At 40.9% G+C, this 72,089-nt stretch overlaps 2 pseudogenes; one reads left to right on the top strand and one right to left on the bottom strand.

Annotated features, from left to right (window-relative positions):
- Positions 1-41,758: 41,758 nt before the first annotated feature.
- Positions 41,759-43,408, bottom strand: LOC142841717 (E3 ubiquitin-protein ligase RLIM pseudogene; annotated as a pseudogene).
- A 15,904-nt stretch (positions 43,409-59,312) lies between these two features.
- Positions 59,313-61,015, top strand: LOC142841730 (E3 ubiquitin-protein ligase RLIM pseudogene; annotated as a pseudogene).
- Positions 61,016-72,089: the final 11,074 nt, after the last annotated feature.

Genomic DNA, 72,089 nt, shown 5'->3' with positions numbered 1-72,089 from the left:
AGTGGGCTGGAGAGATTCAGGACACGATGAGGAACGCTGAGAGGAATAAGGAATCCATCAAGTACTTGTTGAAAGAGCCTAGGTCAGCATGTGCTTTGGATATTAATGGGCAGCACATTTGTCTTGAGTTCCTTTTGGATCTGACAGAAGGTAGGTTCAAAGCAATTTTCATTAACATTTATGGCCCCAACTGTGACGTCATCGTGAGTGGGAGCCAGGGAAAGAGGACAGTGGTGTTTAGAAGAACCTGACAACTGATGAAGAGGGGGAGTGGTGTTGCAACTGTCCTCTGAGTCAAGCAACTGATCTCTTGGGTAGCTCAGCTGTGCCCATCTGTCAAAACGATCATCTGAGCTTGGCCTGTTGACTATACACACACCTTCATCGAGGGGTGGGGGTGGGGTCACAAGAGTCACACCTGAGTATCCAACTCCTTATCACTTGTGTACTCTGCCTTAATCAGACATGACTTCAAAGAGACGCTAGAGTATATGGGAAGTGGTGGGGGGGCTCCATTTATGAGGCTATGGGAAAGCCCACATCTCATGGGTAATGGTTTTCTAGGTGTAGTCTGTGGTGGGGGGAACTCACCTATGCTCTGGAAGGCAGCCAGATAAACTCATTGGTTCCCCCAGAATACACTATGGTGGAAATGTGCTTCTATTTGTCAATGGGACCTTAGGAGAGGGGGTAGACTTTGTTGATTTTATCTCTCCCCTGGGAAGGAATTTTAGCAACAGATTTGGGGGTGGGGATGGGAACTGGCCATACTGGAATGAGATAGAAAGGAAAGCATAGCCTCCTGTGCACGGTTGCTCCTTGTGGCTGGACATTGAAGAACACAGAGTCCACAGAAAGTAGTGCGGCAGAGAGATGCTGTGGAGGGTGGCAAACTTCCCACTGTGACTCCATGGTGAATTACTGTAAGGATGCCTGCAAATGCTGAGGCATAGGTGAGAGTTGCTGGGAAATTGAGCATCGTAAAAGCCCAAGGTTCCTGGAGGCTCACGGCAGGGAAAGCACTGAGCCAAAGCCTCTCATTTATGGTTAGTACAAAAATCTTTGATCTCATCCTTATAAATCTTAGAGATTATCATTTAAGTCTTCAAGAAGTCCTTTCGTTTGAATGCCCTCTGTGAGTTTCTTACACTCAACACTTGATGCGTGGGATTTTGGTCCTTCCTGCTTCTCTTTCACATGCAGGCAATGCCATAGCTAAGGGCCAGAGCTGAGGATCTTGGAAGAGCTCCCTCCATGTTCTTATGGCTTTTTTTTTTTTGCTTCTTTTGATTACCTGGAAGGCAATCTTCCAGCCCGCATGCACACAGCCAGCTCTCTTTTCCTGCCCCCATGGCAAAGGATTCCTGCTTCCCAGTGAGTCACCACCCACTAAGAAACACCACATGTCTTTCTCTGTCAGCAGTTCTAACACAGTTTTTTTAGAGGTGAGGAGATTCAAGAGAGGATGGGAATAAGGAACAGAAAAAAGTGAGCATACCACAAACCAGAAAGGGTAGCTCTGGTCTGCTACTTCCTGTTTGCCTGCAGGAGACTGTGATGTGCTAGGCAGCCTTGCATTCAGTGCTTAGTTTCATTTGCCTTGCTCTTTAATTTGTTCTCAATCCCTTGTAGATTCGGCAATTTGGGGTTTCTTATAATTGTTCACTTCCACGGAGACTCCCAGAGCCACGTAAAAAGAGATACAAGACAGCCTTGTGAAAGTTCTTACAGATGTAATAAGTGTAGTCTAAGCTTGGAGTGTTAAAGATAATGTTGGAACAATATACAGGCCATGGAAGTTCAAAGGCAGTATACAAAACCCACAACACTTATGAGACAGAATTTACAAAATCCATAACACTTACGAGACAGGAGATTTTAGAACCTGGTTGATGTGTGATTCCCCTCTATGCTGGGTGGCCAGGAGACAGATGAGCCATCTCCACTTATACCTGAGTCCTGATGATGATGATGAGAATAATGAGGAGGTGGCAAGATGCTTGACAGTTAAGACCATTTGTTGTTCTTACAGTGCCTTAGGGTTTCTATTGCTGTGATGAAGCATATAGACCAAAACCATTCTTAGGAGGAAAAGATTTTATTTGGCTTACACTTCCATGGCACTGTTCATCATTGAAGTCAGGAGACGGACTCACACAGGGCAGAATCCTGGAGGAGCACCTGATGCAGTGACCATGGAGGAGTGCTGTTACTGATTCGTTCCTCATGGCTTACTCAGCAGGCTTGCTTATAGAACCCAGGACCACCTGCCCAGAGGTGGCGGCCCCACCCACAATGATCCTTCCCCATCATTCATTAATTAAGAGAATGTCCAAAAGCTTCCTACAGCCCAGACATATGGAGTTTTCTCATTTGTGCCTCCCTCCTCTCCAGTGACTCTAGCTTGTGTCAAGTTGGCATAAAAGGAGCCAGCAAATAGTCATATCCAATTCATATCCCAGCACCTGCATTGGGCAGCTCGCAACCAGCTGTAGCTCCAGTACCAGGGAATGTGGCCCTCTCTTCTTGCTTCTGCAGACTCCAGGAATGGACACAGTGCACTTATGTACTTGCAGGCAGACACTCATACACATAAAAAATCGTTGAAATAATAATGAAGAAGATATAATTATTAAGATTTATTAATTTATTCAAATATCATTTTCATTTTTAGCGATTGTGAGTGTGTGTGTGTGTGTATGCACATTAGTGAAGTTGCCTGAAGAGGCCTGAGGTGCTGGATCCCACTGGAGCTTAAATTCCAGGTAATTGTGAGCTATCTGATATGGGTGTTGGAACTTGACTCAGAGCCTCTGGAAGAACAGTAAAGGCCTTTAAGGGCTGAGCCATTTGTTCAGCCACCAACTCATTCATAAAACACTGATTTAGCTGGGCAATGGTGGCACTTGTCTTTAATTGCAGCACTCTAGTAGCAGAGGCAGGTCTCTGTGAGTTCAAAACCAGTCTGTTCTACAGAGGACAGCCAAAGCTACACGGAGAAATCTTGTCTCAAAAAACCAATACACCAAATAAGCAAGCAAACAAACAAAAAAGCTCACGCATGTACTCATATATGTGTTTACTAGAATCCTCATCAGAACACATGGAGGTGTGGAGTGTTTTTAATGCCACATCACAGAAGAAGAAAAAACCCAAGGGTTTCTGGTAAAGTAATTGCCCCCGAAAGATCTATGCCAAGGAGATAGAGAGCCAGAATTTGACACTGTGGTTCATGCTCTTAAACACTATACTCCCCCTCAGAAAATGTATTGCTGTTTAAAAGATGTGTGGCCATTTTGACATTCAATTGGAGAAAGTCTTTTGATGAGCAAACATTCTAACACAAAAAAGGGAAAAAACGAAGCAGGAAAGTATGAGATGTTGTGCCTTGTCCTTACATATTAAATTTATGTGGCCACATGCTAAGCCTCGGCCAGAATTGACATAATCTGGTCTCCAGTAATCTTACTAGCTGGTCTCAGTGCTTTCAGAAGCGCTTTGAGTGAAAGCTTCAAGCTGCCTGCGTGTTTCTTTGTGACTGTGACTTAGACGTGTCACTTCCAGTTTAATGGCCACCTGCCATTCCCTCTCACGTTTATGGGGCTATTTATGCTCCTGGAAGAAAGTTTACAAATTGCGAGCTTAGGAATGAAGTGGCTTTTGGGGGAAGGGACAGCAAAGGTGGAAGAGACTCACAAAGGAAAAGTGTAAGTGGTCAGAGCATTCTGTTGGGTTATTTGACCCCTGACAGAGTAAGGAAGCTGGAAATCTGTTGTCAAGCTCGTCTTCATGAACAAAAGCAGTCTAAGGTAGCTAGTGGGTCCTCCTCTGAAATGAGGCTTCCCGTTAGAAATCCTCTGAAATTGATTCCTGGATAAAAGGACATGTGTACTCAGAATCATGGTGTAGATGCGGGATATAATGAATCACGTGGACTTTGCTAGCCCAGCCCAGGAAGTGTATTATGGACTATCCAAGGATAGATTTGTTCCTAGAACACAACCACTCTACTTGCAAAGCAATAATACTCACTGAAACAATGCCGCACCAGGATGGGAAATAGATAACCTGCTCAATACTCATATGCTGCAATGGGGGAGAGAAAATTGGGTCCTTCAAAAGCCAGGTGAACAGAAAAAAGTGTTATCAGTGAATCGTAACTTTACAGCGTAGATTACAATTTCTAGGAGGAAACTGCAACCAAAAACATGAGGTGTGCCACAGTTAGCACTATGCTAATTCACTCTACAAAAGAGTCTCGGGAGGACCAATGTACACACAGTGTCAAGATGAAGCTACAGGTCAAAGGACAATCTATATATGGAAGGTAAATTATTCTAACCATAATAGGTAGAGATCCACAATCCTTGTTACCAATTTCAGACCACTACGTTACCATAAAGAACATTAACGTTTGTCGGGCATGGTAGCACAGGCCTTTAATCCTAGCACTTCGGAGGCAGAGGCAGGTCCATCTCTGTGAGCTCTAGGCAAGCCTGGCCTACAGAGTAAGTTCTAGGATAGACAGGGCTACACAGAGAAACCCTGTGTTGAAAACAAAACATAATAAAACAATTATAGTAACAAAACCACAAAGAATATTAGCATCTATGGTGCCAGTGGTGGTGCACACCTTTAACCCCAGCACTAGGGAGGCTCCAAAGCTATGGAGAAACCCTGTCTTGAAAAACAACAAACAAACAAACAAACAAAAACAAATCAAAACAAGGAAAGATACATATTTCTGTTCAGAATAGTTTCCATGGGGTAAAGCACAAAAGTCGCAGAATTAATGGTAACTAGTATACCACTGATTTTTGGATTCGGCAGCCCAGAAAGAATCGTTTTTATTTGCTCTTATTGATTTAGTGTGTAAATTCATGTGCATACTCATGACATGGTGAGTAGAGGCCAGAGGACAACTATGGAAGCTAGTTCTCTCCGCCCTATGGGGCCAGATAATGGAACACAGATCATGAGGCTTGGTGGCAAGAAGCTTTTTACTTGCTGAGTAATGTTGGATCCTAGATAGAATAATGTTTCTTGTTAAGTGGCTTCATATAACATCTGAGTGGGAAAGAAAGAAACTTAACATACCCTTCAAAATTACGCCCTAGTGATAGGTTATACTATTTATTAATTGATTGGGAAGTACTTATTGTCAAATAAGTGTATATTTACATGTGTATACATTATATTGTTCCATAAGATCCACATAACACCAAGCGGTGATGGCACACAACATTAATCCCACCACTTAGGAGACAGAGGCAGGCAGATCTCTGTGAGTTCAGGCCAGTCCGGTCTACGAGATCTAGTTCCATAACATCAAGGATTATTACTCAGAGAAACCCAGTCTCGAAAAACAAAAAGAAAACAAAGCAAGAGAACCACATAGCAATATTTCCTACTTTTTGTGGATGAGGAAGTGATAGCATTCAAAGCTATTTATAGTGGATAGGTGTCCAAAGACGAAAGAGCATGCTGTTAGGGTTTTGAATCCTGACCATATCTAATTCAAATTTACAATAGAAAAGCCTAGGGAGGCACAATGATTGACGTAATGTCACATGAAACAAGGTGCTGAGAAGTACCCAGCGCTCCTGTTCTCTGCACAAGGCTATCTGAGGGGTCAGAACCCACAGCCTACATCTGGAGCTCTTCCAAGCAACCTGGCCTTGCTTAGTTTCCTTCTCCAGACAAGCCATGCCCCTATGATCTTATTTCCAGCACCACAGAGATGATTAGATTACAGGATTCCTGGGTGATGGAACAAAAGACTCTGCCAACATGCCAGCTACTTTACTAAATCCTCCAAGACAGAATTTCCTAGCAGAGCACACACAGAAAAAGGTCAGATACTTGTGTCATTATTGTTTGCCTTCCTGTTTTGTCCTACCACTGCGCTGTGACTGAGAAGTCTGGAGTTTAGCTGGCCATTTCTAGTTTGGAGTTAGTTTTTCTCCCCTTTCACCATCCTGTGGAAACGTTAGGAAACATTTGATGCTGGTGTGTCTATTTTTGCCATTGTTGTTTTGGTGGGTTTTCTTTTTCTGTTGTTTTAGTTTGGTTTGGATTTTGAGACAGATTCTCACTGTTCTGGCTTGTCTGGAGCTCACTATGTGCACCAGACTGACCTTCAAGTCACAGGGATTTCCCTGACTCTGTCTCTCAGGTGCGGGGATTAAAGATGTGAGCTGTCACTCTCAGCTTTTCCTTCTGCTTTCTTAAATCTGGGCTGCTTTCTGTCAAGTCATTCCTCCTGACAAGAGATCTTTAAAAGGCCCCTCAGATCAAAGAACTTATGAGTATCAGGGTGACCTGGGGTTTCAGCTTCAGGCTCTTCCTAGGACAAAAGAGCATTACACTGTTGCAGATCATGCCTGGCTTTTAGCCTCCACCCCTATAGAGTAACAATAAAGGACACCGTGTTGCCATGGCATAACCTGCTCTTTGGTATATAGTCACATGCCCACACTTGTGCCACACTTCCACCCACAGCAGCCTCAGAAACAGTAACATTCTTGTGTCCCTTATGTCCAATAGCACTTCCTGTTTGCCCAGTGCTGGTTCTCTGTCTCTGCGTCTCCCACTTCTGGTACCTAAACACAACATCAGAAGAAGGTAGAAAAGAGCTCTCACTTCACTGCTCCCTGGTGTTAGCAACATGGACAACGTAGGGGTTATTAATCCACACCTAGATATAGTCTACCTAGGGCAGACTAAATCACATGGCAAATCATCAAGCAGTCATAAGTAAGGCATTCTCAATCCTATGTGGTAGATAGACATAGTGTGGAATCACAAGAGTCATGAGGCTGGGGCAGGATAACTGAGCTTCAAGAGCAGTTTGGACTCCATTGTGAATTCCAGGCTACCCTGGCCTGCCTAGAGGGAGCCTATCTAAAATCAATCTGTGTCTCCTGAGTCTAACAGATCACTGATACCTTTGGAACATTTTCTAGACACAGTCCTATTACTATACTGATGAGAAGGCCCTGCTTACTGTACCATATGATTTTGCTCTAAGCTTTCTTAGAATGAGCACCACATTCACACTTGGAAACCTGAGCAAACAATCCAACCTTGAGAAAGCCAGAGACATTGATTTCCAGGTACCTACCAGATGTTTGCATTCTAGATACAGTGCACAGTTTTGTTTCTCTGATGGTAACAGCTTCAGTCTCCTCTACCCCAGCTCTCATGGCTATTACCACATTTGTCCATAGGAGATTGACATTTGAACAGGCTCTGGCTTTCAAACTCAAGTGTTTAAGGAACTGCATAGAAAACTGGAATGCAGTCCTGTCAACTTTGACCGAGGAAAGATAGCCAGTCTTTCAGGATCTATTGTTTTTGAGTTATGTTTCTACACGTGAACTTGGGGAATAGGACTTGAATATGATACCTTCAGCATTCTGGAAATTTCTTCTGCATCGTTGGAGTACTGACTCAGTGGTTGATTGCTGCAAGGATATTTTTCTCATCATTTATTTATAGATTTTATTTTTCTATTTTCTTTTCTTTTCCATGCAGTACAGGGGTTGAATCTCTGGATCCCATACACAACATGCTAGGCCTCTACTACAAGCCTTTACTCTCACATATTTTCCTGGTCTCTTGTGGGATTCCCCTCTGTATGCTGAGATTATATTAAAGAATAAAGAAAACTGCTTTGGCCTATAGCAAGGCAGAACTTAGCTAGGCAGGAAAAACTAAACTGAATGCTGGGAGAAAGAAGCCAGAGTCAGTAAGAAGCCGTGTAGCCCTGCGGGAGACAGATGCTAGAATTTTGCCGGGTAAGACACAGCCTCATGGCTATACACAGATTAATGGAGATGGGTTAATTTAAGATGTGAGTTAGCCAGAAATACCCTTAAGCTATTGGCCAAACCGTATTGCAAGTAATAGCGTTTCTGTGTGATTATTACAGGACTGGGTGGGACAGAAACCTCCTACAACAGTCTCTGTTTCTCTACTTGTTTTTATATTGGTTGTTTTAATTTTGTTTTTTTTTTTCTCATGAGTTGGTCAGAATAAACAGGAGAGTTTCTAGTGTCTATGTAGAAAATCCATCTGAACTTTCTCCTTAGCATGTGACTCAGAAAACATTCAATAACACATACCCTGGCCTGATAAAAGAAGTAGTCCTATGTCTGGTTCATCTGGTAGAGTTGCACAGTAAGTAAAGGAACTATTTTTAGAAGGAAAAGCCCAGGCTTTCCAACTGCAGACATAGGAGAGTGTTTTAATCTATGGCTTCAATAACCCTGGGTCTTTTACTTATCAAATGCGAGAACAGTGAAGTATTCCTCGGGTCATTGTATTTTAAATACTAAGTACATGCTGTCATTTTAAAACATAAGTCCAGCATTCCTGTGTACTTACCAAAGTCCCTGGAAACATTCCATTAGGATGTATAAACTGAATATTTGAATTCACATTTACTCAGTTGTCAGAAAGAACTTATTGGAAGCAGGCATTCAGGAAGTCTGGGTAAAACATACATCAATGTCATGAGGGCACCTCATAGTATCATGTTATACTATTTTTTGTCAGGACCAGAACCACTTGGGGAAAGTTCAAGTGACATCTGCAGAAGGTTCTTTCAGGAGTTCATTCTTGGGACATGATCTTTGCTTTCGTAAGCATATTGTGCAATCCCACAATTCAAGAGAGGTGGATGTTGGATAAATGTCACCGGGTCAGGATTCCCTTGGTGTCTAATGTGAAGGAGTTGTATTTATTTTACAAAGTTCAAGATTCAGGAAGGGAAGATGCCTTTACTTTACTCCTGAGAAATCCACTTAAATATAAACTCGGACTTTGGGTTCAGGGGAAACAATGAGTCATAGGACCTGTTGATGGCATGCTGCTGCTGGTATCTGGAACATACTCACACCATTTTTTGTTCTCTCTCTGTCTCTCTCTGTCTCTTTCTCTCTCCATATCCCTGTCTCTCTCTGTCTCTGTCTGTCTGTCTGTCTCTCTCTCTCTCTTTCTCTCTCTCTCACTGTCTCTCTCTGTATGTGTGTGTGTGTGTGTGTGTGTGTGTGTGTATGTTCGCATGTGTTGCTTTCTCTAAGGATGAGAGACTCAAACGTGTCCGGGAGTTTTGCTTCATGTGCATGTGTGAAACAGCTTCAGGTTCCCCCTTACATTATCCACTCTCAGATACACCCTCACTCACCTCTCAGCCTAATCCAGACAAGTGTTAGTGAATCAATCCATGAGTCACGTTGCAAAGTTATCCTTTAGGCTATCCATAACACAGTCTGTGGTTTGCACAAGTTAGGAAATTATCCCCAGAAGCATGGTGGAATTAGGACACTTTGCTAGCTCGGCTCTTTTTTTTTTCCCAGAACAAGTCTTTCCAGATAATATCATTCATACCAAAAGGCACATAATCAGTGCCTTATGGAGCTATTTGACACTAATGTGGTTAGAGGACCTTTATTTTCCCTACACAACAGATACCGGGAATATGTCCCTTCTCTTTATCCAAGCATCTATGTCAGGACATCTCTTCATCAGCATACCACCCCCAGGAAACCCTGGGCTTTCCATCCATCTCCCCTCACCATCCTCGCACAAAATGTCGATTCAAGTTGAACATGGCAACTAAACACAGAAAAGAATCTTATGAGCTAAAGGTGAGTGAATCCCATGAAGGAATACCATGAAGCAGAATAGCAAAGAGTTAAAGGGAGAGGAATTTGCTGTATCCAAGCAGCCAGCCTTAATTTAAATGCACATTGATCTCTTTTGAACTTAAACTGCCAAAGCCTCTATGTTCTTTGTCCTTCCTTGTCTCTCCATTCATCCAGCCCACCAACCACCTGGTCTCAGATCTCTGCTGGCTGAGTGGGAACCCCCAGAGCACAAGGTTAAGCAATGACCCTGCTAGCTATCCACCAAGGGAGGTTTGGGTCACTGCCCTTTCAGAAGATTTGCCTAACAGGTGTGGAGGGGTAGGGAAACAAAACTAGAAAAGGTTATAAAAAGAGATTTGGGGCACTGAAGGAGGAGGGCTGTCCTGTGGCATAAAGGAAGTGTGATTATATTGATTAGAAAGGCAAGGTGAAGGAACCTTAGAAAGCCTTACAACCATAAAGAGCCTCTTTAAGCCAGTGAACAATGAATGGTAAAAGAAAGAAAGAAAAAAGAATTGCTTTGAGGTTTATAAGGTGGGTTTAGATGAAACCACAGGAAGTCTGATTTTACATACAAGGAAAACTAGAGCATTCGTTAGCACATGAAGTAGTACAAGAAAGCAATAGATGTAAAAGGCTCAGAAAGCATCACTATTGCTAGCCTATAGTCCTAGAGTTCTGGGAAGGACAAGTCCTCGGTCACAAGTTTGAGGCCAGCCTAGACAGTATAATTGAGACACAAACTCAAGTTTCTGCCAATGTCCTCCCCTTGAATTGGAGGCATATTTTTCAGTTCGGTGTGTGTGTGTGTGTGTGTGTGTTTGTGTGTGTGTGTGTGTGTGTGTGTGTGAAAGAGAGAGAGAGAGAGAGAGAGAGAGAGAGAGAGAGAGAGAGAAAGAGACAGAGACAGAGAGAGAGACCACGCTGGTTTTAACTTAACTACTTTAAATAGTCAAGGGTGACCTTGAACTCTTGGCTCTCCTACCTCTACTTAACAAGTGCTGTAGTAATAGGAGCGGCGGGGCTGGGTCCCCAAAACCCCAGCCGCCTGGCTCGGCTAGCTTATGCCCCAAATAATTACACGGACACTGTATTCCTTTAAACACTGCTCTGGCCCATTTCTAATAATCTATGTAGCACCCCTAGGTGCGCTTACCGGGAAGATTCTAGCCTAAGTCCATCCTGGGTCGGAGCTGGGGCATGGTGTGCGTCTTCCCTGGAGCAGGTAGCATGGCGTCTCTCTGAATCGTCTGCTCAGGAGAGGAGAGCTGCGGAGTCTGACCTCACTTCCTCTTCCTCCCAGCGATTTGTTCTGTTTACTCCACCCACCTAAGGGTGGGCCTATCCAATGGGCCTAACAGTTTCTTTATTGCTTAGCCAATGAAATCAACAGATTGATATATGACACTCCCACATCAAAGTGCCAGTATCACATCACAACAGTGTGATGCCCCATGCAGCCTTTTCCATCTTTTGGTCCTTTCTGTTTGTCTGACACAGATTTTTACTATCTAGCTCACGCTGGCCTCAAACTTCACCATCCTCCTGCTGCTATTTCCCTAGGGCTAGTACTACAGGCATGTGCCACCATACTTGGCAATATAGTGAAGTGCTTAGGCAATGTAGTGACGATGATGCTGGATTTCCACAACTATGATCTCTGTATGGTACACCCAGAGAATTCTCTTATGGAAAGTTATACCTTTGAGGTATCGCCCAAATATTGTACAAATCATATTTCTACAGTCTTTCATGTTATAAATAACATAGAACTTACAGCTATACAAATGTTTCAGAAGAATATTCTAGACCAGGTTGAAAACATAATTGGGCTGGGCTAAAACAAAATCAATCTCAAAGACCTAAGAACCTAGATAAAATATGAAACTACAACAAACTTTATTTTTTTTTAATTAAGGGACTACTTGGAGGAATTATCTGGCTTGACAGAAAACACTATTGGTAAATGTGAGCAAAGTTCACTTGGAAGGTGGGCTGTGCTTCTCACTGTCACATCTACAATCATAAGAGCCAAATAAGACAGAAGGAGGGCTTCCGGGCTGTGGTGGCACATGCCTTTAATCCCAGCACTTGGGAGGCAGAGGCAGGCTTATATCTCTGAGTTTGGGGATAGCCTGGTCTACAAGAGCTCGTTCCAGGACAGGCTCCAAAGCTACAGAGAAACCCTGTCTCAACAACAACAACAACAAAAAAAACAGAACAAAAGACAGAATGAGGGGCTTGTTCTTCATCTTCTAACACACAGAGAGAGACAGGCAGACATAGACATACAGAGACATAGGTTTAGTCTGTAGAAGCAATCAAAATAGAGATCCATTTAAGGACTGTTGCTTTTAAACAATTGGCTGCTACTTTGTCACAAGTTCAGAAACATAGCCAGGCAAACATAATTTGTAGATGCATTAAATTCAAAATAGTCCTACACAGTCACAGGAATTTTGATGACCTTGTAGGTATGACTGTTCAACAAACAGCTTTAGAGGAAACAAAATACTTTGTTTTCCCTGTGATTGCTTTTACTATAGATAGAACATCTTTTAATTAAAAGTTTTCACTTAGTACAGGAAATAATGAGTTTCAATATGACATTTCCATACACACATATCATTGTAGTTTGTTCATGCTCTTTTTTACTCTTTTGTTTTTTCCTCCTAGTTCCCCTTCTCTCCCTAAATAGTTACTCTTCCTCTTTCATATCTTGTATGGTGTGTGTGTCTGTGTGAGAGAGAGAGACATCAAATTTCCTTTATCCATTAATCTGTTGAGGAACACCTAGGATGATGCCAAAACTTGGCCATTGTGAACAGTGCCACAAAAGAAACAAGGGCTCCCTTGTCTCTCTGTAACAGGCTGGTTCAGATTCCCCTGCAGCTATTCCCAGCAGTCCTGCAGCTACATCATGTGACAGTTCTATTGTCAGTGCTTCAAGGAACCTGCACTGTGATTTTCCACAGTGGCTGGATTGACATCTCCACCAGGTTTCATTTTCTCACATTCTTGCCATCATGTGATGTCGCTGCTTTGTTTTTGGTGGCCATATCAGCTGCAGTTAAATGGAATCTGAATGTAGTTTTACCTTGCAGACCTGCCGCTATCTAAGGATGTTGAACATTTTCCCTACCTTTATCAGCCATATTTGCCTTTCTTCTTCTAAGAATTTTTTTGTTTAGTTCATTGGTCAATGTATTGATTGAATGATTTGAATACTGATATTTGAGTATTTTATTTCAGTGTCAGTTATAGAGCTAGCAAGAAATTCCTTCCTTCTGTGTGTGGCTTCTCCACTCTGCTGGCTATTCCCTTTGCTGTGCAGCTCTACTCTTTTAGAAAACCCAATCTTCAATTCTGCCTGCTGGGCACTTGGAGCTCTTCTCAGAATGTCCTTTCCATGACTTGCCTCACATGACAAGTTCTCCCCATTTCAGGCCAGCAGTTTCAAAATTGAAAGCCTTTTATTAAGGTCGTTGCTGCAGACCTAATTGACCTCTGTACAATTAGGTGAGAGATAGTGACTTAGACTAATTCTTCTTCAGGAGAACATACAGTTTTCTCAGCACCATTTGGAGAAAATGTGGTGCTTTCTGCGATGTGAGCTTTTGGCAAGTTTGCCAAAAATTAGGTCAAATGACCATTGCTATTCTAGGACTTGGGAGATAGTGGCAGGAGAATCAGTAGTTCAAGGCAAGACCATCCTGAGCTGCAAGGGATCCTGTCTCAGACACACATGCCAACCTGTACCTGTGTGGATTTACTCTGAGTCTCCTTTCTATTTCTTTGTCTTTGTCTCTGTTTTGGTGCTGGTAGCATGCTGTTTTTTTCTCTATAGTTCTGTAGTATGACAAAATCAGGCATTGCCATGCTTAGGATAGCTTTGGTTATGTGTGATGTTTTGTGTCTCTGTGTGAATTTTGGAAGATCTTTAGCAATTCTTTGAAGAATAACATCGTAATTTTGATTGGGATCGCACTGAATCTGTCAATTGCTTTTGGTAAGATCACCATTTTCACAATATTAATTTTTAAAATTCATATCAGAAAGTCATTCTTCAAATTGCTTCTTTGGTGTTTTATATCTTTTATTATTTATGAAAATTTATTTTATCTGTTTTGGTATGAAGGTGTCAGATCCTCTGGAACTGGACATGTGAGCTGCCATGTGGGTGCTGGGAATTGAAGCCAGGCCCTCTGGAAGAGCAGCCAGTGCTCTTAACTGCCAAGCCATCTCTCCAGGCCCGATGTTTAACATATTTATTGCTTTGTTTGTTTGTTTTTTCATTGCTTTATAAATAATACCATTCAAAATGTCCACTTCCTCCCCTCCTCCCACTCCTGCACTCACGCTCTCCCCTCCCCCTCCTACAACAATTGCTAACTGTTGTTTTACATTTTTAATTGTAGGGCTAGAGAGATGGCTTAGCAGGTAATGGCATATGCTACTAAGTCTGAAAAGCTCCATTCAGTTCCGGGAGCTATTTGATGGAAGTGGTCCTCGCGCTCCACATACCCACAGTGGCAACTGAATGTGTATACACACACAAAGAAAGAAGTGGAAAATACAATAAAATTTTAATTGCACATGTCTTCTTCTTGGTTTTTCAAGACAGGGTTTCTATGTGTAGCTTTGGAGTCTGTTCTGGATCTTGCTCTGTAGACCAGGCTGGCCTCGAACCCACAGAGATCTGCCTGCCTCTGCCTCCTGAGTGCTGGGATTAAAAGCATGTGGCACCACTGCCCAGCTTCATTATAATTGCCGGTGCCTTAAATAAATATTTAGCTTAAAAGTTAGGTTTATTCCTAGCCAGTTAATTTTTGACTCATTTTGTTTGTATAATTATGTATTTTCGTGTATAGCTGTGTGTATGCGAGTGCTCTCAATGGCCAGAAGATAGCACGGGATCTCAGGGAGCTGGAGTTGGAGGACGTTGTGAGCTTCCCAAACTTTAGTTCTCTGGAAGAGTAGCATGTTCTCTTATCAGTGGGCTATCTCACTAGCCCAATTGCCTAGGTGATTTTATTTTTGCAATTGCTAAAGGAATTGTTTTATTTCTCTCTCAGTAAGCTCAGTATTTATATAGAGAAACATCTAATTCTATAGGTTTATTTGGTATTCTGCTACTGTGCCGAAAATGCTTATGAGATCTTAGACTCCTTTGGATCTCTCAAGTACAGAATCTGAGAGGTAATTTGACTACTTCTGCTTTCTTTTGGCTCCTGTCTCTTGTCTTACTGTTTTGACTAAGATTTCATCCCTGAATTGAATAAGAGTGAAGAAAGTGGACTTTTCATCTTCTTATTCAAAATGAAATGCTTTCAGTTTCCTGGCATTTAGTACAATGCTGGTGACAAGGTTGACGTACATGGTCTTCATTATGTTTCTGTGGTTGATCTTTATTGCCACCATAAGTGAATTTGGGCCAGTCGAGTAGCACATTTCTAGAGAGACAGCTCTCAGGGAATATACCCGCGGAATGTCGGCAGCACCAGCCAATGTGCAGGGCTCCCAGAGTGAGCTAAGAGGACAAAAGGAAAAAGCAAATTGAGCAGAGCATCATCATTCTCTGCCTCGTCACCACTGGCACAGTGTAAAGAGCTGTCGCAACAGCCTGCCACAAGAGCTGGAGCCACTGTCACTGCCATGGTATCACAATATGACAGGCTGCATTCGCTCCAAAGCCTGCACAAAATATCCCCTTGTCTTCTGAAGGTACTTTGGTCTGGTATTTTGTCAGGTGTAATGGCGTAAATGAATGCAGACAGATTGTAAAAATATATACAGCTCTAATGGGGAAATAGACTTACAGAACCACCATTCCGCAGAAACCAGGAAAGCAAAAGCGACCCGCTGCGAGCATGCTTGCCAGATTTATAGGTAAACATTAGCCCGAGGTGAACACGCCCCCTAAGTGGCAGGACTTATCCCTACATCTCCCCTTTTTTGTCTAAATAAGACAGAACTAAACCAAATACAGCTATATACCATAATAACAAATAATAAATATAAAAAACAATATTGAGAACAAAAGTTTTGCTAGACATTCTATCTCAAGGAGTCTCAATTATATAGAGAGTAACTACAATTATATAATCTTCAACTCTGTCAAAGATCTGAGACGGGAATAAATATTACTTAACACACGAGAGATATCCAAAATGTGCAACAATTGACAGAGACATCTGACTACCTGGGCAATCACCCAAAGTCTCGTTTGCAATGTTGAGTCAACCAACTTTGGCTAAGGCCTAACATAACTGACATACCATTATTAAAGGCAAGGAGCTTTTCAAAACTATCTTACCCTGTCTTGGCAGGATATGACAGTCCTGTTTTATCCATTGATGCACGCTCTGTATCTCTGTCAGTGGTTGAGGTATGGGCATTTCTTTGCCCAAAGGCCAGTTCTGCCAAAAAGAAAGGCTCCAGGTGGAGTGTCTTTGGTGCTCAACATTCTCTCGGGAATAGAGTGGTGTTGCCAGGAGCAATTGTGTCTCATTATCACGAAACTCTGAGTTAGATTAAAGGCCATGTTCTACAGCTCTTTGAAGAGGCTGAAAATTATCTATCTATACTGAGTATAATCTCTATATATCTAAAGAACCTGATTAGTCTAATTATAAATGACAAACTTAGATGACTATTAATCTATATAGTTCTCAATATATATATATATATATATATATATATATATATATATATATATAACTTAAAGACTAAGACGATAAACAACTGTGTAACAAATGAGGATAATGACCTCCAAATATAAACCCTGTACAAATATACATTGCAATATGGTAAATATATATATCAATACACAAACATTATATAAGTATCTTAATCAGAGGTAGAAATGTACACTGCAATATGGTAAATATATACAATATATAACAATACAATGTATGTCAATACATAAAAAATCTTTTAAACAGAGATAGAAACATGCATGCATACAATAGTCAATATAATTTAACTTTGTATCAATATACAAGAATCGATACCAATATATTTGTCTAAAAACAGTAACTCATAATTATAAATCTATTATCCCATCATTCCCTCTTTTTTTTCAAAATATTCCCTAGACTTTTAAAATTCCTCCCCAACCTCCCTGATAATGAATTCTTTCTTTCTTTCTTCCTTCCTTCCTTCCTTCCTTCCTTCCTTCCTTTCTTTCATTTCTTTCTTTCTTAAAATTTCTACCTCCTCCCTTCCTTCCATTTCCCTCTTACTCCCCCAACTTCCTTTCCCCCTCCCTCTCCAGTCCTAAGAGAAATCAAAGTTCCCTGCCTAGTAGGAAGTACAAGGCCCTCCCCCTCTACCCAGGTCTAGTAATGTGTGCATCCAAACATACTAGGTGCCCAAAAATCTAGTGCATGCAGTAGAATGAAAAACCCAGTGCCTTTATTATTATCTTCTCAACCCTCATTGAAGGCCAAATTCAGAGAGTCTGGTGTGATCACATGCTTATTCAGTCTCAGTCCAGCTGGCCTTGGTGAGCTCCCATTAGATCAGTCACACCATCTCAGTGGGTGGCCACACACCTCGCGGTCCTGACTTTCTTGCTCATGTTCTCCCTCTTTCTGCTCTTCATCTGAACCTGGGGTGGTCAGTCCAGTGCTCGAATGTGGGTCTCTGTCTCTATCTTCATCCATCGCTGGATGAAGGTTCTATGATGATATGCAAGATATCATCAGTGTGGCTATGCGAGAAGGCCAGTTCAGGCACCCTCTCCTCTGCTGCCCAAAGACCTACCTGGGGACATCTCCTTGGACACCTGGGAACCCCTCTAGAGCCAAGTCTCTTGCCAACCCTAAAAGGGCACCCTTAATTAAGATATCTACTTCCCTGATCCCATACCCACCATTCCTCCATCTCAACCATCTCATTCCCCCAAGCTCTCCCCAATCCTCCCCTTCTCCCATCTCTCTCCCAATCTCCCCTTCCCCTCAGCCTACCCCCACCCCTGAGCTCCCAACTTTTGCCTGGCACTTTTGTCTACTTCCAATATCCAGGAGGATAACTAAATGTTTTTCTTTTGGTTCACCTTCTTATTTAGCTTCTCTAGGATCAAGAATAATAGGCTCAAAGGCCTTTATTTATGGCTAGAATCCACTTATGAGTGGGTACATACCATATTCATCTTTTGGGGTCTGGGTTATCTCACTCAGTAAAGTGTTTTCCATTTCCATTCATTTGCATGCAAAATTCAAGATGCCATTTATTTTTACCGTTGAGTAAAACTCTATTGTGTATATGTGCCATACCTTCTTTATCCATTCTTCTATTGAGGGGCACCTAGGTTGTTTCCAGGTTCTGGCTCTAACAAATAGTGCTACTCTGAACATAGTTGAACAAATGTTTTGTAGTATAATTGGGCATCTCTTGGGTATATTCCAAGAGTGGAATTGCTGGGTCATGAGGTAGGTTGACTCCCAGTTTCCTGAGAAACCGCCACACTGATTTCCAAAATAGTTGCACAAGTTTGCATTCCCACCAACGATGGATGAGTGTTCCCCTTACTCCACATCCTCTCCAGCATAGGCTATCATTTGTGTTTTTTATTTCAGCTATTCTGACAGGTATAAGATGGTATCTCAAAGTTGTTTTGATTTGCATTTTCCTGAGTGCTAAGGAGGTTGAGCATGACCTTAAGTGTCTTTTGGCCATTTGAACTTCTTCTGTTGAGAATTCATTTTTTAATTGGGTTAATTTGAGTTTTAATGTCTAGTTTCTTGAGTTCTTTATATATTTTGGAGATCAGACCTTTGTCTGATGCAAGGTTGGTGAAAATCTTCTCCATTCAGTAGGTTGCCATTTTGTCTTAATGACAGTGTCCTTTGCGTTATAGAAGTTTCTCAGTTTCAGGAGGTCCCATTTATTCATTGTTGCTCTTATTGTCTGTGCTACTGGGTTTATACGTAGGAAGCTGTCTCCTGCGCCCATGTGTTGTAGACTACTTCCAAGTTTGTCTTCTATCAGGTTCAGTGTGTTCAGATTAATATTGAGGTCTTTAATCCATTTAATCTTGAATTTTGTGCATGGTGATAGATATGGATCTATTTTCATTCTTCTACAGGTTGACATCTAGTTATGCCAGCACCATTTGTTAAAGATGTGTTCTTTCTTCCATTGTATAATTTTAGGTCCTTTGTCTAAAATAAGGTGTTCATAGGTTTGTAGATTAAATTCCGGGTCTTCTATTCGGTTCCATGGGTCAACATGCCTGTTTTTATGACAGTACCAAGCTGTTTTCATTACTCAGCCCTGTAATAGACTTTGAAGTCATAGATGGTAATGCCTCTGGAAGTACTTGTATTGTATAGCATTGCTTTGGATATCATGGTTTTTTTATTTTTCCATACAAAGTTGATTATTATCCTCTCAAGGTCTGTGAAGAATTTGTTGGGATTTTGATGGGGATTGCCTTGAATGTATAGATTGCTTTTGGTAGAATTGCCATTTTTACTATGTTGTTTCTTCCAATCCAAGAGTATGAGAGATCTTTCCATTTTCCGGTATCCTCTCCAATTTCTTTCTTCAAAGACCTAAAGTCCTTGTCAAATAGATCTTTCACTTCCTTGGTTAGAGTTACCCCAAGATACTTTATGCTATTTGTGCCTATCGTGCAAGGTGATGCTTCTATGATTTCCCTCTCTGCTTCTTTTTTCTTTGTGTATAGGATGGCAACTGATTTTATGGAGTTGATCTTCTATCCTGCCACATTACTAAAGGTGTTTATCAGCTGAAGGAGTTCTTTGGTAGAGTTTTTGTGGTTGCTTATGTACACTATCATATCATCTGCAAATAACAAAAGTTTGACTTCTTCCTTTCCAATTTGAATCCCCTGATCTCCTTATGCTGTCTTATTGCTACTGCTAGAACTTCAAGCACTGCATTGAAGAGGTATGGAGAGAGTAGACAGCCTTGTCTTGTTCCTGATTTTAGTGGAATGGCTTTGAGTTTATCTCCATTTAATTTAATGTGAGCTGTCGGCTTGCTATATATTGCTTTTATTATATTTAGGTACAAATATTGTATCCCTAATCTCTCCAAGACCTTCATCATAAAGGGGTGTTGAATTTTTTAAATGCTTTTTCTGCATCTAATTGAAGGATCATATGTTTTTTTTCTTTCAGTTTATATATATGATGGATTACATTGACAGATTTTCGTTTGATGAACCAGCCCTACATCTCTGGGATGAAGCCTACTTGATCACAGTTGATAATTTTTTTTTTGATGAGTTCTTGGATTCGGTTTGCTAGTATTTTATTGAGAATTTTTTTTGCGTCGATGTTCATGAGGGAGATTGGTCTGTAATTCTTTTACTTCTTTGAGTCTGTATGGTTTTGGTATTAGAGTAACTATAGCTTCATAAAAGGAGTTTGGCAATGACTCTTCTGTTTCTGTTTTGTGAAACACATTAAGGTGTATAGTTATTAGCTCTTCTTGGAAGTTCTGGTAGACTTCTGCATTGAAACCATCTGGTCCTGGGCTTTTTTTTTTTTTGGTAGGGAGGTTTCCCATGACAGCTTCTAATTCATTCCAACTTACAGGTCTATTTAAATTTTTCACCTTGTCTTGATTTAATTTTGGAATATGGTACTTATCTACAAAAAAAGTCCATTTCTTTTACATTATCCAATTTTGTTGCATACAGGCTTTCTTAGCAAGATCTAATGATTCTCCGTATTTCCTCTGTGTCTGAGTTTATATCTCTCTTTTTGTTTCTGATCTTGTTAATTTATGTGTTCTCTCTCTGCTTTTTGATTAGATTGGATAGGGGTTTGTCAATCTTCTTGATTTTTTCCAAGAACACGCTTTTTTTTTTTCATTGAATTTTTGGAATGTTTTCTGTTTCAATTTTGTTGATTTCAGCTGTCAGTTTGTTTATTTTCAGTCTTCTACTGCTCCTGGGTGATTCTGCCTCTTTTTTTCTCTATAGCTTTCAGCTATGCTGTTAAGTCTCTAATCTGACCTTTCTCCATTTTCTTTATGTGGGCACTTAGTGCTATGTACTTTCCTCTTAGCACTCCTTTCATCGTGTCCTATGGGTATCTTGTGTCTTTATTTTTGTTGAATTCAAGGAATACTTTAATTTCTTTTTCTATTCTTTCTTGACCCAGTGTGGTTCAGTAGTTGACTGTTCAGTTCCCATGAGTTTGTAGGCTTTCTGAGGGTAGAATTATTTTTGAATTCTAACTTTATTCCATGGTGATCCAATAGTACAAAGGTGGTTATTACAATTTCTTTATATCTATGGATGTTTGCTTTGTTACCGATTATGTGATCAATTTTTGAGAATGTCCCATGAGAGGCTGAGAAGAAGGTATATTCTTTTCTGTTTGGGTGGAATGTTCTATAGATATCTGTAATGTCCATTTGGTACATTACGTCTGTTAGTTCTCTGATTTGTCTGTTAAGTTTCTGTCTGGTTGACCTGTCCATTGGTGAGGGAGGAGTGTTGAAATCTTCTCCTATTAGAGTATGGGGTTAGATGTATACTTTGAGTTCTAGTAATGTTTCTTTTACATATGTGGGTGCTTTTATATTAGGGGCCTAGATATTCTGGATTGAGACATTCTCCTGATGAATTGTTCCAGTTATGAGTATAAAGTATCCTTCTCCATCCCTTTTGATTGATTTTAGTTTGAAATCTATTTTGTTAGATATTAGTATAGCCACACCCATTTGTTTCTTTGGTCCATTTGATTGGAAAACTTTTTCCCAACACTTTACTCTGAGATAATGTCTGTCTTTGAGGTTGAGGTGTGTTTCCTTTAAATACCAGAACGTTGGATTCTGTTTTTGTATCCATTCTCTTAACCTGTGCTTTTTTATAGGTGAATTGAGTCCATTGATAATAAGTGAAATTCATGACCAGTGGTTGTTAACTCCATTTTTTTTGGTGGTAGTATTTAAAAAAAAATGAGCATATTATTTTATGGTATGATAGGGCATCTCTTGGGTATATTCCAACAGTGGAAATGCTGGGTCCAGGTGTAGGTTGATCCTGAATTTCCTGAGACACTGCCACACTGCTTTCCAAAGTGGTTGCACAAGTTTGCATTCCCACAAGCAATGGATGACTGTACCCCTTTCTCCACACCCTATCCAGCAAAGGCTATCATTGGTGTTTTTTCTTTTAGCCATTCAGACAGGTGTAAGATGGTATCTTAAAGTTGTCTTGATTTTCTCTTGTAGCTCTTAATATTCTTTCTTTATTCTGTATGTTTTGTGTTTTGATTATTATATGGCGAGGTGATTTTTGTTGTTGTTGCTGTTACTCTCGTCTATTTGCTGTTCTGTATGCATCTTGTACCTTCATATGAATATTCTTCCTTAGTTTGGAAAAGTTTTCGTCTATAATTTTGTTGGATATATTTTCTGGGCCTTTGAGCTGTAATTGTTTTCCTTCTTCTACCCCTATTATTCTTAGGTTTGGTCTTTTTATGGTGTACAAGAATTCCTGGATGTTTAGTGTTAAAAATATGTTGGATATGTTATTTACTTTAATCAATGAGTTTATTTCCTCTCTAGTTTCTTTAGCATCTGAGATTCTTTCTTCTATCTCTTGTATTCTGTTGGTTATACTTGTCTCTGAAGGTTCCGTTTCTTTACCCAGATTTTCCATATCCAGCCTTCTCTCGCTTTGTGTTTTCTTCATTGTCTCCATTTCATTTTTCAAGTCTTGAATTGTTTCCATTACCAGTTTTATTGTTTATTCTTATTTTTCTTGGGTATCTTTGAGAGATTTATTCATTTCTTCTACCTTTTTTGTTTGTCTCCTCTGTTTCTTGCTATGGAGGCTAAATTGGCCTCTCAACCTGAGATTACAGGTGTGTGCCACCATCTATCCTCTCTGAGCCCATGGTAATTTTATTTAATGAATGCAAATACAACACATCTTTACATAGTTAACAAATTGGTATGAACAAATGTAACACATCTTGGCCTCTTTAAGCTAATAGTCCACAACAAAATGGGACTGAAGATGAGGGGAAGAGCACAGGCAAAGTATCTGAGGGTCTTCTGTTTGGCTGGATTTCAGTATCTAGTATGCATCTGCTACTGTCTGAGGTCTGAAAGTACAAAGGGGAACTCAGTCATGTTCTGGGCATCATTTGGGATCTAGTGGGGGAAACAAGACACACATAAACTTTCATGGACCCATATGTATTGTGGAGTGGAATGGGCCTGGAATGGTTAGACTTCCACCAAGGAAACTAAATGCCTGCGAGAAACAACTGGAAAGAAGGATTTGTTCCAGCCCCCAGTTTCAGAAGTCTCATTCCATGGTCACTTGGCCTCATGCAATTGGGCAGAGCATCATGGACAAGGTAGCAGAAGTAGGATGTTCACTTCATGACAAATAGGGAGCCCAGAAAAGGGGAGAGCCTTCAAAGGCATGCTGCCATGTGACCAAGACTACACCTTTATAAAGGCATGTCCCCAGATAGGCATCACTTTGTAAAGTTTCCAGAATCTCCCAATTGATAGCTTGAAACAAAGAGTTCAAAATACACATAAAGGGGCACTGCACATTCAAACTGTAACATTCTGTCCTCAGTGTGTAAAAACCCAGGGCCAACTCCTGAGGTGAAATACATTTATGCTGCGGGAGTTCCTTCTGTTCCTTCAGACAATAGCCTTTAAGATACCAGCCCATTTTGGCATGGTCTCTTTTGCTTTAAAAAGGAGCGGTAGCCATGTGCTCACTCTCTTGCTTCTGGCTCCTCTTCCAGCTACTAGACTCCTTCCCTGATTGCGCAGAGGGGTGTTGTCTGGGACGGTGATAGGTATGTTTTTTCCCTTTAAATAAATAACCATTTTATTAATCATAATTCCTAACTGGTGTGGGATTGTTTGTGACTCAAGCCATCATCTGGCACCCAAAGTTTGGTTTTAGAACATCCTGGATTGGGTGGCCTCACTAGCTCAGCTTGGCACGAGCCCTCCATCAGTTGAGGCCTGTGTGTGGAGCCATCAATTCAATATAGAATATCACGCAGTGGCTTTTCTTGCTTCAATTCTTTAAAATTTCTCTTTACATGCCTTGGATTGGCTTCAAGTGTCCACACACCCTATCACTTGCCTCCGCACATGGATTTAAACTCCATGCCTCCAGGACTCATGGGCCCAGACATTCTCTGCCTGCTTGGTCTGTTCTTTTCTGAGCAGTTTTTAACCCCCCCCCTCAGTGCAACGCTTAAGCAGTGAAAGTCAGAGTACAAGTGGTTGTCGAATGCCGCAACCACTCAGGGCGACACTTTGTCACATGGAGGCATACACAGCTTCAGGTTGCTCTTCTCTACCTCTGGATTCTGGGGTCTGGTTCCATGCATGGAATTGATTTAATTACATTTACTTTATTGAGCAACTCATGTTTCCCAGTTTTTAACAAATACTAAAGTGGACACTGAAACAAGACCTCGTTTCTGTCACCTCTGCATTGGTTCTAGTTGTAACTGGGCAATAGCTCCACCTGCTGGATAATAGGTAATATATCAGTTTTGATACCCATGCAACTTTTAATGCTTTCTTTACTAATACAATGGATTATAGCATCAGAGGTTTATATGACTATAGGGATACATCAATTTACTGGTTATTGGTTTCAGTTTTCCTCTCCATATACTATCATTAAGGAAGAATATGGCACTCCTAAGAACGATACAATCTTTATAGACTAATAATGGACAGCTAGTTGAAAGGATTAAAGTGATTGAAAATCAGAGGTTATCTGAACAAGTGGAAACGATGATAAGCAAAATTGACTTCATATCCAAGGGTACTAGGAAGTTACCTGAAAGAGTTCATACTGTTGAATTTGATGTTCAGAAGTTATCACAAAGTTTTGATAAGGTAACAGACAGAGTGTAGCTCCATGATGGCAATCTACACGATATCCAAGAGAAGTTCAAGGAGTACATGTTATCTTTGAAGGGAAACATTAAAAGCTTGGAATCACAGGTACAGAATGGGGACCAAAAAACTGTTACCTTAGTGAAATCACTAGAAACATATGCAGGTCAGGAGATTAAGGCTTTAAGAGAGACAATGATAAAAAGATTTGAAATGATTGAGGAAATTATTAGAGCTGGTGAACAGAATAAGAAGGCAGAAGGACAGGATACAATGTCACCACCAGCTGTCAGAACTGGTTTACCCAGCGTTTGAATTTCATTCTGTGAAAACTGAAGCTGGTCTATTGGGAGTCTTAAAACTTTAATTAAAAACAAAAGGTCAAAGACCCAAGTCCCATAATCCCATAAATCTAATGCAAGAAGGTAGGCATGACAAAGTTTGTCACACTGTGAGGACAGGTAGCCTTTATCCAACAAAGTAGAAAACATGTGGTACCAATGATCAAAGCACTTGCTTTCACTAATATTTGTTAGCATTTACCTCACCTGAACTGTAAACTTATGAAAGCAGCCATGCATTCATATGTATCCTGAGTCTCTTTAATGTCTATTATTTTGCTTACAAACAATGTAGTGATGAGGCGAGCAGGCCTGCTTTTCATCATGCCCAGCTCCCGCATGGCTAGCTTCATACCAGAAATAACAACACACAAATTGTATTCATTTAAATACTTCCTGGCCCATTAGCTTACCGGGAAGATTCTAACCTATGTCCATTTCAGGCCGGAGCTTCATGGCATCTGCCTGACTGTGGTGATACATGGATTACTAGATATGGGTTAAAGCAAGATGTGAGAGTTAGTCAGTAAAAGGCTAGAGCTAATGGGCCAGGCCATGTTTAAATGAATACAGTTTCCTTGTAATTATTTCGGGTGTAAAGCTTGCTGGGACAAAGACCCTCCTACATCAAAACAGGTCCTGGACTGAGGACAAAAACAGGCCAGAAACTATATAGCGTTTAACAAGGGATCCATCTATGTCTTTTTCTCCTCTTTAAAAGTAGTACTTGCTTGGAGCGCCATATTAGTTTCTTTTTTCAATGTTGTAACAAAATATCTCTCAAAAGCAACATACAGAAGAAGTGAGAGTTTATGGTCCATCATGGCAGGGAAATCACAGGCGCAGGATCAGTAGTGGCTAGTCACATTGGTCCACTAAGGAACAGGGAGAGATGAGTGCCACTGCTCAGTTAAGTTTTTCTTTCTTTGCTTTCTTCTTCTTCTTCTTCTTCTTCTTCTTCTTCTTCTTCTTCTTCTTCTTCTTCTTCTTCTTCTTCTTCTTCTTCTTCTTCTTCTTCTTCTTCTTCTTCTTCTTTTCCCTTTGCCGTTTTTCTTCAGTGAAGACCCAAGGTCCTGGAATGATACCACTTACTTTCAGGGTGCATCTTCCTTTCTTAGTTAACCTTCACTGACAATGCTGTCACAGACATACACAGATATTTCTCCTAGTTAATCACAAAGTAAATTGAGCCTACAAGAGAAAATATCTATCACATATCCTCACCACAGAAGCCATCTGAGAACAATCCTAAAATTCTAGAAATACTTCCACTGGGATTAGCAGGCCTTTTTTTGGACACCAAATAGCCTTATAAGTTCCTATATCTACTTCTTCCAACAAGAATCTAGGGTGTTTCCTGGGACTATCTGCTTCAATTTAGGCCATGAATACCTGAGCATCAAGTGTGAAAAATGTGGAAAAACCCAGAATTAGTTATTAAGGCACTAGATATAAGCCTTCTCATCCAACTGAAAATAACCACCATCTAGGGAACTGCGGCAAGCTTACACCCAAAATTTCCACAGAAAAACTGCATTCATTAAAACACTGCTTTGCCCATTAGCTCTAATTTCTTATTGGCTAATTTTTATACTTTCTTTAAGCTATTTCTATTATTCTGAGTATTGCCACATGACTGTTGCCTACTGGCAAGATTCTAACCAGTGTCCATCTCAAGCAGGAGATCCTTGGCATCTGTTACTCTTCCCTTCGATCCCTGCATTCAGTTCTTTCTTCTCCGCCTACCTAAGTTCTGCCCTATCAGTCTAAAAGCAGTTTCTTTATTCATTTAACCAAGGAAAGCAACACATGAACAGAAGAACATGCTACTCCATTTCCCCTTTTCTGTTTAAAAAAAAGAAAGGCTTTAACTTTTGTTTTATGTAATTTTACTATGTTAAAGTTAACAGTTATCAAGGAAGAATTAGAGTTAATATATTTACATCTATTTTCTCTTTTATCATAACTAAGGAAAGTTATAAATATAATTATAAATTCTTCAACTCCAAAAAAGGCTCCAGAAAGATAGAATGTTACCCAAGTAAACAGGAAGTGCATTGTAAGCAACTTCCAAAACTCTAGAATTGACAGAGACATCTCACTGCCTGTACAGTCACCCAAAGTTCTTCTGTAATATTGGGGTATCCATCTTCAGGCTACTGGCTCATAGTATCCAGCAGATGTTGTCTGGGGTTTTCTGTCTTGCCCAATTTCCACAGTCATTAAGTCCCAAAGAAATCACACAGAGGTCTATATTAATGATAATCTGTTTGGCCCATCAGCTCAGGCTTCTTATTAACACTTATAACTTATATTAACCCATTATTCTTATCTATGTTAGTCACATGGTGGTATACTATTTTCAACAGGGCAATCATATCTTCCTTCTTCTGTGATTGGGACAAGACTGGAGAGGAATGGGCTTCCTCCTTTTCAGAATTCTCCTGTTCTCATTGACCTGCTTCTACCCCTTGTCTGGTTGTCCCACCTAAACTTCCTGCCTGGCTACTGGCCAATCAGTGTTTATTTAAAACATAATTGACAAAATATAGACAATTTTCCTGCACCAAGCAGACTTTTCCATGAAGTAGGAAATTTCAAAGACAGTTCAGTCAATTTCTTCTGTGTCCTGAAGAATATCTCACAGACTCTTTCATGAAATAGGAACCCTGAAGGTCCATCTCACCTTTAGACAAGTTCATCAGTCATTTGTCTGTGTTAATGAATGTTTAGTGAGGCAGTCCAGGCAAGAGAAGTTTCTTGCCAAAATGGCTAGGGAGCCTTTTCGATGTCCATCTTCCTTTCAAAGTAGCTAGCTTCTGCCAAGAGAAGATATGCCTCACTGTCATGAAAAGTCCTAAATTTTTTAAATCATTTAAATGCCATATTCTGAAGGTCTCTGAAAGATTTGAAGAATAACTAACTGAAATATAAATCGCTATATTTATAAAATTTGACATAACTACAAGCATGACTATTAAACATGACTCTCTATTAACCTATATTTTTAATTATGCATTACATTTTAAAATGAGCTACATAATCACAATACCTTAATCAAGATCAGAAATAAATATAGATATAACAATATTGACCTTAAATTTTTATCAATAAAGCAAGATCTATACCAATGCAAACTTCATACCTATATCATATCCCCCTTTAAATGTAAATAAACAGTTATAAATAATATTTTGGAGTATGAGTACAGTTTCTTCCCTCCGAACTTCTTCCTGCTCTATGGGGTGCTGTTAGTCAGGTCTTTCATGGTGTATCCTGTGTGGTAGGTTCATCTCAGTCAGCAGTTAAACAAAGTAATTTTTGAGGGTGTTCACAGCAACCTTTCATGGGGGAATGGTCTGTAACAACATATTGGTCTAGAAGCAATGAATAGGTTCTCATCTTCTGTAAAACAAAAGAAGACCCTCATTTCCAAAGCACCATATCCTTCCACTCAAATTCTGAAGTCAAGATACCTTTATAATATTCATGTTGGATTAGCTTAGCTGCCCATACAATGAAATTTCTCTCTGTACTTAGCTCCTTCACAGTCAAAAAATTCAAAAGAAATACAATAATATACAGAATCCAGACTCTGTGAATTTTCCATTTTTACCTGGCTTGTTTTTACCCTATTACTTTACACTGTCTCTTTAAATATTTTACCCTTTTCTAGCTTTAGCTTTATTTTATGACTCTCTATACTGTTTTTATTCTCTCTCCCAAGCCTACATACATTTATCCAACACTGTGACCCATTCTTAGGTCTTTTATGTCTGAATCTGTCCTTATTGCATTGTCTGTAACTGTCTACTGCCCAGGAACACTTTTACTTTGCACTTTTAAAATGCTAAGTGCTTGTTTAAAACATAAGTTGCGCCATTAGTATGGGAAATACGGTAACCTGTATGCCTGTCCACACAACGTAAAGCTGCACTGTTATTATGGTAAATGCAGAAGTTCCTGTTAGCTGTGCACAGTCCAGCATGGCAGAGCTGGTTGCATTTCTGAGCCACGCACACTGACCAACATCCAGGCACATAGCTGGTCCATGTTGCTATCAAGCAAGCCCGAGCAATCTGTTCACAAACCCCATGAAAATGCTCTGTTTCCTGCAAGAGTCAGAGGTCACACTAGGAGCATAGCTCAGAAAGCTCGCATTTAAAAACCACCACTTTTTTCCTGCTGTGGCTGATTTGCAAGGAAAATCTCTCTGCAGTATGCAAACAGCAAACAGCAAAAAGCTGTGTTAAACTATATATATTTTTTTTCTCCTAGAATTCCTTTATAAAGCCCTCTTAGGTTTCACATGGAGTTAGTTGACCATGTTGAAAATGCCAATTGTGACATGAAGAGAGGGTCCCTTTGTTTGTCCTGGCTGCCTGGCTAGCTTACACACAAAATAACCACACAGAAACTAGATTCCCTAAAATACTGCTTGGCCCATTAGCTCTAATTGCTTATTGGCTAATTCTTACAACTTTATTGAACCCAATTCTATTAATCTGTGTATTGCCACATGACTGTGGCTTAAAAGTGTTAGAGTGAACTTACTCTCTGTGTTGTTCTTTATGTACTTGCTACAAAAACCCAGCCAATACTTATTCCCAGACCTGATTACAGTTTTAGGGTTTTTTTTTTGCTAGAAAACAATGTTGAGAGTATGGTGAAGATAAGGCAATTATCTTCTGCTGATTACACCAGAGTCTAGTGAAACTGCCTAAAGGGACTGGGGCTTCAATATTTAGGATATCTGGAAGCCATGGAAGTGTATAACTTTAATCCCAGAACTGGGGGAACAAGAAAGGGAACATCTCCATGAGTTTGTTCAGGCCCAGCTTGGTCTACATGACGAGTTTCAGGCTAGACACAATGCCAGCCACTCAGTATCTTTGAGCCTTAGCTTCCTCCTGTCTAAAATGTACGTAAGAGGTGTGTATGTCTTAGAGTGGCAGTATTGCATCCACATGTGTTTCCAGTTGTGCTGATGTACACCAGCAGGGCATGCTGGAGTGGGAGACAGGAAGCTCAGAAGTCCATGCGTCTTTGAGTTTTAGTTATCTTAGGATTTGCCCGTGGCAAGTCTACAGAAACAGTGCGTTGTACTCTTGCTCTCACAGATCCTATCAGCCTAGCCACTTGAATACAGCAGAAAAATAAAAGGTTGGGAGCTAAATCACATACAGCCCCAAATTCTTGGTACACACACTCCATCAGGACACCCATGAGGACACCCTTGAGGACACCGATTGCTAGATGCTGTTCATCACTTGTTTCTTGGTTCAGCCAAGGCTCCATGTGGCCTGAGTGGTGGGACTCTTCTGGATGGTGAGCTGTGGACAACATTCTTTTCTGCTCTTTACTCCTACCCTGCTATCATTGAAGTCCATCAGTCATAGCCCAAGGGCCCTTTTCTCTCAGTGCAGCCTCTTGTTCTTTTTTTCAGTGCATGTGACCAGAGCTGTGGGTGGCTGCCTGTCCATCTGTAAGATCTGGGATGCTTAGTACAGGCGCTGCCTCCTGAGTGAGTGCTTTTGACATAATGAGTGGGCAAAATGATTCGGTGATATTTACTGACAAAGTCTGGATTGTTCACCGAGAATTTCTTCAGAACTAACTGAGCAGCTTTAAAAATACAGATTGGCTGGCTTGTCCTCTGGGACTCTGATTCAACAATGTTGGAGTGAACTCACAAGGGAAGAAGGCTGATGCCCAGGCAGACTTTACAAGAGTTGCCTATATAAATGTCTCCCCTCCAAAAGAAACTACCAGACTTTGATGAACACTGGATTAGCCTGGAAGAGTAGGACTTGTGTGAAACCGTGGCTTTGTAGGCCCATCCCTCTATTTTATCTGCTATGGTAGCTCTGGAGTAAGCCAGAGGAACTTGAGCATTTAACCAGAATTTAACCTAGGTAACTCAGGACTAGCAGAAATGGTTGTTTGCTTTGTAATCATTCCTGCCTATACAATTCAGTGTTCTATTGAAAAAAGCTTTGTCTAGCCCATTATGAATTTATGTATCTTGTTCACATTAAAGTGCATCTAGTTCAGAAATTACTGAAATATTTTCTTACTCTTTTGCTGGTACATAATTAAAAACTGTTGCTAAGTGAAAGGCAGTTCAGTTCATTAATTTATTGAAGCTCTAGCTATTGCTTCAGAAGAATTAACCCCCGAAACAACTTAAGACAACATTTATTATTGTATAATGTCTGTGGGTCAGGAATTTGAGCATGACTTAGTTGGTTGTCTTTAGCTCAGAATCTTATTCAAGACACAGGCCATGGCATAGGGGCTGATCTGATAGTTCAACCTGGGGAGTATGCTGGCTAGTTTTCTGTCAACTTGTCACAAACTAGTGTTGTCTGAAAGTAGAGATCTTCAATTGAGGAAATGCCTCCTAAAGATCCTTCTGTTGATCATTTTCTTGACTATTAATTGATGGGGAGGGCCCAGTCCATTGTGAGTGGTACCATCCTTAGTCTGGTGGTCCTGGCATATATAAGAAAGCAGGCTAAGCAGGTCCTGATGAGCAAGCCAGTAAGAAACACTCCTACATGGCTCCTTATTCAGTTCCTGCTTTCAGGTTTCTGCCCTGTTTTGAGTTCTTCCCCTGATTTCCTTCAGGGATGGATTATATGTGGAAGTGTACATCAAACAAACCCATTCTTCCCCAACCTGCTTTTGGTCACTGTGTTTTATCATAGCAATAAAAACCACAACTAAGAAAGGAAGAAACTTTTCCCAAACTCACTTAACCTGATTGCTAGGAGGATGTAGAGACTTTTTGTTTTTTCTTTGTTTGTTGTTTTCTTTCTATATGGCTATTGACAAGAAACATCAGTTCCTCAACATATGGGGTTCTCTATGGAGTGACTCCAGCTCATAACATGGCAGTTGACTTCCCTCAATGTGAGTAAGGGAAAGAGAGAGACAAAGAGAGATGGGAAAAGAGGAAGGAAAGAAGGAGAGAGACAGTCTAGGGTTCAGTGTGGAGTATTTGTATACCTGGTAAAAATCATGGTACTTTTTGACTTGAAATCCGTTTACACTTTCCTTTTGTCTTACTCTGTTAATTAGAAGCAGATTGAAGCAGATTGTTAGGTCCAACTCACAGTCAAGAGCAAGATTTCAAGTACTGAATACCAAGAGATACAAAAAACTAAGAGATGTCTCAGTAGGTGCCTACTGCAGGGCTCATATTTTAAAGTAAAATGTATGCCATAGTTAATTTACTTGAAATGGATGAAATTGAATAATATGTGCTGTTAAGAGCATGTAAAACAAATATAATTTTTGTCAAGTACATTTAAATATAATGTTCCAGTGTGTTTTCTTTGAAGGATGAATGTTTATAAAAATGTCAAACACAATTTATATGTGATATAATACAATAGAAAAAAACTTCTTTTCTAATGTGATGGATGTTTGAGATTCTTGTATTTTGCCAACTAAAAATAAATTTACTTATATTCATGTTAGTACTTTGCTTCTACATGATGGCATTAGGAGGAAATTCTCTATATTTCTCTATATTTGTTTCACAAATAACATAGCAAAAATATTTATTTCATATCCCCAATAAATATGGATATAAATTGCCTATACCTGTCACTATGTTTTCAGTTTTACCACTGATTAATAAACTCTATAGACAACTTAATGTTGTTGTAAGGAGGCCGCTTGTTTGTTGCTGACTGCTCGACAGCTCAGCCCCAAAATAACCACACAGAAACTCTATTATTAAAATCACTGCTTGGCCTATTATCTCTAGCTTCTTATTGGCTACCTATTATATCTTAATTTGACCCATTTCTCTTAATCTGTGTATCAACACTTGGCTGTGGCTTACTGGCTAAAGTTCCAGCATTTGTCTCTGGCAGGGTTACGTGGCTTCTCTCTGACTTCACTCTTTTTTATCCCAGCATTCAGTTTCGTTTTCCCTGCCTAAATCTTTTCACCTATAGCTCTGCTATAAGCCCAAAGCAGTTTCTTTATTCATTAATGGTAATAACAGCATACAGAGCGAGAATCCCTCATCATAGTTTTTGTTATGGAAAAATTAAAATTGCTGCAGGATCCCTGGCAGCAGTAGGCAGCAGGAATGCTGTAAGTCTCCAAGCAGTGGGAGTGGGCCATGTGGTGGCAGAAATCAAGCTCTGGGAGCAGCCAGTCCCAGGGAGAGATGGCTCCTGGTTCCTGAGGTGGCTGAACCCAGACAGGGAGACACATGGGAGGCAGGCAAGAGACAGAGACATGGATAGGCACGACATGCAGAATTAGGTCAAATATTTATTCAAGGGGTTATGGAAGAAGAAGGAAAAAGGGGAGAAGAGGAGAGAAAGAGAGACAGAAACAGAGAGAGAGGAGAGAGAGAGAGAGAGACAGAAAAGTGGGGGAAGCAGAGGCGTGGGGAGAGAGGCAGAAACAAAGCTGCATCTCAGAGAGGAGGATGGAGAAGAGAGGAAGCTCAGACTGGAAGCTGAAGTTCAGTCTGCCTTAGGGAATGGGGTAGGGAGTTGGCGTGGCTTGTCTCTTAAAGAGGCAGAACAATCATTACATTTTTTTTTAAAAATCAGATTGTTGTTGTGTAAGAATCTTATTAGGTCAGGCATTGTTGTACACACCTTGAATCTCAGCGCTGGGAAGGCAGACAGGCAAAACAACCCTATGATTTCAAGGTCAGCCTGGTCTACACAGTGAGTTTCAAGACAGCTAGAACTACATAGTGAGAACTTGTCTCAAAAGAAAATAAAACAATCTTGTAAAGGATAGATGGTGGCAAACACCTGTAATCTCAGGATGGTTGGCCAATTTACCTTCCATAGCAAGACGCTGACTAAAAAACCAACAAACAATGGGTAAAAGAATCTTGAAAAAAATGTAACTTAAATTTATTAATGTGCTAGTGCTACCCTAATGAAATATCAAATACTCAGTGTCTTTAAACAAGAGAAATAGTTTCTGTCTTACAATTCTGAAAAAAAATAGATCACAAAGATCAAGATGTTGATAAAGGTGATTTCTTCAGAGGTGTCTCTCCTTGGCCTGCAGATAACCATTTTATCCCTGTGCTTCCTAACAGTATTTACAGTATTTTCTTTGCTCATATTTGTCATCAAATTTCTTCCTCTTATTAAGGATACCCCTCATGGTAGGTAAGAGCCCACTCAAGTGATCCCATTACAACTCAATTATCACAACCCTCTCTTTAAGCACAGACCTACTCTGGCACAATGGGGCTTAAGTCTTCACCATAAGACTTGGAGGGCAGGTCATAAGAATAAGCCTCTGAAACACTGTCTTTCAGAGTTCCTATCAGTATTTTGTTATAATTTTTATCATTTTATCATGTATTTATGTCAACAGAAGTGTTCCTCATGTTTCTTGTCTCTAGCCAACAGTCTACCATAGGCACAAATGGAACAGTCTGTAACTAAATAAAAATAATTTAATCCTATGTAATGATTGAAACATTAAGTTATAGAGCTCTGTTATAGCTCCGTGTCTGTTTATCATTTATGGGGCCCTGGCTGTAATTTCTAGAATGTAAACTTCCAAACCAAACACAGACACATAGACACAGACACACACACAGACATACACACATAAGGCTAGGCCATTATGGATAAAAAAGTGATAAGAGATTGAACATTGTGATCGAGGAATCATTGCTTTTTGGGGTTACTAGAGGTTATTAATTGTCCTTATTTCAAAATACATTCCTTTAAGAAACTTTCAGTATTCAATATTCAAGATGGAAATAGAAAACACTATCCTGAGTGAGGTAAGCCAGACCCAAAAAGAGGAACATGGGATGTACTCACTCATATTTGGTTTCTAGCCATAAATAAAGGACATTGAGCTTATAATGCATGTTCCTAGAGAAGCTAAATAAGAAGGTGAACCCAAAGACAAACACATAGGCATCCTCATGAATATTAACTTTCATCAGGCGATGAAAGGAGACAGAGACAGAGGAGCACGGGACAGAAATCTCAAGGTCCAAATCAGGAGCAGAAGGAGACGGAGCACTAGCAAGGAACACAGGACAGAGAGGGGTGCACCCACACACTGAGACAATGGGGATGTTTTATCGGGAACTCACCAAGGCCAGCTGGCCTGGGTCTGAAAAAGCATGGGATAAATCTGGACTAGCTGAACATAGAGGACAATGAGGAATACTGAGAACTCAAGAACAATCGCAGTGGGTTTTAGATCCTACTGCACATACTGGCTTTGGGGGAGCCTAGGCAGTTTGGATGCTCACCTTAGGAGACCTGGATAGAGGTGGGCGGTCCTTGGGCTTCCCACAGGTCAGGGAACCCTGATTGCTCTTCGAGCAGATGAAGGAGGGTGACTTGATCGGGGGAGGGGGAGGGAAATGGGAGGCGGTTGCGGGGAGGAGGCAGGAATCCTTAATAAATAAATAAATTTTAAAAAAATAAATAAAAAAAGAAACTTTCAGTATTGACTTTTTAAATGGAAAATGAAAAGTATTCATTAATGATTTACAGTTTAAATCAAGTTTACGAACTACCACTTTGGAAATGCTGTTTGATCTTGATTTCTATTCCTACTCTAGATAGGAGTCAGACAGAGTTCATTTAGTGGTTTCCATGTGTCTAATAATGGATGTAACACTGGGCAAGAGGCAAGAGATGTTCACCTATGTCATCTTCTTTAGATTCTCTAACAAGGAATCAAGCCAATCATTGAGTTCTGTTAAGCTAATACTAAAACACCAGCAGAAGGTGAGCAGTAAATTCAAATTAAGGCACCAGGAAAAGCCAGTTCTGTAGCTTATCACGGAGCCCAAGAGCCCGGAGCCCTACCCTTGAAATTATCATAGACCTCCCATCCTCATCAGCCACAATTAAACATGTGTGACTTCAAGCATTTACATTAGATGGAAATTTTAAAATAATATTCAGTTTTCTTTTTACTTTAGTTATTGGTTTTTCTTCAACTATATTCTGCCATTTTTTTTCTGCAAATATTCAGCATTCCTCAACATTTAAGGCTAAATGTGTTCTTGTGGGTGGAACTTGTAACCAAGTCACCATTTATATCATTGATGCTTGGGAAAGTAGGGTTTGACTTAAAGGAAAAATATGAACACATTTTATTTTAGAAATTGATCTACCTGTAAACTTGAAACTGCTTGCATCTTATTTTCATCCTATTGGGTTGCTTGATCCTGCTTTGATAATGAGAGTATGTACCTGGTCTAACTGTAACTTCTTCTGCCATTTTTGGTTGATATCCCTGGAAGGGCTGTTCTTTTCTGAATGGAAACAGAGGAGTGGATCTGTAGGACAGGAGTGGTAGGGGAGAACTGAGAGGAGTGGAGAAAGTGGAAAATGTGCTCCAGATGTAATGTGGGAGAGAATAATAATGAGGAGAAAAAAAAGAAGAAGGAGGAGGCGGAGCAGGAGAAGGAGGAGGAGGAGGAAAAGGAAAAGGAAGAGGTACCAGTGCACATAGAAGAGAAAAGCAATGAGATCTGTTTGAGACTACATTTCCACTAGGCATGGCTGCCAATTTTTCAGTTTTGGGTGCTGGGTATCAAGACTGGAGCCTTTCCTCTGCTGGGCTAAAGCTGAATGACTGAGCTACAGCCATAGTCCCTGATCTTCTCTTTGAGGTGTCTTAAATCATTCCAGGATATGGCTGTTATGATAGACAGCTATTAGCATGGTGCTGAAGTCATAGGCATCTGAGCTAACCTCAGCACTTTTCTCGAAATGGGTGATTTCTCTATCCTAAATGGGTTAAACTTGGTCCTACAATTTTTCAACCATTGTGATAACTGCAATTGTCCCTAAATCAGTAGGAACATAGTCATATTCATATGCCACTGCTCGCTTGAGTTCATGGAAAGCACTTTCTGGCTTTAGTAAAAGATAACTATATTAGTTACTTTTCTATTGTTATGCTAAAATGCCATAACGAAGAGCACTTAGAGAAAAAACCATAGGATTATTTGGGAATATGTTCCCAGAGATGACTTGCTCTAGGATAATGCTTCTGTACACTATAAATATTTGTCATTCATATTGGTTTAATGAAATGCCGATTGGCTAGGTAGGAAATATAGGTGGGTAACAAGGCCAAGAGAATTCTGAAAAAAGGAAAAGCCAGACACAGTCACCACCCAGACATAGAGGAAGCAAAATGATTATGCCTCACTGAATAAGGTACCAAGCCACATGACTAAACACAGATAAGAATTACAGGTTAATTTAAGATTTAAGAGCTAGCTAGAAATATGTCTGGGCTATTGGTCAAACAATATACTAATTAATATAGTTTCTGTGTGATTATTCAGGTCTAGGTAGCCAGGAAGCAAAAACGCAGTCTCCACTAGCAAGGGTGGAGTGAAGACATCGTGGCAAAAGCAGCATTTATTTCATGGAACTAATACATGTATGTGTCTCGCTAAGAACATTGATCTCTAAGTTATTCATGTCTAATTTCTGTTTCTTCCAAGTTCCTTGTTTCTGTGTTTATCTCTTTTGCTAAAGGCTTTTGTCCAATGCATCACCATTCTTAATAATTTACTTGTATTTCAAAGTGAAAAGTGTGTGTGTGTGTGTGTGTGTGTGTGTGTGTGTGTGTGTGTGTGTGTTGGGGCAGTGGTTGACTGGTGGGTCTTGCTTAGCCATTTCTTTGGAAGACCCTAAAATTTAGTATCTAGATGTCTTTTTTTCCTAAACCAATCAAATTCCCCTGAATGGGAATTTTCCAATTCTTTGTCCTAGGGATACATGTCTACCTACTAGCATTAAAGCTGATAGGCAAGATGACTGTCAAAGTGTGTATTGAATCACCCTAGTCATTAGCTACTCAATAATATTCATCATTATCATTCTCCACATTCATTGAGGAGTTACTTCACCAAACACAAACATGCATGTATAAATACGTTCTTTACATCATTGTTAAACATGGGAAAAGTTTAAAGCACTCTATATGTCCAAAAAAAAACATTAATTATAAAGCCCATGGTATATCGCCACACTAAAATAGTAGGTAGGCATTATAAACAGTTTAACGGCTCTGGTTACTGGAGTTGGATACCTCCCCAAGAGCTACTTGACTTTGGATTTCAACTGAACTGATCTTACCTTTCACCTCCACTCCAACCACACACCAAAGTTGGATTAAAATAGAATAGAGGATGTCCATTGAGAATTGTAATGATGGGGAGGGTAGAAGATCTCTATCTCCACCTCCCTTCTCTTTGCCAAAGGAAGGTCTTGATGCCCTAGCAATTGTCTAGGAACTCAATTGAAGTACCTCTGTTGTAAAAGCATGTCCACTGTGGCCAGTTTCAAACCACCTATGTGACATTACGCTAATGTATTTTCTGACATGTTCTCAAGTGGTTTCCATGAGTTGTGGTGAATTTACTTCAGTACACCACTGGAAAAGAGGCCCTAGAATAGGATAGGAGTTATACATGCAGCTCGGCCACCCTGTTGGAGCACTGCAGTGATTCGACACATGCTCAGCCACTAGTTCTGTGCTGCAGAATGGCCATTTACTCTCTGGGGGTGGAGAACTCAAAAAAGGAGTGAACGATGGGATTGTCACTTAAAGCAGAAGCAAATGCTTCTTGAGCTTTTTTAAATTTTTTTTAAGTTTTATTTACTGTGTATATAGTATTCTGCCTGCCTGCATGCCTATAGGCCAGAAGATAGCACAGATCTCATTACAGATGGTTGTGAGCCACCATGTGGTTGCTGGGAGTTAAACCTTTAGGAAAGCAGCCAGTGCTCTTAACCAAAGAGCCATCCCTCCAGCCTGCTCCTTGAGATTCTTATCCCTAAAAGATATAGAAACCAGAGTCTTGGTGGAGATAGGGAGCTTTGGTTTTCCACTCCTACCCCACCTAGCATTCAGAAAAGGCACCGAGTCTGACACAAAGAATCACAGCCATCAGAGTAATACGCAACAGGGAAATACAGGGGACAGGCCACATTTTGAGGTATTATTCTCCACTGTGTCCCTCTGTAGAAAGCTCCATTGCAAATTTGATAAGAAGTGGAAAATACCCCACTGGTTTTGCTCTTTTGTCCTTTGATTTCAAGGCCACAATGATAAAGGCCAACAAGTGTGTAATACAAAGAGCACAGAGAGAGTATAAAGAGGACAGTGGTGAATCAAACAGGAAATTAAAGTTGGAAATCAGAGTTAAGCCTTACGAACCAGAACAGGGAGGTTGAGGGAAGGCCCACACCTTTAATTCCAGCTTGTGAGAGACTGAGTTTAGAAAACCGCTGCAAATTTAGGCCAGCTTCTGATTCAACATTAGAGGCTGTGAACCAAAATACATAGCAACAGCAGCTAAAATGGACTTGTTTGAACATCTCGAAAAATACAATATTATGGATCGGAGATAGCATCAATGAGCTTGCAGCCATAGGAGAAAGAAACATAACAGGCCTTTTGAACAGATGAAAATGAAAATCATAGTGTATAGTTGTCTTGGAATGACAAGTGTATAGCTATTTAGAAGTTTTCTCACTTAATCCATGGCCATATCACTCTGAACATACCTGATCCCAAAAAGTAAGCAAGATCAGCCTGATCAGGACTGAGATGGGAGACTCTTCTTCATTCTCTTTTTTAGAGGTATGAATTTTGGATTAAACAGATTAATATATAAATGTCCACGTTACTGAAGCAGACAAAGGTGATATAAGGAACAGACATGAAGATATAAAGTTTGAAGAAATGATTTTCTGGTACATGCATAGTTTATGTTAACACAAGGTGTGGAAGCAAGCTAGCTTCAAGAATTCGCAGGGGACCATTCATGAGGAAGCCTTCCTCCAAAGAGAAATGTCAGGGTGGAAAGGAGGCAGCAGCTGTAATGGTTTTACCTCAGGAATACTCTCAGCCTACTTGTTCTTTCGAATATGCAGAGAGAACATAGAGTGAAACATAGTACAGAGTATTAAAGTGGGAAACGGAAAAGGGATTGAAGTCATACAACAAAGGTTCCATGTCTTATTAATCTTCCTGAATAACTAGAAAGCTTGGTCTGAAAGGAGGGACAATGTTTTTCCATGATGTATCCACGAGCCAGAAACAGCTTGGCCTCCTGGAATTCTTAATATAAATTTTGCTTTTTCTCAACACTGCTATACAGGCATTGCTGGAAACAGCTTATTTAGCTTCAGTCACTGAAACCAATGATATTACCTTTGACAATGGATCTAAGTATCGAGGTAAGTTTTCTGTTTTTCGTTGAGGTCACAGCTGTTTTTATTTTTTTAAAGTGTGACTGGGAAATACTCTTTCCTCAGACCTTGCCAAGTGAAGCATGATACAGCAATGTACATTTAAAAACAGTTTTCTGAAAACCATTGACTAGGTAACTCAATTACAACACTGCTATTGATCATAAACATAGTGAACTGTACTGAAGGGGAAAAGCAGACACCCTCACATGTGTGCTCTCTGCCTGTTAGAAAGGTCCAGAGAGAATACTTGGTGGAGCAACAATCATAGTCGTTTTAAGACCCAAAGAGCTCTGCAAGCATGGCTTCCATGTCCTGCACACTGTTGGTAAGAGTGTGACAGGGAAGCCAGTCAGGAAAACATATCTTAAATAATCAACTAAGGCAGATTACAAATGATTTCCTTTCACAAAAGAATTAAGAACATCTCCTTCATCTGTTTAAAAAACAAGGTCAACTTTAATGGGACACTGCATTCTAGCAAACACTAATGGCCTTTAACCGTCATTTGCAACATTAGTCTCTTTATCATGAGGAGTTGGAGCACCGACTTAAAATCATAGAAGCAGGAGGTTAAATACAAAATGTGTAAATGAAAACCCTTCGTAAATATAAGACATTGCCAAAAGCAGAGAATACTGGGCACAGAAATAAAGTTTTTCCAGAAGAAAAAAAAAACCCATTGCTTAAGGTAACAGAGCTAAGCATTTTCCTACCTTGGATGGATTCTGAAAATCACGTACCTAAAGACTGAATATCTCCTGGCACATTTCCTTATCAATTCTAGGATCACCTTTTCCAACACTAGTTTGTGAGCCTCCTCCCTCTCCCCAATGCCACCTCCATTAACACCGTGGTGCAACTAACATGTTCTTTACAGGGAAAATGTTCAAATTTTCCAACACAGCTCTCTTCAGTGTTACTGCAAATAGCTTGATTTTTTTTTAACTTGTTCAACTTGGTTTTCAGCACTAATAAATCTCAACATTGTAACCTGCAAAAAATAAAAATAAAACACTGCAAACCACACTAGTAAGCAGATTTTAAAAAAAAGCATTTGAAATATTCAAGGAAAATCAAGATTTAGTACTTCCCCCTAGGCATTGAACAATGTAATCTCCCAACATTATTACTGCATGAAGTTCAAAGTAGGCCTTAAAGACAAAATCTTTCTGTAATAAAGAAAAAGTGCAAAGTAACAAAATGAATTGTAAAGTCTTTTGCAAGAATAGGAGTTTGGACACTGGTGAGGAAAATGATTTTCATCCTTCCTTGTACACCTGACACCTATACGAACAAACTTATCGATAATGTCTGCAACACTAGTAATATATAATGGTCATTTACTTGGTCAAATAAAAAAGCAACTCCCACTAAAATTACTTGTATTCATCCTACAGAACCTAAGAGATAGGAGTGCTATTCAAAAGTGTTCACATGCACGTCGCGTCTGAAATATTCTTTCTATTCTGAAAGAGAAACTAGAGAAAAGTCACGATTCCCTCAGAAAGCAATGACTCGATGCAGGTTGTGACTTTTTATTAAAGCTCTGCACAAAAACATGGAGATAAAGGAAGCGATTTCCATTTGCCGGTCACTATTCCAGCAACACAGCTTCAAGAGTTCTGTTTCAGGAAGAAAAGACGACCCTGCGACAAATGGGACAGCTGTTATTCTCCCATAACCAGCGGTTGATGCAGTGGACGTGGTACTCATGGGAGCAAGGTAGCACACGAAGTTTGTCGCCTTCCATATATTCAGTAATGCAAATAGTACATGTCTTCAATGTGTCGTTTTCACCAAAATTTCTCGTTGCCAAGTTATTAATCTGGACATTGGTGGGTCCTCTAGTTAGGTGGTTGTCATTAAAGGGGTAAAGTCGGGTTGCTTCAATACCTCCTTCAAACATCTGTGAGATACTTTCTGAATATTGATCAATGGAACTGAAGCCAGGGTTGTAGCTGGGGATGGAAGCAGAGTTGTTACCACCAGAGTTCCCTCTTCCACTCCAGGGAAGCTCACCAAAAGCTGTTGTTCTCTGCCTTAACCTGGTTTGAATCGGAAGAGATGTAGTTTCCCATGATCCACTATTTGAGATTGTAAGAGTGGAAAACCTGGGAGTACTCACATAGCTTCTCCCAGCTGCACGTTCAGAAAGTGTAAAGGTGCCTATCAAACCTCCAGGGTCACTTTCATAAGTGACCGTGTTGTTTGGGATCTGAGACCTTGACCGAGTTCTGCTAGCTATGCCATCTCTCTGCCGGTCTTCTGCCAGCAGAACTCTTCTGACTTGAAGGTCTCTGGTTGGCGGGCTTTGACCAGATCCTGCCGCTTCACCATTGGTATCTGTGTCTGAAGAGCTTGTCCCTTGAGCGGCAGAATTTCTTGACCCAGCCGCCACAAAACGAGCTCTACCTAGCAAGTCAGGTCCAGTTGTCTGGTGTCTCAAAGTCCCATGGTGAGGGGCTCTAGAACTTCCCTCGATCTCGTTTACCAAAGGCTGCTCAAAAGTCTGAGATGAGATGCTATGATGAGATCTTCGTGGAATTTCATTTGCTGGGCGCAGAGAAGACCTACTTCTTTGAGCTCTGGCTCTGGTTCTTCGCTGGTGTTCTGGTTTCGGGCTTCTTGCCCTCCTCCGACCTCTGGTGGATGGCACATCTGTTAATGCTTCAGCAGAACTGTGTTCTGACCTAGGTGTTCTGGCAGATGATGTCTCAGATGCTGAATTTTCCACTTGCCTTTGGAGGCTGCGATCCATGTTTTCTACACTAAGACGTGTAGCAGATGGTTCATTTTCATTCTCTGAGGTTTGGCTTCCATTATTACGGTTAACATTAGTCTCTAAACTGAATCTGAAATCACCACTGTTTGGATTAGTGTGGCTCACTGCCCTCCCGGACTGCTTTCCTCTCTGACCACTTCTTGTTGTATTGCCAGTCTGTCTGACAGAGCTAAGCCAATCTATTACGGAGTCACCATTGGACTCGTCATCAGAAGAGTCTCCATTTTCTTCTGAGCTCTGCGGCGGCGGCAGAGGCAGCCCCTCTTTAACTTGCTGTAGTCTTCTGAAGAGCTCCTCCCCAGTACTTTGACCTGGGGTGCCTAGCAAATGGTTGTCTCTCAGAAGTCGATAGTCTTCTCCGCTCAGATTATTTACAAATCGATGGAAAGCTTCTTCCCGATCCAAGCGATCCACTAGCCTTCTGCGCTGTGCTGCAGATTGGTCATTTCCTTGATCGCTAGAATCTGAGTTTTCCATCTTGATGAACAAGTGGACGATTATCTGTCTGTTATGACATAGTACTGAAATCCAATCAACTGGACCTTCAGTTTTCTTCGCTAGGCTTCGGGGGTCCGCGCAGGAGGGGACTGGCTGGGCTCTGCCACCTCAGCTGCCTTTGAGGCCACCTAAGCTCTGCCGAGTGTCTGCCTCCTGCTCTCTAGCCCTCCTCAGAATGCCTGGAAGGGACCCGCCTCTAGCCAGGCACCTGCCCATTCTGAGACGTTGCTCCAGCAACCATTATCTTCCCCATTGTTACCTAGCAGTGACAGAAATCCACTCAAGATAACTTTTCTTAAAGTCACCCCACACAACCTATTGAATGTATTTCGGGTCCCCTTTCTCAGCTACTCCACAGGACTCAAGAAGTCCTATTCAGAAAGCAGATGGTTCAGCCAAAGCGTACCAGGTGGGCCTGGGGAAGAGTGACTGGTAGTCCTACTCGTAGGACAAACCCACTCTTCTTGCAAGGCTGGCATCACGCTGGGGAATTTAGTGAGATAGTGACTGCTTCATGGTAGGTTGGCATCACATAGGATGTTCATTGTGCCCTTTCCCAATCACAGTGGCCAGGGGCCATCATGAGAAGGAACCAAGAGGTTGACCTTCGTTACTCTGGATGTCATGAGTACTAGGATTATGTCAGAGAGCCTGAGGACACCCTGATACAGCCCTTGAGTGGGAGATAGCTGTAGGCACTATTACAGAGGAAGGGGAAGCAGATATGGACATGCTGATCCTTTCAGGTTGGCATCTGATTAGGGTGCTAAGGGGGATGTTGGTTTCTAGCCCAGCCCTCCATGTAAGTGTAAGGAACTGTTACTGTCACCCGAGGTCGGCAGGAAGTTTGACTTCTAGAGGTACCTTTCTGCCATGCATTTCCCAACCGGCTGGATGGAAAACAGAAACTCAGACCCATTGGAACGCTTGATTTCCACAGCCTCCTTCCTTCCACAGAACGTTCGCTGAGGGGTGACTTATGAAAACACAGACCCTGAGCCTCCTGCTCAGATCTCAGTCCTCTCTTTGCTCCCCTTCCCCACTCTTCAAAGTGTTCAAGGGCTCCTCAATTTGGTAAGTAGGCAGAGCCAGATACATAAACTCTGGAGAATGTTGAACATGGGAGCACCTGCATAGCCCTAAGGCTTGGAAAGCAGAGTGTTTGGAGTAGATGCTGTTGCTATACAAAGAAGAGATGCTCCCAAAGAAGATGGACATGTTGAAGGCCTGACCCTTGGCTAGTCCAGGATCAGCCGCTTCTTAAATGGTAGACAAGGCAAGAGAACTCCATTTAAACACACCACTCTTTGCTCCTAGCAGACTCCAATGTTGGGAGACCCAGAAAGAAATCACACACTGATAAAGGTGGGTCTTCTATCTATCTGTTGCTTTCATTGGTTAATTAATAAAGAAAACTGCTTGGCCTGATAGGTCCGAACATAGGTAGGTGGGGAAGACAGAACAGATGCTGGGAGGAATAAGGCAGTGAGACAGATGCTATAGCTCACCTCTTCAAGAGGGATGTAGGTTAAGATCCTTCCTGGTAAGCCACCACCTCGTGGTTCTACACTCAGTAATAGAAATGGGTTAATCAAGATGTGAGAATTATCCAGTAAGAGGCAAGATAATTGTAGTTACCCTCTACATTATTTAGACTCCTTGAAATAGAATGCTTAGCAACACTTTTTTTATATGTTGCTTGCTTAATATTTTTTTCTACTCATGGTTTTTATTAGAATTGTTTAATCCATTCAACAAATGACGTAATAATTTTTCATCTGACTACATGCCAAACATTTGCCTAGACATGGAGCACACACTCACCAAGAATGCTCTGAGGGGTACCTATTTTAGTGTGGCATTTCTTAGATAGTATAATTTCCCAGACTTTGGCTTAAATGCCATTTTAGGTCAAAGTCAGTTAGGTGTATTCTTCTTTTCTGTGAGTTCAGGACTTCCATTAATTTAAAGGAGTTTTCTAATTCTTTCTCAAGAAACTCCTGAGAGACATGCTCGAGAGTTCTGAACTTATTGTTTCTCTCATTTTTAGCTACATAGTGTTGTCATGATATCAGAAAAAATAGCAGGATTCTTGGGAAGATGATTGTTTATATTTTCTGAAGAGGAGTAGGGCAAGAGCGTTGCAAGTGCCTACTTGCCCACTTGATAAAAAGAAAAGGACTCTCACTCCTGAAAATGAATAGTTAATGCTAGTGATGCTTTAGCTACCTGGGAAAAACGGAGGAGGAGGAATTCTAGCACATTCCAAGATATTTTTAACATTGGTTAACATATACTATGTCCAAAGAACTATATTCCATTTAGAGATTACAAATATGCAATATGACTCAAGCAGTCAAGAAGTTCACAGAAGGGGAATAAAAACAAGGCTATGTAGCTATAGGACTTAAAATGGATAGCTTTGGGTTATGAAAATAAATCTTAGATGGAATCATGAATTAGACATAATAACATTATTTGGTCTTTTACTGTGTCACTTGGAATGAACATTAAAACTCTCTTCATTTGGAATCCTCACCAGAATGAAAAACTTTCAAAGAATTGTTTGGAAGAATTATTTAAAATTTCGAGAGTGAAATGTGCTGGCGACAAGGATGTCCAAATAGAAACGTTGGCGCACGTTGGTTGCATTTTCGATAAATTTGAGAGAGCAAAGTGTAATGGTGAATGCAATAATAGCTAGCCTTCATTGCTCACTTAATTCGCGAGGCTCTACTCAAAGGCATTTATGAACACTAACCAATTTAAATTTTGAAATTAAATATATGAAGTAAGTGTTACATTTACTTTCAATTTTAAAATAAGAGCACAGAGGTGAATGAATGTTAAATTAATTTTTGAAAATCATCACAAGAAGTGACATAGACCAGATGTGGACTGGTAGTCTGACTCAGAAACCACTCCAAGGTTTTGAACACTTTAATATTTTGAATTTAAATTCACCAGGCCATCCACTTTCAACTATAATGATGGATAATCTATAGCTCCTACCTTGAACTTTTAATATTTTACAGACGCAAGGTCATCTTCAAAGCCAGGCTCTCCCTCTCACCTCTCAACTTGCTGGGACTAAGGAGTAATTCATCTTAGTATAGGAAATAATGAGTTTCAATATGACATTTCCATACACACATATCATTGTAGTTTGTTCATGCTCTTTTGTACTCTTTCCTTTTTCTCCTAGTTCCCCTTCTTTCCCTAAGTAGTTACTCTTCCTCTTTCATATCTTATATGTGTGTGTGTGTCTGTGAGAGAGAGACAGAGAGACATCAAATTTCCTTTATCCATTGATCTGTTGAGGAACACTATCGGTAAATGTGAGCAAAGTTCACTCGGAATGTAGGCTGTGCTTCTCACTGTCACATCTGCAGTCATAAGAACCAAATAAGACAGAAGGAGGGCTTCTGGGCTGGGGTGGCACACGCCTTTAATCCCAGCACTTGGGAGGCAGAGGCAGGCTTATATCTCTGAGTTTGGGGATAGCCTGGTCTACAAGAGCTAGTTCCAGGACAGGCTCCAAAGCTACAGAGAAACCCTGTCTCAACAAAACAAAACAAAACAAAACAAAAGACAGAAGGAGGGGCTTTTTCTTCACCTTCTAATACACAGAGAGAGGCATGCAGAGACATAGGTTTAGTATGTAGAAGCAATCAAAATAGAGATCCATTTAAGGACTGTTGCTTTTAAGCAATTGGCTGCTACTTTGTCACAAGTTCAGAAAAAATAGCCAGGCGAACAGCTTTACAGGTAAAAAAAACACTTTGCTTTCCTGGTGATTGCTTTTACTATAGATAGAACATTTTTTTTTTTTACTGAAAAAAAATTCCGCCTCCTCCCAGCCTCCCATTTCCCTCCCTCTCCTCAAGCCCCTCTCCCCCTCCTCCCACTCCTCTTTCCCTTCCTCTCCAGTCCGAAGAGCAGTCAGGGTTCCCTGCCCTGTGGAAAGTCCAAGGCCCTCCCCCCTCCATCCAGGTCGAGGAAGGTGAACATCCAAACTGGCTAGGCTCCCACAAAGCCCGAACATGAAGTAGGATCAAAACCCAGTGCCATTGTCCTTGACTTCTCATCAGCCCTCATTGTTCGCCATGTTCAGAGAGTCCGGTTTTATCCCATGCTTTTTCAGTCACAGTCCAGCTGGCCTTGGTGAGCTCCCAATAGATCAGCCCCACTGTCTCAGTGGGTGGGTGCACCTCTCGTGGTCCTGACTTACATGCTCATGTTCTCCCTCCTTCTGTTCCTCATTGGGACCTTGGAAGCTCAGTCCAGTGCTCCAGTGTGGGTCTCTGTTCTATCTCCATCCATCGCTAGATGAAGGTTCTATGGTGATATACAAGATATTCATCAGAATGGCTATAGGCTAGGATCATTTCAGGTTCCCTATTCTCAGCTGCCCAAGGAACTAACTGGGGACATTGCCCTGGACACCTGGGAGCCACTCTAGGTTCAAGTCTCTTACCAACCCTAAGGTGGTTACCTTAATTAAGTTATGTGATTCCCTGCTCCTCTATCCAACCTTGTTTTATCCCCAATCATCCCGTTTCCCCAATTTCCCCCATCCTCCCCTTCTCACTTTTCTCTCCCCTTCTCCCCTTACCCCCATCCCACCCCACCCCCAAGATCCCAATTTTTTGCCCAACAATCTTGTCTATTTCCCATAGCAGGGATAATAGCTATATGTTTTTCTTTAGGTTCACCATATTTAGCTTCTTTAGGATCACAAATTATAGACTCAGTGGCCTTTATTTATGGCTAGAAACCAATTATGAGTGAGTACATCCCATGATGCTCTTTTTGGATCTGGGTTACCTCACTCAGGATAGTGTTTTCTATTTCCATCCATTTGCATGCAAATTTCGAGAAGTCATTGTTTTTTATGGCAGAGTAGTACACTAATGTGTATATATTCCACACTTACTTCATCCATTCTTCCATTGAAGGACATCTAGGTTGTTTCCAGGTTCTGACTATTGCAAATAATACTGCTATGAACATAGATGAACAAATGCTTTTGTCATATGATCGGGCATCTCTTGGGTATATTCCCAAGAGTGGTATTGCTGGGTCCAGGGGTAGGTTGATCCCAAATTTCCTGAGAAACCGCCACACTGATTTCCAAAGTGGTTGCACAAGTTTGCATTCCCACCAGCAATGGATAAGGGTACCCCTTTCACCACAACCTCTCCAGCAAAGGCTATCATTGGTGTTTTTGATTTTAGCCATTCTGACAGGTGTAAGATGATATCTCAAAGTTGCTTTGATTTGCATTTCCCTGATAGCTAGGGAGTTTGAGCATGACCTTAAGTATCCTTTGACCATTTGAATTTCTTCTTTTAAGAATACTCTGTTCAGTTCAGTGCCCCGTTTATTAATTGGGTTAATTAGCATTTTAAAGTCTAGTTTCTTGAGTTCTTTATGTATTTTGGAGATCATACCTTTGTCTGTTGCAGGGTTGTTGAACATCTTCTCCCAGTCAGTAGGTTACCTTTTTGTCTTAGTGACAGTGTCCTTTGCTTTACAGAAGCTTCTCAGTTTTAGTAGGTCCCATTTACTCAATGTTGCCCTTAATGTCTGTGCTGCTGGGGTAATACATAGGAAGTGATCTCCTGTGCCCATCTGTTGTAGGGTACTTCCCACTTTCTCTTCTATCAGATTCAGTGTGTTCAGATTGATATTGAGGTCTTTAATCCATTTGGACTTGAGTTTTGTGCATGGAGATAGATATGGGTCTATTTTCATTCTTCTACAGGTTGACATCCAGTTGTGCCAGCATCATTTATTAAAGATGCTTTCTTTCTTCCATTGTATAGTTTTCGCTTCTTTATCAAAAATGAGGTGTTCATACGTTTGTGGGCTAAAAACCGGGTCTTCTATATGATTCCATTGGTCGACTTCTCTGTTTTTATGCCAGTACAATGCTGTTTTCATTACTGTAGCTCTGTAATAGAGTTTGAAGTCAGGGATTGCAATGCCTCCAGAAGTTCCTTTATTGTATAAGATTGTTTTGGCTATCCTGAGTTTTTTGTTTTTCTATATAAAGTTGATTATTGTCATCTCAAGATCTGTGAAGAATTTTGATGGGACCTTGATGGGTATTGCATTGAAACTATAAATAGCCTTTGGTAGAATTGCCATTTTTACTATGTTGATCCTCCCAATCCAAGAGCAAGGGAGATCCTTCCATTTTCTGGTATCCTCTTCAATTTCTTTCTTCAATGCCTTAAAGTTCTTGTCAAATAGATCTTTCACTTCCTTGGTTAGAGTTACCCCAAGATATGTTATGCTGTTTGTGGCTATCGTGAAAGGTGATGATTCTCTGATTTCTCTCTCTGCTTCCATATCATTTGTGTATAAGAGGTCGACTGATTTTTTGGAGTTGATCTTGTATCCGACCACATTACTAAAGGTGTTTATCAGCTGTAGGAGTTCTTTGGTGGAGTTTTTGGGGTCGCTTATGTACACTATCATATCATCTGCAAATAACGAAAGTTTAACTTCTTCCTTTCCGATTTGAGTCCCCTTGATCCCCTTATGCTGTCTTATTGCTATTGCTATAACTTCAAGCACTATATTGAAGAGGTATGGAGAGAGTGAACAGCCTTGTCATGTTCCTGATTTTAGTGGGATGGCTTTAAGTTTCTCTCCGTTTAATTTGATGTTAGCTGTCGGCTAGCTGTAAATAGCTTTTATTATATTTAGGTATGACCCTTGTATCCCTAATCTCTCCAAGACTTTTATCATAAAGGGATGTTGAATTTTGTCAAAAGCCTTTTCAGCATCTAATGAAGCGATCATATGGTTTTTTCTTACAGTTAATTTATATGACAGATTACATTGACAGATTTTTGTATGTTGAACCAGCCCTACATCTCTGGGATGAAGCCTACTTCATCATAATGGATATTTTTTCTAATGTGTTCTTGGATTAGGTTTGCGAGTATTTTATTGAGGATTTTTGCATCGATGTTCATGAGTGAGATTGGCCTATAATTCTCTTTCTTGGTTGAATCTTTGTGCGGTTTTGGTATCAGAGTAACTGTAGCTTCACAAAAGGAATTTGGCAATGACTCTTCTGTTTCTATATTGTGAAATACATTAAGGAGTATAGGTATTAGTTCTTCTTGGAAGTTCTGGTAGAATTCTGCATTAAAACCGTCTGGTCCTGGGCTTTTTTGGTAGGGAGGTTTTTGATAACAGCTTCTAATTCTTCGCAACTAACAGGTCTATTTAGATTGTTCACCTGGTACTGGTTTAAATTTGGTATATGGTATTTATCTAAGAAAGTGTCCATTTCTTTTACATTTTCCAGTTTTGTGGCATACAAGCTTTTGTTGTAAGATCTAATGATTCTCTGAATTTCCTCTGTGTCTGTGGTTATGTTCCCCTTTTCATTTCTGATCTTATTAATTTGCAAATTCTTTCTCTGCCGTTTGATTAGTTTGGATAGGGGTTTGTCAATCTTGTTGATTTTCTCCAGGAACCAGCTTTTTGTTTCATTGATTCTTTGGATTGTTTTTTCTGTTTCTATTTTGTTGATTTCAGCCCTCAGTTTGGTTATTTCCAGTCTTCTACTCCTCCTAGGTGTATTTGCTTTTTTTTTTCTAGAGCTTTCAGGTGGGCTGTTAAGTCTCCAATGTGTGCTTTCTCTGTTTTCTTTAAGTGGGCACTTAGTGCTATGAACTTTCCTCTCACGACTGCTTTCATAGTGTCCCATAAGTTTGAGTATGCTGTTTCTTTGTTTTCATTGAATTCCAGGAAGACTTTAATTTCTTTCTTTATTTCTTCCTTAATCCAGGTATGGTTCAGTAGTTGACTGTTCAGTTTTCATGAATTTGTAGGCTTTCTGGGGTAGCATTGTTGTTGAATTGTATCTTTAATCCATGGTGTTCTGATAAGACACAGGTGGTTACTAATTTTTTTTTGTAACTGTGGATGTTTGCTTTGTTACCGACTTTGTGGTCCATTTTCGAGAAGGTTCCATGAGCTGCAGAGAAGAAGGTATATTCTCTCCTACTTGGGTGGAATGTTCTATAGATGTCTGTTAAGTCCATTTGCTTCATTACCTCCATTAATTCTCTTATTTCTCTGTTAGGTTTCTGTCTGATTGACCTGTCCATTGGTGAGTGAGGAGTGTTGAAGTTTCCTACTATTAGTGTGTACGGTTTGATGGCTGCCTTGAGTTTTAGCAATGTTTCTGTTATGTACGTGGGTGCTTTTATATTAGGGGCATAGATATTCAGGATTGAGACTTCATCCTGATGAACTGTTCCTGTTATGAGTATAAAATGCCCCTCTCCATCTCTTCTGATTGATTTAAGTTTGAAGTCAACTTTGTTAGAGATTAGTATGGCCACACCTGCTTATTTCTTAGGTCCATTTGCTTGATAAGCCTTTTCCCAGCCCTTTACTCTGAGTAGGTGCCTGTCTTTGTGGTTAAGGTGTGTTTCTTGTAAACAGCAGAATGTTGGATCCTGTTTTCTTATCCAATCTCTTAGCCTGTGCCTTTTTATAGGTGAGTTGAGTCCATTGACATTAAGTGATATTAATGACCAGTGGTTGTTAACTCGGGTCACTTTTTTAGTCATAGAGTTTGTGTGTTTCCCTTCTTTGAGTTGTGTTGGTGAAGGGTCTCTAGATGTCTGAGTTATTGTGTTCATTGTTGGACTCCTTGGTTAGTGATTTTCCTTCTATTAGTTTCTGTAAGGCTGAATATGTGGCTACGTATTGTTTAAATTTGTTTTTATCCTGGAAAATTTTATTTTCTCCATTTATAGTGAACGAAAGCTTGGCTGGGTATAGTAGTCTGGGCTTGCATCCATGGTCTCTTAATTTCTGAAGTACATCTATCTAGGACCTTCTGGCTTTCATGGTTTCCATGGAGAAGTAAGGTGTAAGTCTGATAGGTTTACCTTTATAAGTAACTTGGCCTTTTTCCTTTGAAGCTCTTAATATTCTTTCTTTATTCTGTATGCCTTGTGTTTTGATTATTATATGGCGAGGGGATTTTTTTTTTTTGATCCTGCCTATTCGGTGTTCTGTATGCTTCCTGAACCTTCATAGGTATATCTTTCTTTAGGTTGGGAAAGTTTTCTTCTACAATTTTATTAAATATATTTTCTGGACCGTTGAGCTGCACTTCTTCTCCTTCTTCTACTCCTATTATTCTTAAGTTCGGTCTTTTTATTGTGTTCCAGATTTCCTGAATGTTTTGTGATGAGAGTTTTTTGGACTTGCTGTTTTCTTTGATCAGTGTGTTTATTTTCTCTATGGTATCTTCAGAATGTGAGATTCTTTCTTCTATCTCTTGTAATCTGTTGGTTATGCTTGTTTCTATAGTCTCTGTTTGTTTACTGAAATTTTTTATGTCCAGCTGGCCCTCTGTTTGTGTTTTCTTCTTTGCCTCCATTTCAGTTTTTAAGTCTTGAACTGTTTCCATTATCTGCTTGATTGTTTTTCCTTGGTTTTCTAGGGTATCCTTCACTGATTTATTTAGTTCTTCAAACTTTCTGTTGTATTTCTCATCCATTTCTATAAGGGCGTTCTTTACATGCTGTTTAAGGGCGTCAATCACTTTCATAAAGTCAATTTTTTCTACCTCTTCTTGATTAAGATGTTCATGTACTCCTGTTGTGAGGTCGCTGGTTTCTGGTGGTTTCATGTTGCTTTTGAGATTGTTGGGTGAATTCTTGCATTGGTGTCTGCCCATCTCTTCCTCCGAATGCTCCCCTATGGATCCTCTTTTACAGGACCAGGTCTCCTTGCCTACTGATGTACCGCCCCAGTGATGGCTCTCCCCAGTGATGGCTCTCCTGGTGCCGAGATCAGATCTCCATGCCCAATGATGGCTCTCCCCAATGCTGTCTCTCCTGGCCCCAAGATCAGGTCTCCATGCTGGTTGGGTAGCTCATAAACAAAGCGCCTACCTTGCTTGGTGCAGGCAGGCTTTTGAAACAAAGGAACTCCCGCCCGCCTGGTTGCCCTGAGGATTCAGACCCAGCGCCCAGAAAGGCTGAGCTGGGTGATGTTATGTATCCAAAGATGGGAGGGGGCAAAGGGGGGGAGGGTTCTGGATGCAAGCTAGGTGGGAAAGGAAGAAAGAGGCAGTATGCAGCGAGTAGAGGCCCTGCAGAGAGCCCAGGAAGGATAGGGGGTTGAGGAACTTCTGAGTTCCCTGTCCCGGGCTGCTGCCAAGGGGTCAGAAACTCACCCCAATGCTGGCTCTCCTGGGGCCAAGATCAGGTCTCCGTGCTGGTAGGGTAGCTCGTAAACCGATAGAACATCTTTTAATTAAAAGTTTTCACATAGTACAGGAAATAATGAGTTTCAATATGACATTTCCATACACACATATCATTTTAGTTTGTTCATGCTCTTTTGTACTCTTTCCTTTTTCTCCTAGTTCCCATTCTCTCCCTAAATAGTTACTCTTCCTCTTTCATATCTTGTATGGTGTGTGTGTCTGTGTGAGAGAGAGAGACATCAAATTTCCTTTATCCATTAATCTGTTGAGGAACACCTAGGATGATGCCATAACTTGGCCATTGTGAATAGTGCCACAAAAGAAACAGGGGCTCCCTTGTCTCTCTGTAACAGGCTGGCTCAAATTCCCCTGCAGCTATTCCCAGCAGTCCTGCAGCTACATCATGTGACAGTTCTATTGTCAGTGCTTCAAGGAACCTGCACTGTGATTTTCCACAGTGGCTGGATTGACATCTCCACCAGGTTTCATTTTCTCACATTCTTGCCAGCATGTGATGTCGCTGCTTTGTCTTTGGTGGCCATATCAGCTGCAGTTAAATGGAATCTGAATGTAGTTTTACCTTGCAACCTAGTGCTGTCTAAGGATGTTGAACATTTTCCCTACCTTTATCAGCCATATTTGCCTTTCTTCTTCTAAGAGTATTTTGTTTAGTTCATTGGTCAATGTATTGATTGAATGATTTGGATACTGATAGTTGAGTATTTTTTTTTCAGTGTCAGGTATAGAGCTAGCAAAAAATTCCTCCCTTCTGTATGTGGCATCTCCACTCTGATGCCTATTCCCTTTGCTGTGCAGCTGTACAGTTTTAGAATACCGAATCTTTCAGTTGTGCCTCCTGAGTACTTGGAGCTCCTGTCAGAATGTCCTTTCCATGCCTTGCCTCACATGACAAGTTCTCCCCGTTTCAGGCCAGCAGTTTCAAAATTGAAAGCCTTTTATTAAGGTCGTTGTTGCAGACCTAATTGACCTCTGTACAATTAGGTGAGAGATAGTGACTTAGACTAATTCTTCTTCAGGAGAACATACAGTTTTCTCAGCACCATTTGGTGAAAATGTGGTGCTTTCTGCGGTGTGAGCTTTGGGCACCTTTGTCAAAAGATAGGTCAAATGACCTTCTGCTCTTTCAGGACTTGGGAGATAGTGGCAGGACTATCAGTAGTTCAAGGCAAGACCATCCTGAGCTGCAAGGGATCCTGTCTCAGACACACATGCCAACCTGTACCTGTGTGGATTTACTCTGAGTCTCCTTTCTATTACTTTGTCTTGTCTCTGTTTTGGTGCTGGTAGCATGCTGTTTTTGTCTCTATAATTCTGTATTATGACCAAATCAGGCATTGCCATGCTTAGGATAGCTTTGGTTATGTGTGATGTTTTGTGTCTCTGTGTGAATTTTGGAATATCTTTAGCAATTCTGTGAAGAATAACATGATAATTTTGATTGGGATCGCACTGAATCTGTCAATTGCTTTTGGTAAGATCACCATTTTCACAAATTTAATTTTTAAATTCATATCAGAAAGTCATTCTTCAAATTGTTTCTTTGCTGTTTTAAATATTTTATTATTTATGAAAATTTATTTTATCTGCTTTGGTCTGAAGGTGTCAGATCCTCTGGAACTGGACATGTGAGCTGCCATGTGGGTGCTGGGAATTGAAGCCAGGCCCTCTGGAAGAGCAGCCAGTGCTGTTAGCTGCCAAGCCATCTCTCCAGGCCCGATGTTTAACATATTTATTGCTTTGTTTGTTTGTTTATTTCATTGCTTTATAAATAATACCGCTCAAAATGTCCCACTCCTGCACTCACCCTCTCCCCTCCCCCTCCTACAACAATTGCTAACTGTTGTTTTACATTTTTAATTGTAGGGCTAGAGAGATGGCTTAGCAGGTAATGGCATATGCTACTAAGTCTGAAAAGCTCCATTTAGATCCTGGGAGCTATTTGATGGAAGTGGTCCTCGGACCTCCACACACCCACTGTGGCAAGTGAATGTGTATACTCACACAAAGAAAGAAGTGAAAAATATAATAAAATTTTAATTGCACATGTCTTCTTTTTGGTTTTTCAAGACAGGGTTTCTATGTGTAGCTTTGGAATCTGTTCTGGATCTTGCTCTGTAGACCAGGCTGGCCTCGAACCCACAGAGATCTGCCTCCTCTGCCTCGTGAGTGCTGGGGAAAAAAGCATGTGGTACCACTGCCCAGCTTCATTATAATTGCCAGTGCCTTGAACAAATATTCAGCTTAAAAGTTAGGTTTATTCCTAGCCAATTAATTTTTGACATTTTGTTTGTATAATTATGTATAGTTATGTATTTTTGTTTATAGATGTGTGTATGCAAGTGCTCTCAATGACCAGAAGATAGCACTGGATCTCAGGGAGCTGGAGTTGGAGGAAGTTGTGAGTTTCCCAAACTTTAGTTCTCTGGAAGAGTAGCATGGTCTCTTATCAGTGGGCTATCTCACTAGTCCAATTGCCTAGGTGATTTTATTTTTGCAATTACTAAAGGAATTGTTTTATTTCTCTCTCAGTAAGCTCAGTATTTATATAGAGAAACATCTAATTCTATAGGTTTATTTGGTATTCTGCTACTGTGCCGAAAAGGTTTATGATATCTAAGACTCCTTTGGATATCTCAAGTACAGTATCTGAGAGGTAATTTGACTACTTCTGTTTTCTTTTGGCTTCTGTCTCTTGTCTTATTGCTTTGACTAAGATTTCAGCACTGAATTGAATAAGAGTGAAGAAAGTGGACTTTTCACCTTCTTATTCGAAATGAAATGTTTTCAGTTTCCTCCCATTTGGTACAATGCTGGTGACAGGGTTGACGTACATGGTCTTCATTTTGATTATGTGGTTGATCTTTCTTGCCAACATAAGTGAATTTGGGCCAGTCGAGTAGCGCATTTCTATAGAGACAGCTCTCAGGGAATATACCCTGGGAATGGGCGGCAAAAGTCAATGGGCTGGGCTCCCAGAGTGAACAAAGAGGACAAAAGGAAAAAGCAAACTGAGCATAGCATCGTCATTCTCTGCCTCGTCACCACTGGCACAGTGTAAAGAGCTGTCTCAACAGCCTGCCTCAAGAGCTGGAGGCACTGTCACTACCATGGTATCCCAATATGACAGGCTGCATTCGCTCCTACGCCTGCACAAAATATGCCCTTTTCTACTGAACGTACTTTGGTCTCATATTTTGTCATGAAAATGAGAAATGAAATAAGTCCAGAACCTTGGTACCAGGGTGGGAATCATTATTGTTATAAATGTGACCTTGCAGTCTGTAGGCCTTAGGAATGAGGTCACAGGAGGGATGTAGAAGAGTTCTGAGGTGTTGACTAGAGAAGTCCTCGAACACTGTACATAAAGCTTAATGAGTAGGATATGGGAAGACCAACATGCCAATAGAAACATAGACAGTAAAGTCTGTGCTCATGAGGTTCCAAGGGGGAACAAGGGCTCTACTGGGCACTGGGTTAGATACCATTTGTCTTATATACTCTCAGAGAATCTGGCTGCATTCCGTCTATACCCTGAGGAGCTGCAGGGACCTGAAATCAGAAGTGATGGACTAAGTCTGGCATAGGAAATCTTAACACATCATACTAATTCCTCTGATCAACTAATTTTTAAATCACAGTTTTGTGTTGATGGGCGAGGAGGATTGGAAGTTGTAATTAACCAAACCAACATAAAATAATATTCAGCTTTAATAAACAGAAGAAAGGAAACTTACAAAACCAGGATTCTGATATTTCAGGAGAGCAGGAACACAAAGAGAGAAAGCTAGAGCACATGGATGCTTTTATTGGCTATCTGTGGCCCCAGGGGACACACTAAGCAGCATGTGATTGGCTGAAGTCCCCCTTGATAGCCCCTTTCTCTAAACAAGATCGAACTAAATCCAATATAACTATATACAATAGGAACAGAAACCAAATATAAAATTACAAACAACAAACAATATTAAGCAAGAAACCTGTAACAAAAGTGTTGCTAAGCATTCTATTTCAAGTAGTCTAAATAATGTAGAGGGTAACTACAATTATCTTGCCTCTTACTGGATAATTCTCACATCTTGATTAACCCATTTCCATTACTGAGTGTAGAACCACGAGGTGGTGGCTTACCAGGAAGAATCTTAACCTACATCCCTCTTGAAGAGGTGAGCTATAGCATCTGTCTCACTGCATTATTCCTCCCAGCATCTGTTCTGTCTCTCCCGCCTACCTATGTTCTGACCTATCAGGCCAAGCAGTTTTCTTTATTAATTAACCAATGAAAGCAACAGATGGATAGAAGACCCACCTTTATCAGTGTGTGATTTCTTTCTGGGTCTCCCAACATTGAAGTCTGCTAGGAGCAAAGAGTGGTGTGTTTAAATAGAGTTCTCTTGCCTTGTCTACCATTTATGAAACGGCTGATCCTGGACTAGCCAAGGGTCAGGCCTTCAACATGTCCATCTTCTTTGGGAGCATCTCTTCTTTGTATAGCAACAGCATCTACTCCAAACACTCTGCTTTCCAAGCCTTAGGGCTATGCAGGTGCTCCCATGTTCAACATTCTCCAGAGTTTATGTTTCGGGTTCTGCCTACTTACCAAATTGAGGAGCCCTTGAACACTTTGAAGAGTGGGGAAGGGGAGCAAAGAGAGGACTGAGATCTGAGCAGGAGGCTCAGGGTCTGTGTTTTCATAAGTCACCCCTCAGCGAACGTTCTGTGGGAGGAAGGAGGCTGTGGAAATCAAGCGTTCTGAGGGGGTCTGAGTTTCTGTTTTCCATCCAGCCGGTTGGGAAATGCATGGCAGAAAGGTACCTCTAGAAATCAAACTTCCTGCCTTCCTCGGGTGACAGTAACAGTTCCTTACACTTACATGGAGGGCTGGGCTAGAAACCAACATCCCCCTTAGCACCCTAATCAGATGCCAACCTGAAAGGATCAGGATGTCCATATCTGCTTCCCCTTTCTCTGTAATAGTGCCTACAGCTATCTCCCACTCAAGGGCTGTATCAGGGTGTCCTCAGGCTCTCTGATGTAATCCTAGTACTCATGACATCCAGAGTAACGAAGGTCAAACACTTGGTTCCTTCTCATGATGGCACCTAGCCACTGTGATTGGGGAAGGGCACAATGAACATCCTGTGTGATGCCAACCTATCATGAAGCAGTCACTATCTCACTAAATTCCCCAGCGTGATGCCAGCCTTGCAAGAAGAGCGGGTTTGTCCTACGAGTAGGACTACCAGTCATTCTTCCCCAGGCCCACCTGGTACGCTTTGGCTGAACCATCTGCTTTCTGAATAGGACTTCTTGAGTCCTGTGGAGTCGCTGAGAAAGGGGACCTGATATACATTCAATAGGTAATGTGGGGTGACTTTAAGAAAAGTTATCTTGAGTGGATTTCTGTCACTGCTAGGTAACAATGGGGAAGATAATGGTTGCTGGAGCAACGTCTCAGAATGGGCAGGCGCTGGGCTAGAGGCGGGTCCCTTCCAGGCATTCTGAGGCCTGCTAGAGAGCAGGAGGCAGACACTCGGCAGAGCTTAGGCGGCCTCAAAGGCAGCTGAGGTGGCAGAGCCCAGCCAGTCCCCTCCTGCGCGGACCCCCGAAGCCTAGCGAAGAAAACTGAAGGTCCAGTTGATTGGATTTCAGTACTATGTCATAACAGACAGATAATCGTCCACTTGTTCATCAAGATGGAAAACTCAGATTCTAGCGATCAAGGAAATGACCAATCTGCAGCACAGCGCAGAAGGCTAGTGGATCGCTTGGATCGGGAAGAAGCTTTCCATCGATTTGTAAATAATCTGAGCGGAGAAGACTATCGACTTCTGAGAGACAACCATTTGCTAGGCACCCCAGGTCAAAGTACTGGGGAGGAGCTCTTCAGAAGACTACAGCAAGTTAAAGAGGGGCTGCCTCTGCCGCCGCCGCAGAGCTCAGAAGAAAATGGAGACTCTTCAGATGACGAGTCCATTGGTGACTCCGTAATAGATTGGCTTAGCTCTGTCAGACAGACTGGCAATACAACAAGAAGTGGTCAGAGAGGAAAGCAGTCCGGGAGGGCAGTGAGCCACACTAATCCAAACAGTGGTGATTTCAGATTCAGTTTAGAGACTAATGTTAACCGTAATAATGGAAGCCAAACCTCAGAGAATGAAAATGATCCATCTGCTACACGTCTTAGTGTAGAAAACATGGATCGCAGCCTCCAAAGGCAAGTGGAAAATTCAGCATCTGAGACATCATCTGCCAGAACACCTAGGTCAGAACACAGTTCTGCTGAAGCATTAACAGATGTGCCATCCACCAGAGGTCGGAGGAGGGCAAGAAGCCCGAAACCAGAACACCAGCGAAGAACCAGAGCCAGAGCTCAAAGAAGTAGGTCTTCTCTGCGCCCAGCAAATGAAATTCCACGAAGATCTCATCATAGCATCTCATCTCAGACTTTTGAGCAGCCTTTGGTAAACGAGATCGAGGGAAGTTCTAGAGCCCCTCACCATGGGACTTTGAGACACCAGATAACTGGACCTGACTTGCTAGGTAGAGCTCGTTTTGTGGCGGCTGGGTCAAGAAATTCTGCCGCTCAAGGGACAAGCTCTTCAGACACAGATACCAATGGTGAAGCGGCAGGATCTGGTCAAAGCCCGCCAACCAGAGACCTTAGAGTCAGAAGAGTTCTGCTGGCAGAAGACCGGCAGAGAGATGGCATAGCTAGCAGAACTCGGTCAAGGTCTCAGATCCCAAACAACACGGTCACTTATGAAAGTGACCCTGGAGGTTTGATAGGCACCTTTACACTTTCTGAACGTGCAGCTGGGAGAACCTCTGTGAGTACTCCCAGGTTTTCCACTCTTACAATCTTCAATAGTGGATCAAGGGAAACTACATCTCTTCCGATTCAAACCAGGTTAAGGCAGAGAACAACAGCTTTTGGTGAGCTTCCCTGGAGTGGAAGAGGGAACTCTGGTGGTAACAACTCTGCTTCCATCCCCAGCTACAACCCTGGCTTCAGTTCCATTGATCAATATTCAGAAAGTATCTCACAGATGTTTGAAGGAGGTATTGAAGCAACCCGACTTTACCCCTTTAATGACAACCACCTAACTAGAGGACCCACCAATGTCCAGATTAAAAACTTGGCAACGAGAAATTTTGGTGAAAACGACACATTGAAGACATGTACTATTTGCATTACTGAATATACGGAAGGCGACAAACTTCGTGTGCTACCTTGCTCCCATGAGTACCACGTCCACTGCATCAACCGCTGGTTATGGGAGAATAACAGCTGTCCCATTTGTCGCAGGGTCGTCTTTTCTTCCTGAAACAGAACTCTTGAAGCTGTGTTGCTGGAATAGTGACCGGCAAATGGAAATCGCTTCCTTTATCTCCATGTTTTTGCGCGGAGCTTTAATAAAAAGTCACAACCTGCATCGAGTCATTGCTTTCTGAGGGAATCGTGACTTTTCTCTAGTTTCTCTTTCAGAATAGAAAGAATATTTCAGACGCGACGTGCATGTGAACACTTTTGAATAGCACTCCTATCTCTTAGGTTCTGTAGGATGAATACAAGTAATTTTAGTGGGAGTTGCTTTTTTATTTGACCAAGTAAATGACTATTATATATTACTAGTGTTGCAGACATTATCGATAAGTTTGTTCGTATAGGTGTCAGGTGTACAAGGAAGGATGAAAATCATTTTCCTCACCAGTGTCCAAACTCCTATTCTTGCAAAAGACTTTACAATTCATTTTGTTACTTTGCACTTTTTCTTTATTACAGAAAGATTTTGTCTTTAAGGCCTACTTTGAACTTCATGCAGTAATAATGTTGGGAGATTACATTGTTCAATGCCTAGGGGGAAGTACTAAATCTTGATTTTCCTTGAATATTTCAAATGCTTTTTTTTAAAATCTGCTTACTAGTGTGGTTTGCAGTGTTTTATTTTTATTTTTTGCAGGTTACAATGTTGAGATTTATTAGTGCTGAAAACCAAGTTGAACAAGTTAAAAAAAAATCAAGCTATTTGCAGTAACACTGAAGAGAGCTGTGTTGGAAAATTTGAACATTTTCCCTGTAAAGAACATGTTAGTTGCACCACGGTGTTAATGGAGGTGGCATTGGGGAGAGGGAGGAGGCTCACAAACTAGTGTTGGAAAAGGTGATCCTAGAATTGATAAGGAAATGTGCCAGGAGATATTCAGTCTTTAGGTACGTGATTTTCAGAATCCATCCAAGGTAGGAAAATGCTTAGCTCTGTTACCTTAAGCAATGGGTTTTTTTTTTCTTCTGGAAAAACTTTATTTCTGTGCCCAGTATTCTCTGCTTTTGGCAATGTCTTATATTTACGAAGGGTTTTCATTTACACATTTTGTATTTAACCTCCTGCTTCTATGATTTTAAGTCGGTGCTCCAACTCCTCATGATAAAGAGACTAATGTTGCAAATGACGGTTAAAGGCCATTAGTGTTTGCTAGAATGCAGTGTCCCATTAAAGTTGACCTTGTTTTTTAAACAGATGAAGGAGATGTTCTTAATTCTTTTGTGAAAGGAAATCATTTGTAATCTGCCTTAGTTGATTATTTAAGATATGTTTTCCTGACTGGCTTCCCTGTCACACTCTTACCAACAGTGTGCAGGACATGGAAGCCATGCTTGCAGAGCTCTTTGGGTCTTAAAACGACTATGATTGTTGCTCTCCCAAGTATTCTCTCTGGACCTTTCTAACAGGCAGAGAGCACACATGTGAGGGTGTCTGCTTTTCCCCTTCAGTACAGTTCACTATGTTTATGATCAATAGCAGTGTTGTAATTGAGTTACCTAGTCAATGGTTTTCAGAAAACTGTTTTTAAATGTACATTGCTGTATCATGCTTCACTTGGCAAGGTCTGAGGAAAGAGTATTTCCCAGTCACACTTTAAAAAAATAAAAACAGCTGTGACCTCAACGAAAAACAGAAAACTTACCTCGATACTTAGATACATTGTCAAAGGTAATATCATTGGTTTCAGTGACTGAAGCTAAATAAGCTGTTTCCAGCAATGCCTGTATAGCAGTGTTGAGAAAAAGCAAAATTTATATTAAGAATTCCAGGAGGCCAAGCTGTTTCTGGCTTGTGGATACATCATGGAAAAACATTGTCCCTCTTTTCAGATCAAGCTTTCTAGTTATTCAGGAAGATTAATAAGACATGGAACCTTTGTTGTATGACTTCAATCCCTTTTCCGTTTCCCACTTTAAGACTCTGTACTATGCTTCACTCTATGTTCTCTCTGCATATTCGAAAGAACAAATAGGCTGAGAGTATTCCTGGGGTAAAACCATTACAGCTGCTGCCTCCTTTCCACCCTGACATTCCTCTTTCGAGGAAGGCTTCCTCATGAATGGTCCCCTGCGAATTCTTGAAGCTAGCTTGCTTCCACACCTTGTGTTAACATAAACTATGCATGTACCAGAAAATTCATTTCTTCAAACTTTATATCTTCATGTCTGTTCCTTATATCACTTTTGTCTGCTTCAGTAACGTGGACATTTATATATTAATCTGTTTAATCCAAAATTCATACCTCTAAAAAAGAGAATGAAGAAGAGTCTCCCATCTGAGTCCTGCTCAGGCTGATCTTGCTTACTTTTTGGGATCGGGCATGTTCAGAGTGATATGGCCATGGATTAAGTGAGAAGATTTCTAAATAGCTATACATTTTTCATTCCAAGACAACTATACACTATGATTTTCATTTTCATCTGTTCAAAAGGCCTGTTATGTTTCTTTCTCCTATGGCTGCAAGCTCATTGATGCTATCTCCGATCCATAATATTGTATTTTTCGAGATGTTCAAACAAGTCCATTTTAGCTGCTGTTGCTATGTATTTTGGTTCACAGCCTCTAATGTTGAATCAGAAGCTGGCCTAAATTTGCAGCGGTTTTCTAAACTCAGTCTCTCACAAGCTGGAATTAAAGGTGTGGGCCTTCCCTCAACCTCCCTGTTCTGGTTCCTCAGGCTTAGCTCTGATTTCCAACTTTAATTTCCTGTTTGATTCACCACTGTCCTCTTTATACTCTCTCTGTGCTCTTTGTATTACACACTTGGTGGCCTTTATCATTGCGGCCTTGAAATCAAAAGACAAAAGAGCAAAACCAGTGGGGCACTTTCCACTTCTTATCAAATTTGCAATGGAGCTTTCTACAGAGGGACACAGTGGAGAATAATACCTCAAAATGTGGCCTGTCCCTTGTATTTCCCTGTTGCGTATTACTCTGATGGCTGTGATTCTTTGTGTCGGACTTGGTGCCTTTTCTGAATGCTAGGTTGGGTAGGAGTGGAAAATCAAAGCTCCCTATCTCCACCAAGACTCTGGTTTCTATATCTTTTAGGGATAAGAATCTCAAGGAGCAGGCTGGAGGGATGGCTCTTTGGTTAAGAGCACTGGCTGCTTTCCTAAAGGTTTAACTCCCAGCAACCACATGGTGGCTCACAATCATCTGTAATGAGATCTGTGCTCTCTTCTGGCCTGTAGGCATGCATGCAGGCAGAATACTATATACACAGTAAATAAAACTTTAAAAAAATTAAAAAAAAACTCAGGAAGCATTTGCTTCTGCTTTAAGTGACAATCCCATCGTTCACTCCTTTTTCGAGTTCTCCACCCCCAGAGAGTAAATGGCCATTCTGCAGCACAGAACTAGTGGCTGAGCATGTGTCGAATCACTGCAGTGCTCCAACAGGGTGGCTGAGCTGCATCTATAACTCCTATTCTAGTCTAGGGCCACTTTTCCAGTGGTGCACTGAAGTAAACTCACCACAGCTCAAGGAAACCACCTGAGAACATGTCAGAAAATACATTAGCGTAATGTCACATAGGTGGTTTGAAACTGGCCACAGTGGACATGCTTTTACAACAGAGGTACTTCAATTGAGTTCCTAGACAATTGTTAGGGCATCAAGACCTTCCTTTGGCAAAGAGAAGGGAGGTGGAGATAGAGATCTTCTACCCTCCCCATCATTACAATTCTCAATGGACATCCTCTATTCTATTTTAATCCAACTTTGGTGTGTGGATGGAGTGGAGGTGAAAGGTAAGATCAGTTCAGTTGAAATCCAAAGTCAAGTAGCTCTTGGGGAGGTATTCAACTCCAGTAACCAGAGCCGTTAGACTGCTTATAATGCCTACCTACTATTTTAGTGTGGCGATATACCATGGGCTTTATAATTAATGTTTTATTTTGGACACATAGAGTGCTTTAAACTTTTCCCATGTTTAACAATGATCTAAAGAACATACTTATACATGCATGCTTGTGTTTGGTGAAGTAACTCCTCAATGAAGGTTGAGAATGATAATGATGAATATTATTGAGTAGCTGATGACTAGGGTGATTCAATACACCCTTTGACAGTCATCTTGCCTATCAGCTTTAATGCTAGTAGGTAGACATGTATCCCTAGGACAAAGAATTGGAAAATTCCCACCAGGGGAATTTGATTGGCTTAGGAAAAAAAGACATATTGATACTAAATTTTAGGGTCTTCCAAAGAAATGGCTAAGCAAGACCCACCAGTTAACCACTGCCCCAACACACACACACACACACACACACACACACACACACACACACACACACACTTTTCACTTTGAAATACAAGCAAATTATTAAGAATAGTGATGCATTGGACAAAAGCCTTTAACAAAAGAGATAAACTCAGAAACAAGGCACTTGGAAGAAACAGAAATTAGACATGAATAACTTAGAGATCAATGTTCTTAGCGAGACACATACATGTATTAGTTCCATGAAATAAATGTTGATCCTCGATACAAAAATGATCATTCTAAAAACAAGAACTTGTTCTGTAAAATTCAAATTACAAGAGAAGAAGGATTTATTTGTTTGTTTTGTTTATTTAAATTCAGTAGATGATACATTTACATCTAGTTCTCAGAATACAGTACAAAAGGGAAGAGAAGAGATCAAAATATGAGAATTAGAGAGCCAAAATGATCTGTGAGTTTCCCAAAGTAGAACATGATAAAACACAGGGGAATAATCAAAGAGATAAATAAGATTTTACTCACAAAGGAAATGTTTCCACTTCGAGTCCACTCAATACCCAGTGCACTGACTGTGTGGCATGTGGAGGCACATTATCACAAAATTTTAGACTAGCAGAGACTTCAGTGGAGTCTTTGCTCGATTAGACAAAGGAGTGGTTAGAGGACCTAGGAAACAGAGCTTCTAATATGAGAGGCTGGATTCATGGATTTTGAACATTAGTGATTAGCTCCAAGTTACCAATGATACATCAGTGCCCCAATAAGAAAAGAAAGCATTCTTCCTTGTGCTCATTTCACCAAGAGCAAGTTCAGATTTGAATTCCCTACTTCCTCTGTCTTCTGTCCTCTGTCTATTCAGATTTGAATTCCCTACTTTTTGCATCTTCTGTCCTCTGTCTATTTAGATTTATCCCCGACTTCCTGTGTCTTCTGTCCTCTGCTGACCTGTACTTGTGAATCCATCAGTCCCCGTGTTTGGGTGTGACTGGTTCTTCTGTGTGTAATGTCTGTCTGTCTGCCTGTGACTGTGTATGTCTGTTCCTCACAGGTGGCTTTGTTATGTATTTACTGAACAGCGCAAAGAACATCACATAGGGAAGGAATGGGAAACTTTACAGAAATCTTTAAGAGAGTTGTTTTTTTTTAATTTTTAACAAGGGATTAAGCTACTGGCTCCAACTGATTCCAACTGACCCACTGAACAAGCAGTACTTCAAACAGCATTTTTATCAGCCAATGTCCTTAAATGGATGCTTCTGATCTCTGATAGATTTTAGAAGCTTGTTCTCAACCTCTGTAATTGCCTCTTTCAGCAAATGCTTTACACATGCATTGTTCAGGGACAGGGGCGCGGAAAAGAATATAGTTTAAGACTAGGTCTGCATCAGCTTAGGTTGTAAAAGTTGATTACATGAGAAATCCAAGGCAAGTAATGTCAGTTGCAACATAGTTCTCTTAAAGGCAGGCCGAGCAAACAGTCTGACTACACAGTAGGCTAGCATTCTTAAGTGTTCGGTGACCTCAAGGTGTATTATTAACTCTGCTCATGGGGTCCAGCAGAAGTTCCACTCTCAGAATGCATGTGGTAGTTTCAAAATATTGCATCGCCACAGCTGGATAAAAGAAAACTCCCAGGAAGTGGGTGAGAGGGAATGTCAGAAAAACAGCTATGTTGTGAGTAGAGACAGTGACTGGAGGGGTCTGGGAAGATGACTTCGGGGGTCGGGAAGGATGAAACCTTCAAATTACCTGGGCCATGGTCCATATTGGGAAGCGCTTTAGAGTCTGTTTTAGTTAGGGTTAAAATGGCAATGATGAAACACCATGGCAAAAGCAACTTGAGGAAGAAAGGGTTCATTCCACTTACATTTCCACATCTTAGTTCATTATCGAGAGCAGGTAAGACTAGAACTCAAGCAGGGCAGGAACCTGGAGGCAGAAACTAGAGCAGAAGCCATAGAGAAGTGCTGTTTAGTGGCTTGCTTCTCACGCCTTGTTCAGTCCTCTTGCCTACAGAAACTAGGACCACTCGCCCAGGGTGGCACCACGCATAATAGGCTGGGCCCTCCTACACCATTTACTAATTAGGAAAATGTCCTACAGGATTGCCTCCAGCCTGATCTTTGAGGAATTTTTTAAATTGAGGCTTTCTCTTCTCAGATGACTCTAGCTTGTGTCAAGTTGACATAAAACTAGCCAGCACAGGCTCCTTTTACGTCATACTACTAATGATAGGCAGATGCAAAGATAAACATGCACACACACACACACACACACACACACACAACAGCACTAAACTAGTGAAAAGGGAAGCAATCTTTAACTCTCTGAAAAAAAGATATAATACAACATAGGAAAGTGTAATAATCATCATATTTCCTACAACCAACAAATAGGAAATACCTGAAATTAAAATATCAGTAAACAGGGGCTGGAGAGATTAGTCATGAAAGGCACATACCTCTAGCAGGGGGTTGCGGTTTGATTCTGAGCATCCATGTCAGATGCCTTTGCAACTGTCTGTAACTCCAACTGCAGGGAATCAGGCAGCCTCTTCTGGCCTCCATAGGCAACTACATTCATGCACACATATCTACTCCCCAAACAGACACGCATACACTCATATGATTAAAAATAATAAAAATGAAATTTCAAGGTTCAACAAAAATGATTAATAAGAATTTTTTCATTCTCTCTTCACACATTTTATTATTTTTCTAACTTGATTCATTTTTTAAAAAGAAAACACATTATCTTTTTATTTTACATATCAATACCTGTTCCCTCTCCCTCTCTTCCTCCAATTCCTTCCACCTTCCCCCCACCCTACCCTCATCCATACCTCAGAGAGGATAAAGCTCATTTCTTTGAGAAAGGACCAAGGCACTCCCTACTATACCTAGGCTGATCAAGGTATTTACCCAAAGAGAATGGGTTTCAAAGATCCAGTAGAAGCAGTAGGGATAAATCCTGGTGTCACTGCCAGGGACTCTCCCCCACCCCCAGTCGGCCCCAGATGTACAACTGTCACTCACATTCAGAGAAACTAGTTTGGACTTACACTGGGCAGAGGCAGGTAGATCTCTGTGAGTTTGAGGCAGCCTGGTCTACAAAGTTAGTTCCAGGTCAGCAAAGGCTTAAAAAACAGTCTTGAAAAACCAAAAATAAGTAAATCAATAAAGTACCATCAAGCAAGACAAACTCTCCTTTGGTAGTTTAGGGTTAAATGCAAAAAATAGAACAATCAAAACTATGTGTGATTGTGTCTTAAAAGACTTAAAAATTGAGGGAAGGGGGTTGGTGATAGTTGCTTTTTCCAGTGTAGAACTCCTGGGTACTATGGGTTGTTGCAATTACTTTTAATCTTCAGTCACAAACATAACTGGGAGCTTTATTGTCAATTCCTTTATTCCTGTAAGCCTTTGTCATTAGTAGTCAAGAAGGACATCTGTCCCTGCCTTTGTCCCTCTGATATTTCATCCCAGCACTGAAACAGGCCACAAGGTATGGTTTTGTTTGTTGTTTGTCTCTCTGTTTTGGTGTCTCACACTGGATGGAGTCTTCTGCTTTGCTAAGTTGTCAAAACTTCTCTTTCTAGTACTAAATTACTGAATCTCCCTGATGGCTGAGGCACTGTATTTCTGAACTCTTTGACAGAATCTAAATGACGGTGTGACTGCTATTCTTGGTTTCCAGCCTGTTTATATCTGGAATGAACTAAAAACCCAAGGAGTGCACACACCTGTGAGGGATTTTTCTAAATCAGATTATTTGCAGGAGGAAGACCCACCCTAAATCTGGGCCTCACCTATATATAAGGGTCGTGGGGGAAGAAAGCTTTTGCCCTTTGCTTGCTGGCCTTCACACTCACAAGCAAGCCTATCTATCCAGATGGTGAGGCTTTCCTTCACTGATACTGGAGCCTACTTCTTCCGTATGTCGATGTGTATTAAAGACCACCTGAGACATCCATCCTCGTGGGCTGAGCTATTAGATTCTTGGAACTTCTCTCAGAAAACAGCACTTGTTGGACTAGCTAAACCGTAGCCTCTAAGTCACTGCTATATACATTCTCTCAGTTCTCCTCTAGAGAACCCTGACTGATATAGACAGTTTAAGCTCCCCTCCCATATACTTTTACACTTCTGGAAAGAGACAAGCTCCCAATACACACTATCACCAACCACACAGAGTTTTAAGTCCTGTTTTACTTGTTTCTTTGAATTTTTTGTCCCATTTAATTGCAAGCTGATGTGGGAGTGTCATATCAATCTGTTGATTTCATTAGCTAAGCAATAAAGAAACTGCTAGGCCCATTGGATAGGCCCACCCTTAGGTGGGTGGAGTAAACAGAACAGAACGCTGGGAGGAAGAGGAAGTGAGGGCAGACTCCACAGCTCTCCTCTCGGGAGCAGACGTCCGCCATGCTACCTGCTCCAGGGAAGACGCACACCATGCCCCAGCTCCGACCCAGGATGGACTTAGGCTAGAATCTTCCCAGTAAGCGCACCTAGGGGCGCTACACAGATGATTAGAAATGGGCCAGAGCAGTGTTTAAAAGAATACAGTGTTCGTGTAATTATTTCGGGGCATAAGCTAGCCGGGCAGGGCAGGCGGCTTGGGGTGTTGGGGACGCAACCCTGCCGCCGCGCCCCAATTATTACAAATGACGCCCAGACGTGTGGCTAACTAAACCCACTTACAAAACCTGAGAAGGCTTAAAAATAAGGGAGAGAGCATTTAACACAGAATTTTGCTGTTTGTTGGTGGCGTGCTGTAGAGAGATTTCCTGATTCGGCAACAGCAGCAGAAAAAAACGCTGTGTCATTTCAAAGCATGGCTTCCTGGGGCTGTGCCGCCAGTGCAAACTCTGGCTTTATGTTTGTGTTCCCGCTTGGGATCGGAAGGAGAGTGCTCTGAGACGGTGCGATGACTCAGAGCTTCCCGCCTGCTCCTGGGCAGAAGGCAGAATCAGGCTTAGGCAGGCGGAAGAGCATGACGGATTCCTGCCGCCATACAGAGACGTGTTTTTAGACTGTGCAGTGCTCTGCCTGTCAGATTTGGATGTTACTTGGATGAAAAGAATTTCTGTGCTGCACGCTCAGTCTCAGAATTAAAGTGCTGAGTGCCGCTCCTACCTGGTAGCCTCAAGAGGCTTCCTGACTCAGCTTTAGCTGCAAAACTCTGCGGCTCATTAAGAGGTCCTGCCACAAAACACATAAACAGTGTTGATGAAAAGCTGAACACATGCTTTTCGGTTTTCAGCCGTAGCAGGAAAAAAGCTGTGCCGTTTAAAAATGCCGGCTTTCTGGGCCATCCTGCCAGGGCAAACTCTGACTGTTTGAGGCAGGAGGGCCGGCTACAGAGAGAGGACTTGAGTGTTGTCTGTTGTAGTTCGCTGGCTGGCAGGGACCTTGAAATGCTATAAACATGGCTGCAGCCTGTACATCAGCCATGAGGCTGGAAAGCTAAGGAATGGACTGGATCTAGCTGGCAAAGCCACGCCTTTAGTCCTACTGATATTGCTTGGCAAATTAAAGGCTCTTGTCGTCAGAAAAAGAGAGATATACAGTAAAGAGAGATTCAAAGACAGAAAATTTCTGAATGGTTTAAAGTGTGTTAAAAATATATGCAGACTAAAAGTTAAAATTCTTAAAGCAAACTTCTGTGACTTCAAGGTGTGGTAGCACACGCCTTTAATCCCAGTGCTTAGAAGGCAGAGATAAACAGATCTCTGTGAGTTCAAGGTGTAGTAGCACACGCCTTTAATCCCAATGCCTGGGAGGCAGAGACAGGCGGATCTCTGAGAGTTCAAAGACAGCCTGGTCCACAGATGTAAGCTCAAAAAGCAAAAAGTTAACTTAGGAATGTCACAGCTTAGAGTCTTAAGCGCCTAGTGATTTAAAGGCGCAAATCAAAAGTGCTCCTGGATAGTAAAAAATTGCAGATTCACAACAGGACAGATTCAGACCACTGAATGAGTCACACTGTTGGATGAATGTACGTAGGCTTGGGAGAGAGAAGAAAAAGAATATAGAGAATAAATTTAATGGTTTAAAAAGAAAAAAGTAAAAGTAAAGTCTTTAAAGAGACAGAATAAAGTAAAGTGATAGAGTAAAACTAAGCCGCGTAAAAATGATAAATTCACAAAGAGTCTGGATTATGTACATTGTGTTTTCTTTAAAATTTTTGACTGTGAAGGAGCTAAGTACAGAGAGACATTTCATTATATGGGCTGCCCAGTGGAACCAGAACGGATATCATGAGGGTATGATTTCAGAATTTGGATCTAAGGATATGATACTTTGGAAAAGAGATTCTTATTTTGTTTTCACAGAGGATGAGACCCTGTTCATTTCTTCTATTCCGATTTGGTATGATGGACCACGTCCTCCTGAAGGGTTGCTGTGAACATCTTCAGAAAATTGCTTCGCTCAACTGCCAACTGAGATGACCCTGGCACACAGGTTATACCGTGAAAGGCCTAATTAACGACGCCCCCATTCAGCAGGAAGCAGTTTGGAGAGAAAAAACTGCGCCCATGTTCCCAAATATGGTTTATAAACGTTCTTTTACATTTAAAGGGGGATATGATATAGATATGAATAATTTGTATTAGTATAGACTTTGCTTTATTGATAGAGATTTACAGTCAATTTTGTTATATGTATAAATGTTTCTGATGTAACTTTTACTTGATAACTGTTTCGTTATATGTAATTTTGCTTTGTTAAAGTTAAAGCCTTTTTTTTTGTTTAAACAGAAAAAGGGGAAGTGATGTGGGAGTGTCATATCAATCTGTTGATTTCATTAGCTAAGCAATAAAGAAACTGCTAGGCCCATTG

Source organism: Microtus pennsylvanicus, chromosome X, assembly GCF_037038515.1.
Source record: "Microtus pennsylvanicus isolate mMicPen1 chromosome X, mMicPen1.hap1, whole genome shotgun sequence".
Taxonomy (NCBI): Eukaryota; Metazoa; Chordata; class Mammalia; order Rodentia; family Cricetidae; genus Microtus; species Microtus pennsylvanicus.
The sequence above is the reverse complement of the archived record's forward strand: the minus strand, read 5'-3'. Positions and strand labels throughout refer to the sequence as shown.